Raw genomic sequence first — 71,128 nt, 5'->3', positions numbered from 1 at the left:
GTCAGTCTAAGGGTGTGTCAAATATCTATTGTCTCAATAACACCCTTTCATGTGATTTTGAATGTGGGCCTCTCCTTATCAACAGACCTGATTCTGAATTGGGCTTCTTTTTTATCAATAGACCATGTGTTTCAAAGGATACTGTCTGGAGAACTCTAGAAGAGGATCTGAAAGTCAAATGTAGTGTGGGTGAGAAGTGCTTCTTTCTTCACAGTCCTCTGAGTAATGATTTTCTACTGCCCCACTGTTCGTTCTCAGTGCATCTCTTCATATTCCTAGGCCTGATGCCAAGGCTCTGGACAGCCAATGGGAGCCCAGAGGAGGAGGACATGGGGGGGGGCTGGGGTATACCTACCTATGACCACAAGCTCCAGGGCATCACTGGGGGCTGACCACACGTAAGGGCTGCCACTGTGCCAACCATAGCACCTGTAGTTCCCTGAGAAGCTGAGGTTCACAGGACCCACGGTGAAATTGCCTTGGTGTTCTCCATTTTGGTGCTGTGGCAAGGAAGCTTCTCCTTCCTTCGTCAGTAAAAATCTATCAAATGGGACGTGTGCTGAACCACACTGGAGGGAAATATTCTGTCCTGGCATCATCACACGGCCCTGATCAGTGGAGAGAAAGGGTTTCTCATACAAGCCTAAAAGAGAAGAGAATGAGATATTAGCAAGATTTTATTCCCTTTTCTCTTTATCCTTGCAACTTATGTTGGATCCATGCTAAGAGAAGAAAAGATGCTGACATTTCCTGCTGCAAAGGAATGGGACCTGGAAACATTGCATTTTACTACCACAGGACCCATACTCTGTCCCAGACTATTGCAGACAGAGCCAGGCAAACAAGCAGCCCTCAGAGCTTAGATGAAAGATAGATGAGAGATAGAGATCTGGTCTCTAAAACCAGAAGAGACATATGATTCTGTTACAAGTGACAATGTCCGCACACCACCACCAAGTAATTATGGGACACTAGCTATGTGTCCCACAGTTGAACGTACTTCTGACACTATCTTCCTAGAGACAGTGTCAGATATCACAGGTTAAAGGCTGAGTCCCCACTGCCCGTCTCAAGTCCAGGTTGTTGTCTGTGCTTCTGACTGATCAGCTATAAATCAGAGGTTCCCACCTTGGGTTCAATTTATTTGCTAGAGTGGCTAACAGAACTTAGGAATCATGTTACTTACTAGATCACTGGTTTCTTTTAATTTTTTAAAATTTTAAAATTAGTTTTGGGTGTACTTTAAAAGAATATAACTCAGAAATAGCCAGATGGAAGAGATGCATGGGGAAGGTATGGGGAAAGAGTGTGGAGCTTCCATGTCCTTTCCAGATGTGCCACTATCTCCAGTCTTTATGTGTTCACCAACCCAGAAGCTCTCTGAATCTCATTCTTTTGGGTTTTTATGGAGGCTTCATTAAGAGTCGAGGTTGATTAAATCATCGGATATTGGCAACTGAATTCAACCTCCAGCCCCTCTCCTCTCCCAGGAGGTTGGAGGGTGGGACTGAAAGTTACAACCCTTCAATCACACATTTGGTTCCCCTGGCACTATTAGGTGTGCTTTCGAAAATAAACTCATTAATATAAACTAAAGTGTGGTTGAAAAGGGGTTTGTTATGAATATCAAGACACCTTTATCATCTTATCACTTAGGAAGTTCCAAGGGTTTTAGGAGCTTTGTGCCAGGAACTGGACAAAGACAAATATGTTTCTTAATGTAAATCACAATATCACAAACCGTATATTGGGGAAAAGGGGGAATGGTATCCTGAGTGTTTGAGAAGCTATGTCAGGGGACTGAAGGAGGTGAAATTGTATAAGAATAATGTCAGCAGGCATAGAAGGACCTGGAATTCCAGGGTGCATCCTTCTAGAAACATAAGGTCCAGGCTACCTTGAGAACAGAGCTTAAAACTAAGGACTGGATTCAGGCAGAGGCAGCATAGCTCCCTATTCCTTAGGTATGGGCTACAAATAGTGATTTACTTCAATTTAGAAAGTGTAGGTGGGAGCAAGAATAACTTTACACTGGAGAAACCTGATGAACACTATCTCAGCCAGGCGCTCAAAGTCAACATCAACAGCCATATTCATTTGTATGGTATGTACTCTTGATATGATGTGATGAAAATGGCATCGTGACTCTGTGGTCTTCCTCAGAATAATCCATAGCTCCTGTCTTGTCATAGGTAAAACATCAAACAACTTCCAATAGTGGGGCATCCAAAACCATATCTGACCAATGCTCCTCAAAACTGCTAAGGTTGTCAAAAACAAGAAAAGCCTGAGAAACTTACACAGGAGGAGGAACCCAAGAAGAGAGGACAACTAAATACAACACGGGATGGTGTCTTGGAATAGATGAAGGACATTAAGTGAAAACTAAGGAAATTCAAATAAACTACAGACTTTAGCTCAGGATGATATATCTATTTTAGTTCATTAATGGTAAGGAATCTACCATATGGATGGACGATGTTAACAATGGGGGAAGTTAGGTGCTGGCCATATAGGACCTCTCTGCCATATCTTCTCAGTTTTCCTGTAAATCTCTAACTGTTCTAAAAATCAAGTCTATGAAAAAATAAGAAGGAAAAAATGCCCAAGGCCTGGGGACCTTGGCCATCTCCTCACCTGTCACCACCAGCTCCAGGGCTTCACTATGATTTGACCAGCTGAGTGTTTTCCTATATTGGCATTGATAACGCCCTGCAGTGTTTGTATCTATGTGCTTAATGATGAATTCAGCCACCTTCTGAAATCCCCATCTCTCCGCCACCACTGTGGATGTGGAGTTTTTCAGGATCTCCAGTTGATACAAGTAAGACTCAGGTATTCCACAGCACTGAATCTTCACAGACTCATTCCAGGGAATCACAGAACTGGGCACAGCAGATATTTTAGGAACGGGAAGTTCCCCTGGAAGAAAATAGAGCCTGGGAGTTGGCCTGCCATGGGGAAACTATACTCCTTTCCTTCTCTATGGGGGGAACACAAATAAATAAATGTGTGAAGGACCTATAATTACTTCCTTTTAAAATGTTTTTTTTTGGGGGTTATTTTCTAATGCAGAAAATATATGTACATAAAATTTACCATTTTAACCATTTTTCAGTGTACAACTCAGTGACATTCACCATATTGTTTAACTATTACCATAATCATGACTCAAAACAGAAACCCTATAACCATTAAGCAATAACTCCTCACTCCATCTTTCCTCAGCCTCTGGTAACCTCTGATCCACTTTCTGTTTCTATGAATTTGCCTGTTTTGGGTACCTCATATCAATGAAATAATATAATATTTGCCTTTCTACGCCTCGTGTATTTCACTAAGCATAATGTCCTTAAGGTCCATCTATGTTGTAGCGTGTGTAGGAATGTCCTTCCTTTTAATGGCTGAATAATATTCCATTGTATGAATGGACCACTCTTTATTTATCCATTCATGTCAATGGAAACTTGGGTTGTTTTGACCTTTTGGCTATTGTGAATAATACTGTTATGAACATGGGTGTACGTATTTCTGTTTGAGTCCCTACTTTCAACTCCTTTGGTTATATACATAGGAGTGGAATTCCTGGATCATATGTTTAGCTTTTAAGGAAATGAAGAGCTCTTTGAGGAACCAAATTTCACCTCAGTAATAACATATATTATTGAGGTGAAATATTATTGAGGTGAAATTCACATAACATAAAATTAACCATTTTTAAAGTGTATGTTTTAGTTGTATTTAGTACATTCACAACATTGTGCAGCCTATCTAGTTCCATTTTTATTCCCCCCATACACATTAAGCAGTCACACCCCATTCTACCCACCTCTCAGCCCCTAGCCACTCATAGTTGGCCATTAAGTTTGCTTAGTGTTTTGTTTGCTATGGTAATTTTTATCAACACTCAGTTCTGCTCTTCACTCTAAAGTGAGGGTGCTGAAAATTGGAGAAACCATGCCAATTGCTCAAGACCACAAATTGAAGAGTGGCTAAACCTGGTTTGGAAACTAGGGATATCTCACCCAGATTCTGTGCTGTCTCCTCTGCAGATGGGGAGAGCTCTCCATCCTGAAGCAGTTAGAGAATGCAACGTGACAGACAGCTAACACAAGTGTCTGGTGACTTTGATGATTCCTTCTGTGAGAGAAAGCCAGGAGGCTGGAACTTGGCAATAAAACAGCCCCAAGGGCAGGATTTAGGATAGAAAGGGATTTAGAAAGGATTGGGGGATATAAGAAGGTGCTGGTTAGCTCGTTGGCACCAATCCATACATGCTGAGTGGCTTTGAGCAAGTCATTTTGCATTTGAAGACTTCTGCTATATATATATATATCAAATTATAATTGTATATATAGTCACAGGATGTGGAGTACAGCATAGGGAATAGAGTCAATGGAATTGTAACAGCTATATACAATATCAGAGGGGTAGAAGATTGGGGCGGGGGGTTACCACTTTGTGAGGGGTGTAAATGTCTAACTATTACATTGGTTTGTACACCTGAAACTAATTTTAAAAAAGAAAAAAAAGACTGTAAAGTAAATAAATAAATAAATACCTTACTGCAAAAAAAAAAAAAAAAAAAAAAAAAAAAGACTTCTGCTGTCAGCTTTAACCCTATACAGAAACTAGCAAATAGGGGGAGGAACACTCAAAACCTGCTGGTTCCATTTGTCAAGGTGTATCATCTATTTTAGACCTGACAGCAATGTGCTCAGATGCAGCTCTGTGAAGGGGATAAGAAGGGTTTCCTGTCCCCATGAGGGTTGTTGTCAAGCAAGACAAACCCTGCTGGACTTTCTTACATTCATTATAATTCATTCACTAATACATCTATGCATTCGTTGTTTCAAAATATATGGAGAGATGCTTCCATTAACCTAGGCACAAGGTTTATCTACTCTCCTGCTATAAACCAGTAGTTCTCAACATGGGGTGATTTGGCCTTCCAGGGGACAATTTGACAATGTCTAGAGGCATTTTTTTTGTGGTCACAACTGAGATGGGAGGAAAAATTGGCATCTACTGGCTGGAGGCCAAAGATGCTGCTAAACATCCCACAATGTACAGGACAGCCCCTGAAACAAGATTATCTAGCCCCAAATGTCATTGGTGCTGAAATTGAGAAACTGACCTAAATAGATCTGGTTAATACCTTTAAGGGAAGGATGATGTAGGAAATGTCAGATATTAATTTAAAAAAATGCACAAGTATATGATTATAGATGGTGATGTGTGACCTGCAGTACAAAAGTGTAGAAGTCTGAGATCTGAGAACAGAGGTGAAGGTTCAGCTGATATATGAGGATGAGTAGAAATTGCCTAGGCAACAGGGACAGACAGGTTTGGAGCATTTCAGATTGAAGGGGCAATGGGAAAGGCCTTGAGTTAATAAAGTGCAGTGATTGAAGGAGAAACTAAAAAGCAGAGACTCAGAAGGAGAGTGAAAGATGTATTGGAGGAGCAGACACAAGCGAGGGTGGGCAGGACTTGGGGAACCTGGGGAGGTCAGTAGGTATATCTGAAGATAAACTACTAAGGAGTTTTAAGGGGGAGATAAACCTTTTGTCTACCTATCCCAAAATTTAGAAAACACTTACTCATAAAGGTATATGTATCCCTATGTTTATTGTAGCATTATTCACAATAGCCAAGACATGGAAACAACCCAAGAGTCCTTCGATGGATGAACAGATAAAGAAGATGGAATACTTATATAAAATGGAATATTACTCAGCCATAGGATGCTGCCATTTTCAATAACATGGATGAATCTTGAGAATGTCATGATAAGCGAAATAAATTAGACTGAAAAGGAGAAGAATCATACGATCTCAGTCATATGTGGGATATAAAACAGAAAGCAACAAATGAATAAACAAACCAAAACAATCAAACAAACAACCTCTTTGACACAGACAACAATATGGCGGTTACCAGAGAGGAAGGGGTGTAGGAGGAAGTTAAAGAGAGCAAAAGGGGTCAAATATATGGTGACAGAAAGAGACTAAACTTTGGGTGATGAGCACACAATGTAATATACAGATAATATATTATAATATTGTACGTTTGAAACTTATATAATCTTATTAACTTCTGTCACCCCAATAAATTTAATGAAATAATTAAAAAAAGAAAAGGGAGGGTAATAGATTGGGGAGGAGGGTTATCATTTGGTGAGGGCTGTAAATGTCTAACTATTACATTATTTTGTACACCTGAAACTAATAAAATAAAATCATTAGAAGACAAAAAAAAAGGGGGAAGGAGATAAAATATTTGTATTTTAAAGGCACTAGTAATTCAGGCTACAGTCTTTAGAAGGAGCTGGAAGAGAGAAGACATGGATGAACATGGGGTCACACCCATTAGAAGGCCAAGGCAGTAGTTGGGGTGACAGAATATAAAGTAGTAATTTAGTACTACCCAGTGTTTGGTACTATAGTAGTATTGAAAAATACACAGATTGTGCAGTAGGGTTGGACTAAGGCAGTATCCCTTTAAATGAAGCAAAATACGTAGAATGGGGAGAATTAGGCTGTGACAACAAACATGTGCAATATAGGAAAGGATATTGGGCAATCAAAGATGGCTCCAAACTTCCTCACAACTGCAGTTGTGAACATTCAGTAAATATACATCTTTGATGGACAGACAGATTAACAGAGGCAAAAGCTAAATCCAGCTCTGAGCATGATGAGTTTGAGGGATTTGAAGATACTAAAGTGAGACAGAAATCATGCGAGGGGAACACAGCCAAGACAACTAGAATGGGGAATAAAATTGGAATTCATTTAGGTTTTAGACTCTCTTTCCAGCCCTTCTATCCCAGAGCTGCCATGAGACTAGAGGGGCACTGGGGGAGATTTAGGGGAACACTTACCTTCCTGTGCCTGAATCTTCTGGATGAGACAGAGCACTAGAAGAGAGAGATTCATAAAAAAGCAATCCTTCAGTTTCCAATCTCTATTATAAATCACCCTACATAATGCCATTTTTTCTCCCACAACAAACATAGCACTGAGGCTCATCTTTTAGTTTTACCTTCTAGATTGAAGCCCTGAAGCTCTCATTTGTAGGAGCTCTGGAACCATCATGCATCCCCAGAGAGCATGACATGAGTTGAATGAACCTCACAAGGTCAACTTGACAAGTGAGCCCCACAAGCTAGTTTGGACTTGGATAGACAAGGTTATAGATATCTGGGCAAAGATGATCTCTCCAGTAAGGAGATCAGAATCTCCTTGAAAGCCACTAAGATTAATGTGTCTTCATGTTAAGAGGGACCCTGACTGTTTTGGGATTCCCCCGTCTTCTTCTCTAACCCACTTTCATTTCAGGACTCACAGAGACAGAGGAGGGTGGTATCTCTGGGGGCCATAATTCTGACAGCCTCAGTCCAGTGTGCCTCTTGTTAGTACACATTAGCAGATGACAGACTCTTACAAGACATTAAGTAAGATCCACAGGAAGTATGAGGTCAGAACCTAACATCAGAGAAGTTCTACATTTATTGCCCCACAAGGATTGGTTCACTCCCAATTAACTTAGTAGCTCTTGGATAGAGTCCAAGAGGAGAGCAATCTTCCTGTTTATGTTTCAGATCAGAAATAAGTGCTTTCCTCAACCAATTTCTAACGGGGCTCAAATCTTTCTTTGGACCAGATCTCACATTCAAAAGGAAGGACCTGGGACAGATAAGATGGGTGCCATACAGACAGAGATTTTTCTTCATTGGATCATCAGTTAAAAGCCATGTGGCCTTGCCTGGTATGGACCCATATGTGCTCTCTGGAATTTATGGACTGAATATATCCACTTGGACTTGATCAGGCAGGCAGTATACTCTTACACTGGGGATTATCTCAATGCCATAATATAGAGAAATTTTCTCCAGAGCTATTCATCATCTCTAAAGAAAGAACCTCTACCTCTGTATCTATCTCTATCACCTATATCTATATATCTATATTTATATCAATAAACAATGGGTGGATGGATAGAAAGTATACATTAGATAGATAGATAATTTGGTTTTAGACTCCTGTCTATCACCATTTCTTCAAGTATGGGAAGTCAAATATTTCAAATCAAACTTTCATTGACTATCTCATTTTCATTGCAATATATTGCCCCTTTTTCCAGCTTTACTGAGATATAATTAACATATAACATTGTGTAAGTTTAAGGTGTGTGACATGCTGATTTGATACAATTATGCTGCAAAATGATTTCCATTCTAGCCCTAGCCAACACCTCCATCACATAACATAATTACTGTTTCATTTTTGTGGTGAGGACATTTAAGACCTACTCTCTTATCAACTTTTAAATATAGAATACAGTACTGTTAACTATGCTCAATGTGCCATACATTAGATCACCAGAATTATTCATTTTGTATCCTTTGATCACCATCTCCCCATTTCCCCCATCGTCTACCCCCTGGTGACCTTGTATTCCAATACACCAAGTGTTTTGTATTCCTGAGCCTCTCCTATCTATTGGAAGGTGAATCAACTCCCACATTAGTGATAGCATTTTGTGAAAATTTAACTTGTGTCTTTTTAAAAATTAAATTTATTGGGGTGATTTTTGTTGTGCAGAAACTTTTTAGTTTGATATAGTCCCATTCATTTATTTTAGCTTTTACTTCCTTTGCCTTTGAGGTCAAATTCATAAAAAGCTCTTGAACTGAAGATCCATAAGTTTAGTACCTATGTTTTCTTCTATGCAGTTTATTGTTTCAGGTCTTATGTTTAGGTCTTTGATCCATTTTGAGTAATTTTGGTACATGGTGACAGATAGCAGTCTAGTTTCATTCTTTTGCACGTGGCTTTCCAATTCTCCCAGCACCATTTATTGAAGAGGTTGTCTTTTCTCCATTGTATGGTTTTGGCTGCTTTTTTGAAAATTATCTATCCATATTTATGTGACTCTGGGTGGTAACACGCAATACGATATATAGATGATGTATTACAGAATTGTGCACTTGAAACCTATGTAATTTTGGTGACATCATAGGAATGGTGGCAGCGAGGTAGTCTTCTTGAGTTCTCCTCCGGATTTTACCACAAATTGAACATCTATAACCCATCAAAGGTCTCTCTACTCATCACACAGAACAGCTAAGAGACTCAGATGAGGATTACTTGAAGGTGGGCAAATTGGGCGAGCAGGGGAAGAGAAAAGGGAGCAGAGTGGAGATGTGGCCCACATCCTAGGCTGCGGAGATGCAGGGGGTCCCAGGACAGAACAGAGACCACAAGAACCAGGAAGTGGGCTCTTTCCCTGTGTCCCTCAACTGATCTCTCCTGCTGAGAGAGCCACATATCCATCCTTTGAGGCAATAACCTCAGCTGAGACCTCCAGCTGGGCCCTAGGTCAGACAAAGGACATAAACACCATACCTGGGCCCCTCCCCCAACTCTTCCAATCCTACCCCGGCCTTTCGAGGGACACAAGCTGGCCCCTGAACTGAGGAGTAGTGCCAGATTACAAAGGAGCAGTAGTGCTCTGGATCTGTGAGGACCTGGTTTGCAGCTGCTGTGACACAGGGAAGAGTCTGGGAAGAGTGTGACACTGCTGGGCTGGGAGAGAGAAGACTCCTCCATCCCCAGCCCCCACCCTTTCTGTCCTGCCTATGACAGGGCAACTACAAATGCAGACACTCCCAGGGGTCAGCAGCAGGTGGCAGAGGCAGCTCAGGGCTTTCAGCAGCTCAGAAATCTTGCACTCTACACACACACACACACACACACACACACACACACACACAGGGAAGAAGTGCCCTAAGACTCAGGATACCTGGGCACAGGGCTAGCTGTGTTGCTCTCAGTACACATATGTGCAGGCAAGAGCAGAAACTGCACTGACTTTGTAGAAACTACCATCCAGACCTCATAGCCCCACTCATCTAAATCTGCAGTCCCAAGGTCACTCTGGGCACCAGGTGACCAGCTCTGCCTGCATAATATGCAGAGGACTCTTTGGTACAGCAGAGGACAACATGGAGATTACTTGGTGGGCTTAAATCAAGACTGGTGCTGCTTTTTTCGTTTTTGTATTTTTGATATTTTTGCCTGTGTTTAGTGTGGGTTACGTTTGTTTATACATATGAGTGTATTTGGTTTTTTTCCTTGTTGTTGTTGTGCTTGGGGATTTGCTTTGTTCTGAAATTGCCCTACACCAGGGCCCAGTCCAAGAGGCACAAGATTCAATACAGCCAGAGGTCAACTCCAGACCAAACTAGAGTAGGACTGGGTTTGACCTACAAGTGACACACCCAGAGGGAATTCTCTACAGGCACAAAAGCCCACAGGGGCCAAGCCTCATTTGGGCAGTCAACCCTCACGCAGCAGAGCATCCACTGTGGGCAAAGCCAAGTCTCACAACTAGTCAACCTAGGAGACAATCCCACCTACTGACAAGCCAAAAGCAATTAAAGCTCGACTTTAACAGGACAATATACACAACACAAGGGTCACCTTTGGAGCACATGCACAAGAGAACAGGGAAGTGGTGCAAGTCAAATATAAAGAACACATACTACATAAGATCACCCAGCAAAAACCAATAACCCTAGAGGATCTACCTAATACATTGAAGCAAACACAGAGAGTCAGCCAGAATGGGGAAACAAAGAAACATGTCCCAAATAAAAGAACAGAAGAAACCTCCAGAATTGGAACCAAATGAAATAGAGGTAACCAACCTATCAAAAACATAGTTCAGACACTGATGATAAGAATGTTTAAGGAGCTTAGTGACAACATAAAGAAGGATAGAGAAATCATAAAGAAAAACCAGTTAGAACTAAAGAATACAATAATTGAAATAAAGAACTCACTTGAAGGAATTACCGGTAGGTTAAATGAGGCAGAGGATCGAATCAGTGACTTAGAAGACAAGTAAGCAGAGATCACCCAAGCAGAACAACAAAAAGAAAAAAGAATAAACAACAATGAAAATCATTTAAGAGACCTCTGGGATAACATCAAGTGCAACAACATGCACATAACAGGCATACCAGCAGGTGAAGAGAGACAGCAAGGGATCAAGAACATATTTGAAGTAATAATGACCGAAAACTTCCCTAACCTGGTGAAGGAAACTGACATACATGCCCAGGAAGTGCAGAGAATTCCAACCAAGATGAACCCAAACAGGCCCACACCAAGACACATTATAGTTAAAATGGCAAAAGTTAAAGACAAAGAGAGAATCCTAACAGCAGCAAGAGAAAGACAGCGGGTTACATCCAAGGGAACTCCTATAAGCCTATCAAATGGCTTTTCTACAGAAACTTTGCAAGCCAGAAAGGAGTGGCAAGAGGTATTCAAAGTGATGAAAAACAAAGGCCTACAACCTAGATTGCTTTATCCAGCAATCATTTAAAATTGGAGGAGAGATAAAGAGCTTCCCAGAAAAGAATAATCTAAAGGAATTTATTACCACCAAGCCAGCATTGCAGGAAATATTAAAAGAGCTTCTGTAAGTAGAAGAAAGATGAAAACAATCTTAACTACAGTAACAAAATGGCAATAACTATGTACCTATCAATAATCACTTTAAATCTAAATGGATTAAATGCTCCAATCAAAAGACATAGGGTGGCTGAGTGGATAAAAAAATAAGACCCTTGCATATTTTGTATACAAGAGACTCCCCTCAGATCAAAAGACACATACAAGCTGAAAGTGAAGGGTTGGAGTAAGATATTTGATGCAAATGGAAATGAGAAAAAAGCTGCTGTAGCAATACTTATATCTGACAAAATGACTTTAAATGAAGAGTATATTAAAAGACAAAGATGGGTACCACATAATAATAAAGGGATTGATCCAACAGGAGGACATAACCCTAGTAAACATCTATGCACCCAACACAGGAGCACCTAAATACATAAAACAGATATTGATTGACATAAAGACAGAGATCAACAGTAACATTATCATAGTAGCGGACTTCAACACACCTCTGACAACAACGGACAGGTCTGCCAGACAGAAAACAAATATGGAAACAGTGGCCTTAAATGACTCATTGGACCAGTTGGATTTAATCAATATTTTCAGAGCATTTCACCCCAAAGCTGCAGAATACACATTCTTCTCAAGCACACATGGAACATTTTCCAAGATAAACCACATGTTAGGCCACAAAACAAGCCTCAATAAATTTAAGAAAATTGAAACCATAGTAGTTGCCCTCTCTGACCACAGTGCTATGAAATTCGAAATCAACTACAGTTCTGATGGAAAAAAAGAAAAGAAATCAACTACAGGAAAAAAACTGTAAGACTCACAAATATATGGAGGTTGCATAATATGTTACTAAATAATGAATGGATCAACAATGAGATCAAGGAAGAAATCAAAAGATATCTCCAGACAAACAAAAATGAAAACTGAATGACCCATAATCTATGGGATGCAGCGAAAGCAGTCCTAAGAAGGAAATTCATAGCATTGCAGGCCTACCTAAAGAAACAAGAAAAATCACAAATCAACAGTTTATCCTTACACTTAAGGGATCTGGAAAAAGGACAGCAAAATAAGCCCAAAATGAGTACAAGTAAAGAGATAATAAAGATCAGAGTGGAAATAAATGAAACAGAGACAAAAAAAAATCAATACAAATGATCAATGAATCCAAGAGGTGGTTTTTTGAGAAGATAAACAAAATTGACAAACCTTTAGCCAGACTCATCGAAAAAAAGAGAGAGGACCAAATTAATAAACTCAGAAATGAAAGAGGAGAAGTGACAACAGACACAGAAACACAAAAAAATTAAGAAATTACTATGAACAACTATATGCCAACAAATTAGATAATCTGGAAGAAATGGACAATTTTCTAGAAGCATACAACCTTCCCAGGCTAACTCAAGAAGAAACAGAAAATTTGATTACCACCACGGAAATTGAATCAGTAATCAACAATCTTCCAACAAACAAAAGCCCTGGACCAGATGGCTTTACAGGGGAATTTTACAAAACATTCAAAAAAGAATTATCATCTATTTGCCACAAGCTCTTCCAAACAATCCAGAAGGAGGAAAGGCTCCCAAACACTTTTTACAAGGCCACTAAAATCCTGATCCCAAAACCAGAAAAAGACACTACAAAAAAAGAAAACTACAGGCCGATATCTCCAATGAACACAGATGCAAAAATCCTCAACAAAATATTAGTGAACTGAATTCAGGATTACATTATAAAGATCATACACCATGATCAAGTGGGATTCATTCCTGGTGTGCAAGCGTAGTTCAACATCCGCAAATCAATTAATGTGATACACCACATTAACAAAATGAAAAATAAAAATCACATGATCATATCAATAGATGCAGAAAAAGCATTTGATAAAATCCAGCAGCCATTTATGATAAAAACCCTTAAGAACGTGGAAAAGAGGGATCATCTTCTACACAATAAAGGCCATATATGATAAACCCACAGCTAACATCATACTCAATGGAGAAAAGTTAAAACCATTCCCCTTAAGATCAGGAACAAGGCAAGATTGCCCACTTCTGTTCAACATAGTGCTGGAAGCTCTAGCCACAGCAATCAGACAAGAAAAAGAAATAAAAGGCATCCAAATTGGTAAGGAGGAAGTGAAATTGTCATTATATGCAGAGGACATGATACTATATATAGAGAACCCTGAAGACTCCACCAAGAAATTATTAGAGGTGATAAATGAATTTAGTAAAGTAGCAGGATACAAAATTAATATTCAGAAATCAGTTGCATTTGTATATACCAATAATAAAACATCAGAAGGAGAAATTAAGAAAACAATCCCATTTACAATTCCTTCAAAGACTATAAAATACCTGGGAATAATTTTAACCAAAGAAGTAAAAGACCTATACTCAGAAAATTACAAGACACTGAAGAGAGAAATTAAAGAAGATACAAGTAGATGGAAACATATACCATGTTTATGGATAGGAAGAATTAATATAGTTAAAATGTCCATACTGCCTAAGGCAATATACATATTCAACACAATTCCCATCAAAGTACCAAGGACATTTTTCACAGAAATAGAGCATAATCCTAAAATTTATATGGAACCATAAAAGACCCTGGATAGCCTCAGCAATCTTGAGAAATAAGAACAAAGTGAACGTGTAACGATACCTGATATCAAATTATACTACAAGGCTACATTAATCAAAACAGCATGGTACTGGCATAAAAACAGACACATAGATCAATGGGACAGAATAGAGAGCCCAGAAATAAATCCATGCCTAGATGGCTATTTAATCTACGACAATGGAAGCAAGAATGTACGGTGGGGTAAAGACAGTCTATTCAATAAATGGTGCTGGGAAACCTTGACAGACACATGCCAAAAAATGAAGCTGGACCACCTCCTTACACCATATACAAGAATAAATTCAAAATTGATTAAAGACTTAAATGTAACATCTGAAACCATAACACTTCTAGAAGAAAATATAGGAAGAAACTTTACAGACATTCCCAGCCAGAGTAATATTTTTCCTGATATATCCCCTCAGGCAAGGGAAGTAAGAGAAAGAATAAACATGTGGGATTACTTCAAACTAAAAAGTTTTTTCACAGCAAAGGAAACCATCAATAAACCAAAAAGGGATCCTACTGAATGGGAGAAGACATTTGCCAATGATATATCCCGTATGTGGTTAATATCCCAAATCTATAAAAAACTCACTCAACTTCAAAAACAAACAAACAGCCCAATTAAAAAAATAGGCAGAGGACATGAAGAGACATCTTTCTAAAGAGGACATACAGATGGCAAACAGACATATGAAAAACTGCTCAACCTCACTAATCATTAGAGAAATGCAAATAAAAGCCACAATGAGATACCACCTCACTCAGTCAAAATGGTTATCATCAATAAATCAACAAACAACAAGTGCTGCAGAGGATACGAAGAAAAGGGAACCCTTGTGCACTGTTGATGGGATTGCAGATTGGTCCAGCCACTATGGAAATCAGTATGGAGGTATCTAAAAAAGCTGGAAATGGAACTACCTTATGACCCAGCAATTCCACTTCTAGGTATCTACCCAGAGAAATCCAAAACACTTATTCAAAAAAATTTATGCATCCCTATGTTTATTGCAGCACTATACACAATAGCCAAGACATGGAAACAACCGAGATGCCCATCAGTAGACGACTGGATTAAGAAACTGTGGTATATTTATACAATGGAGTATTACTCAGCCATGAAGAAGAATGAAATCTTACCATTTGTGCGATATGGATGAACGTAGAGAGCATTATGCTAAGTGAAATAAATCAGACAGAGAAAGACAAATACCATCTGATCTCACTGATATGTGGAATCTAAACAATAGAAGAAATGTATGAACTAATCTGAAACAGTCTCGTAGATATAGAGGAAAAATTTGAGGGTTGCTAGATGGGAGTGGGGTTGGGGATGAGGGAGAAGGTGAGGGGATTCAAAAGCACAATCGGTAATCACAAGATTGCCATGCGGATATGAAAGTCAATTTGTGGAATATAATCAATCATGTTGTAAAGATTTTGTAAGGTATCCAATGGACATTTGTCTTATTAGGGAGACCACATCAGTGATGGTGTAGATGCCTGATCACTGCACTGTACACCTGAAGCTGAAGCTGAATAATAATGAATGTCAACTATAATTTTGTATGTATATGTGTATATATATATATATATATATATATATATATATATATGTATATATATATATATATATATGTATATATTCAAAAGAAGTGGAGTACAGCATAAGGAATAGAGACAGTGGAAATGTAAAGTTTGTATGCGATGTCAGAGTAGTTTTGGGAAGGGGGGTTATCACTTTGTGAGGGGTATAGATGATAAATGTCTAACTATTACATTTTTCGTACATCTGAAACTAATAAAAAAATAAAAAATACAAATAGGGTGCATGAATTTTTTCAAATTAGTGTTTTGGATTTTCTGGATAGATACCTAGGAATGGAATGGCTGGGTCATAAGGTAGTTCCATTTCCAGTTTTCTGAGATACCTCCATGCTGATTTCCATAGTGGCTGCACCAATCTGCAATCCCACCAACAGTGCACAAACGTTCCCTTTTCTCCACATCCTTGCCAGCACCTGTTGTTTGTTGGTTTATTCATGATAGCCATTTTGACTGGGGTGAAGTGGTATCTCATTGTGGTTTTTATTTACATTTCTCTAATGATTAGAGAGATAGAGCATTTTTTCATGTCTGTTTGCCATCTGTATGCCCTCTTTAGAAAAATGCCTCTTCATGTCCTCTGCCCATTTTTTAATTGGGTTGTTTGTTCTTTTGGTATTGAGTTGAATGAGGTTTTTATGAATTTTGGATATTAACCCCTTATCAGATATATCATTGACAAATATCTTCTCCCATTCAGTAGGATCCCTTTTTGTTTTATTGATGGTTTCCTTTGCTGTGAAAAAACTTTTTTTTTTTAAATTTATTGGGGTGACAATTGTTAGTGAAATTACATAGATTTCAGGTGTACAATTCTGTGTTACATCATCCATAAATCCCATTGTGTGTTCACCACCCAGAGTCAGTTCTCCTTCCATCACCATATATTTGATCCCCCTTACCCTCATCTTCCACCCCCCACCCCTCTTACTTTCTGGTAAACACTAAACTATTGGCTGTGTCTATGAGTTTTTGTTTCTCATTTGTTTGTCTTGTTCTTTGGTTGTTTTTGGTTTATATACCACATATCGGTGAAATCATATGGTTCTCTGCTTTTTCTGTTTGACTTATTTCGCTTAGCATTATACTCTCAAGATCCATCCATGCTGTCACAAATGTTCCAACATCATTTTTTCTTATCACCGAATAGTATTCCATTGTGTATATATACCACAACTTCTTTATCCATTCATCTATCAAAGGACATTTTGGTTGTTTCCATGTCTTGGCCACCATAAACAAAGCTGCAATGATTATTGGAGCACACATGTCTTTATGTGTAGATGTTTTCAGATTTTTTGGTAGATACCCAGGAGAGGGATTGCTGGGTCATGTGGTAATTCTATTCGTAATTTTTTGAGGAACCTCCACACTGCCTTCCATAACGGCAGCACCAGTCTGCATTCCCACCAACAGTGTATGAGGGTTCCTTTTTCTCCACAGCCTCTCTAACGCTTGTTACTATTTGTCTTGTTGATGATAGCCATTCTGACTGGGGTGAGGTGATATCTCATTGTGGTTTTTATTTGCATTTCTCTGATGATTACTGATGTTGAGCATTTTTTCATATGTCTATTTGCCATTTGTATGTCCTCTTTGGAGAAATATCTCTTCAGGTCCTCTGTCCATTTTTCAATTGGTTTGTTTGTTTTTCTGTTGTTGAGTTTCATGAGTTCCTTGTATATTTTGGATATTAGCCTCTTATCTATTGTTTGCAGAAACATTATCCCATTCAGTTGGTTGCCTCTTTATTTTGTCGATGGTTTCTTTTGCTGTGCAGAAGCTTTTAAGTTTCATATAGTCCCATTCATTTATTTTAGCTTTTCCTTCCATTGCCTTTGGAGTCAAATTCATAAAATGCTCTTTGAACCCAAGGTCCACAAGTTTAGTCCCTATGTTTTCTTCTATGCAGTTTATTGTTTCAGGTCTTATGCTTAAGTCTTTGATCCATTTTGAATTAATTTTGGTACGTGGTGACAGATAGCAGTCCAGTTTCATTCTTTTTTTTTTTTAGTTTTAATAATGTATTTTAGTTAGCCCAATATAACAAAAATATTATCATTTCCACATATAATCAATATAAAACAATTATTATTGAGATATTTTATATATCCTTTTCATACTAAGTCTGGCTAGTAGTTACCATACTGGGCAGTGTAGATCTGAGAAATCATTTGTCCTAAAAGGTAAATAAGTATAATATGAAGCTATAGTAATTAAAACAGGATGGTATTGGTTTAGTTAAATTCAATCAATCAAATGAATTTAAGAGCTCAGTTTCATTCTTTTGCACGTGGCTATCCAATTCTCCCAGCACCATTTATTGAAGAGGCTGTCTTTCCTCCATTGTATGTTTTTAGCTTCTTTGTCAAAAATTATCTGTCCATATTTATATGGTTTTATTTCTGGGTTCTCAATTCTATTCCATTGGTCTATGTGTCTGTTTTTCTGCCAATACCATGCTGTTTTGATTATTGTAGCCCTGTAGTACAAGCTAAAGTCAGGGAGTGTGGTACCTCCAGTATTGTTCTTTTTTTTTAAGATCACTTTGGCTATTCAGGGTCTTTTGTGGGTCCAAACAAATCTGATGATTTTTTGTTCTATTTCTTTAAAAAATGCCATTGGGATTTTGATGGGGATTGCATGAAATCTGTATATTGCTTTGGGTAATATGGCCATTTTAACTATGCTGATTCTTCCAATCCGTGACCACAGAATGTCTTTCCATTTCTTTGTGTCTTCTTCAATTTCTTTCAAAAATGTCTCATAGTTTTCAGCACATAAGTCCTTCACATCGTTGGTTAAGTTTATTCCTAGGTATTTTATTCTTTTTGCTGCAATTGCAAAAGGAATTGTTTTTTGTATGTCTTTTTCTGAGATTTCATTGTTAGTATATAGGAATGCAATGGAATTTTGTACGTTGATTATATAGCCAGCAACTTTACTGTATTTGTTGATTGTTTCTAATAGTTTTTTGGTGGAGTCTTTAGGGTTTTCTATATGCAGCATCATGTACTCTGCAAAGAGTGACAATTTAACTTCTTCATTCCCAATTTGGATGCCTTTTATTTTTTTCTCTTGCCTGATTGCACTGGCAAGGACTTCCAACACTATGTTGAAAAGCAGAGGTGATAGGGGACAGCCCTGTCGTGTTCCTGAAGGTAGAGCAAAGGGCTTCAGGTTTTCACTGTTAATTATGAGATTAGCTGAGGGCTTGTCATATATGGCCTTTATTATGTTAAGGTATTTTCCTTCTATACCTATTTTATTAAGTGTTTTAATCATAAATGGATGTTGTATCTTGTCAAATGCTTTTTCTGCATCAATTGATATAATCATATGATTTTTGTCCTTTATTTTGTTTATGTGATGTATCACATTGATGGATTTGCAGATGTTGAACCATCCTTGTGCCCCGGGGATGAACTCCACTTGGTCGTGATGAATGATCTTTTTAGGATTTTTGCATCTGTATTCATCAGAGATATTGGTCTGTAGTTTTCTTTTTTTGTGTTGTCCTTACCAGGTTTTGGTATCAGGGTAATGTTGGCCTCATAAAATGAGTTAGGGAGTACTGTCTCTTCTTCAATTTTTTGGAAGAGTTTGAGCAGGATTGGTATTAGATCCTCTTTGAAGGTTTGGTAGAATTCACTAGTGAAGCCATCTGGTCCCGGACTTTTGCTTTTGGGAAGGTTTTGGATGACTGACTCAATTTCATTACTGGTGATCGATCTGTTTAGATTTTCCATTTCTTCATGGTTCAGCCTAGGAAGGCTATATGTTTCTAAGAACTTGTTCATTTCTTCTAGGTCATTGAATTTGGTGGCATATAGTCCTTCATAGTATTCTTGGATGATCCTTTGTATTTCTGTGGCGTCCGTGATCACTTCCCCGTTTTCATTTCTGATTTTGTTAATTAGTGTCTTCTCTCTTTTTATCTTAATGAGTCTAGCCAAGGGTTTGTCAATTTTGTTAATCTTTTCAAAGAACCAGCTCTTTGTCACATTAATTTTTTCTATTGTCTTTTTGTTCTCTATTTCATTTAGTTCTGCTCTGATTTTTGTTATTTCCTTTCTTCTGCTGACCTTGGGTTTCACTTGTTCTTCTTTTTCTAGTTCTTTAAGTGTAACCTGACGTTATTTATTTGGGATTTTTCTTGTTTCTTGAGATAGGCCTGTAATGATATAAATTTCCCTCTGAAAACTGCTTTCACTGCATCCCAAAAATTTTGGTAGGATGTATTTTCATTGTCATTTGTTTCTATGTATCTTTTGATCTCTCCTCTAATTTCTTCTCTGACCCAGTCATTCTTTAAAAGTATGTTGTTTAATCTCCATGTATTTGTGTTTTTTCCTGATGTCTTTTTGCAGTTGATATCCAATTTCAAAGCCTTGTGATCAGAGCATATGCTTGGTATGATTTCAATCTTCTTAAATTTGCTGAGGCTGATTTTATGTCCCAATATATCTATCCTTGAGAATGTTCCATGTACACTAGAAAAAAATGTACAGTCTGATGTTTTAGGATGAAGTCGTGTATATATGTCAATTATGTCCATTTCATGTAATGTGTCATTTAAGGCTGTTATTTCGTTATTTATTTTCTTTTTGGATGATTTATCCATAGCCATCAATGATGTATTTAGGTCCCCTAGTATAATTGTGTTTTGGTTAATTTCTCCCTTTAGTTCTGTTAGTAGTTGTTTGGTATATTTCGGTGCTCCCTGATTGGGGGCATAAATATTGATGACTGTTATGTCTTCTTGTTGTATAGTCCTCTTTACCATTATGAAATGTCCATCTTTGTCTCTTGTTACCTTTTTCACACTAAAGTCTGTTCCATTGGCTTTTCAGGCTTGGAGCCAGGCACATATCTCATTTGGAATTGTGGCAAAACCCTTTAGCTGATGCTCACGTTCCCAAGTTTTCAAGCATACATTGTACTCAGGTCTAAGGTGGGTGTGAGGACCCACTGAGAAGGAGGGGGGGTCATAGGAGCTGGGAGCCTTTGGTGAGGGGGTTGAGTTCCTGAGTCCTCATCTCCAGCTCAGACTCTGGTGGGAGATACTTGCCCACCTTGTTTCCCCAGGGACTGTGCCCAGGGAGCAGTTTGAGGAGGACTCAGTGACCCCATAATGTCTCTGTTTACCTACAAATCCTGTCATGTTAAGCTGCATTTAGAACTAAATATATGGATTGCTCATTAACTATTCTTAAAACCTGTTTAACTCCTTCCAGTTTGCAGCCTCTGGAGCACCTGCCCAGGTGTCAGGGTTCTGACTCTTACACTGAGAATGCCTCCAGACGTCTGGGTGCAGGTATAAAGGAGGTAAGAGCAGAGGGTCTGTGGTCCTGTGTAGGTCATCACACCCATCCCAGGACCAGTCTGTCCTTTAAAGGACTACAGCCACAGAGTGTTCCTTGTACTAGAACCAGGCTGAGTTGAGTTCTAGTGGACACCACTTTTCCAGGCCAAATAGGGGGTGCATTCAAGGTCCCTAGCACCATTGCACCCCAGGATGCCTAGTTGTGGGGCCGAGGAGGAGGTGACAGGTCCCCGGGCTTGTTTTCCTAAGGCATCGACTAGATGTCTCCTCACTGACATGGTCACATGGACAGAGAGCCATGATCTCCCAGGACCATCTGCTACATTGTGCCCAGACTCATCCCCTGCCTTCCACATACACCCATGTATGCATGTGCACGTGTACACACACACATACACAGAAACACAGACACACAGACACACACTCATGCCAACACCCAGTCCTACATACCCATCCAGTATAAAGCAAGCTCACTTTTTCCGTGGTTTTACCTTCGAAGTAAAAATAGAGATGTTTGTAGAGAGTTCTTTCTGTGGGGCTTCCTCTGTGAACACACAGAGTAAACTGTTGTCCTTATAAAGTACACCGTAATTTCTGAAAATGTCACTCATCAGAGACAAGGGATTTGAGTGCACACTGTCATTTACAGTAAGTTTCCATAACTGCCTTTAGTAATGAAATTAGTCATGTCCCAGCATTGTGTGCACTTCCCTCAAGTTTAATACCACACATAGCCATACAAGGCATGTAACCCAAAGTGGGATGAGTTCCAGGTCATGGTGTGCTTGGTACTAAGCTCCGGGCTCTGGTTAGACCCCAAATAGGAGATTTGTTATTCCTGGACGGGATGCACTCACTGGGTTCATTCAAATATTCTGTTAAGGCAGATGATGGGGAAAAGAAAAGATGTTAAGATTGCCAACATCTTCTAAAAAACAGTTACAGGACCCAACTGCTTTTCTAGAAGATAGGCTAATAAACCAATAAAAAAAGTGAAATGAGATCATAGTAAAATAGTCATCATGACTAAGAAATGCTCAGTGGAGGGATAAGCAAGAATCTATTTCTGGGTAGCTGATAATAAACCGCTCTTCTTAGCATGGTCAAATCCACATGGACCATTTTAAAAGGTTTTCTTTCTAGAAAATTTAGGGGCATCTGGTATACCTGCTCTGGGTGGAATCACTCAAAACTTTCTTTTCGATCCAAGTCAGTCCTATAGCTGACGGGTGAATCTGAGTTCAAGTTACACAAAAACTATTCTGCCTAAATATGAGATTCCAGACTGTGATCCATATTTTGGGCTTCCTCTTTCTAGCAATTGTGTCCAGTCAACCTGTTTGTTTTGTATTTCAGCAGTGGTGGATCACGAGCCCTCATGCACATCCCAGGGAAATGGGAGTGTTCACACTGCTCACTGATCCCCTCACCTCAGGGTTTATTCGCTGCAGGGCTATTGATTTTCTGTCTTCCCAGAAGCCTGTGGGGAGTCAAGATGATTAGTGCAGGAGTCAGCAAAGCTAAGAGCACAGTAATTCCACAGGAAGAAGGGGAACTGGAGAATATGAATACTCCTGTGTCCTGATGAAATGAGAGTTAGCAGGGGTCCCATCTCTGGGGAAAGAACATGGACAGAGAGATTCAATCAATGGCTATGCCTAGACTAGAGTTGCATCCCAGGTGTGTCAAGAACTTCTGCTCACTGGACAAGCCCTAGACTTGACAGGAGCTTTGTAACTTCAAAGACCTCAACATTGAACCTGAGAGCAGAAAATGTTTTGTGTGTCTTTGTAGCTGGCAATGCTGGATGCACTATGCCTACGTTTACCTCTGTTTTAGCCTGGACCCCAAAGACCCCACACTGGTCCCACCAGAAGGATTCACAGGCAGAGGTGCTTCTGGATCACAGAGTTTCAGAGAGTAGTCATACTCCTCTTTCAAGAAGCTCATGGTCCAGACATGATATACCAGTAGAGAGCCAGATATTATAGCTCAGAATATTGTGCATGTAGGAGTAGTGGCACTGACACTGTGGGGACAGAAGTGCCATGCAACTGAGACCATGAGATAAAGATGCTGATATGAAAGTGGTGTCTACATTGAAATGCTCAAGAAATCTAGGAATTTGCCCAGTGGAGGAATAGCTGGGTGACAGTTTAATTTTTAAATTATTTTTATTAGTTTCAGGTGTACAAAACAATGTAATAGTTTGACATTTATATCCCTCACAAAGTGATAACCACCCACCCAATCTACTGCCCCTCTAACATCGTATATAGCTGTTATAATTCCGGTGACTATATTCCCTATGCTGTGTTCCACATCCTGTGACTCTCTCTCTATATTTAATTATAGTTGACATTCAATATTATCCAACTTCAGGTGTATAGTGCAGTGATCAGGCACCTACACAATCTATGAAGTGGTCTCCCTAATAAGTCCAATGCCCATCTGGCACCCTACATAATCTTTACAACATTATTGATTATATTCCACAAACTGTCTTTCATATCCCCATGGCAATATTGTGGCTACTAATTTGTATCCCCACCCCGCTCCCATCTAGCAACCATCAGTTTTTTCCCCCTATATCTCTGAGTTTATTTCTGTTTTGTTTGTTCACTTATCTTGTTCTTTAGATTCCACATATAAGTGAGATCATATGGTATTTGTCTTTGTCTGACTTATTTCTCTTAGCGTAATATTCTTTAGGTCCATCCATGTCGTTATAAATGGTAAGATTTCTTTTTTTAAATTTGTATTTACTTATTTATTTTTATTTATTTATTATTTTTCTTTTTTTTCCAAGTTTCCTGGGCTGACAATTGTTAGTAAAGTTACATAGATTTCAGGTGTACAATTCTGTATTACATCATCTATAAATCCAATTGTGTGTTTGCCACCCAGAGTCAGTTCTCCTTCCATCACCATATATTTGATCCCCCTTACCCTCATCTCCCACCCCCGCCCCCCTTACCCTCTGGTAACCACTAAACTATTGTCTGTGTCTATGAGTTTTTGTTTCTCATTTGTTTGTCTTGTTCTTTTGTTGTTTTTGGTTTATACAGAACATATCAGTGAAATCATATGGTTCTCTGCTTTTTCTGTCTGACTTATTTCACTTAGCATTATAGTCTCAACATCCATCTATGTTGTCACAAATGGTCCTATTTCATCTTTTCTTATGGCTGAATAGTATTCCATTGTGTGTATATACCACAACTTCTTTATCCATTCATCTATCGAAGGACATTTTGGTTGTTTCCATGTCTTGGCCACCGTAAATAAAGTTGCAATGAACATTGGAGCACACGTGTCTTTATGGATAAATGTTTTCAGATTTTCTGGGTAGATACCCAGGAGAGGAATTGCTGGGTCATATGGTAATTCTATTTGTAATTTTTTGAGGAACCTCCACACTGCCTTCCATAGTGGCTGCACCAGTCTGCATTCCCACCAACAGTGTATGAGGGTTCCTTTTTGTACCACAGTTTCTTTATCCAATGTCTATTGATGGGCATTTTTGTTGTTTTCATGTCATGGCTATTGTGAGCAGCCCTGCAATAAACATGGGGGTGCACATATTTTTTGAATTACTATTTTTATTTATTTTTTATTTTAAAGTATGCTTCTTTATTAATTTATCAAAATAAGAATTTGTAGCAACAGGTCTAACAATAACCATAATGGTGAGTGCAACTGTTTTTCACAATGTCTGCACACTGTTATCTAACATCCAAATATCTGTAAATTGTTTGGCTGACAGAATTACAGTTGTTGCTAAGATTCCTGTGGATTCTTTTTTTTTCCATTTTATTATGGCAAAATATACATAACATAAAATTTACCATCTTAACCATTTGTAAGTGTACAGTTCAGTGGTGTTAAATACATTCATAATGTTGTTCAACTATCACCACCACCCATAACTCTTATACCTTGTAAAACTAAAACTCAGTACTCATTAAACAGTAACTCCCCATTCTCCCCACCTCCATTCCCCTGGCACCCACCATTCTACTTTTTATCTCTATGAATTTGACTACTCTAAGTGCCTAATATAGGTGGACTCATACAGTAGACTTGACCCTTAAACAACATGGGGATTAAGTGAGCTAAGCCTCACACAGTCAAAAATCTGCATATAACTTTTGACTCCCCCCAAACTTAACTACTAATAGCCTACTGTTGACTTGTAGCCTTATTGATAACATAAACAGTTGATTCATACATATTTTGTATGTTACATGTATTATATACTATATTCTTACACTAAATAGTCTGGAGAAAAAAAATCTTATCAAAATCACAAGGAAGAAAACTACATTGATAGTACTGTACATATTTATTGAAAAACATCTGTGTATAAGTGGACCCATTCACTTCAAAGCCATGTTGATCAAGGACCAACTATATATGTCTTTTTTCATTAGTTTCATGTGTACAAAAACACTATAATAGTTAGATATTTATCATTTATACCCCTCACAAAAAGATAACCCCCTGCCCCCAATCTACTACCCCTCTGACATCGCACAGAGCCATTACATTTCCACTGTCTCTATTCCTAATGCTGTACTCCACTTCTTGTGAATACACACACACACACACACACACACACACATATACATATATATATATATATATATATATATATATATATATATATATATAAAATTATAGCTGACATTCATTATTCTTCAGCTTCAGCTTCAGGTGTACAGTGCAGTGATCAGGCATCTACATCATCCCTGAGGTGGTCCCCTAACAAGACAAGTGTCCATTGTATACCCTATAAAATCTTTACAACATTAATGATTATATTCCCAAAATTGACTTTCGTATCCCCGTGGCCATCTTGTGGATACTGATTGTGCTTTCTAATCCCCTCACCTTCCCCCTTATCCCCACCCCCCCCTTGCATCTATTATTTCCATATTTATTTTCCATCTGGAGAACCTGTCCCTTCTGGTCAGAGGTGTGTTGAAGTCCCCTACTATGATAGTGTTACTATTTGTCTCAGTCTTTATGTCAGTCAATATCTGTTTTATATATCTAGGTGCTCCTATATTGGGTGCGTAGATGTTTACTAGGGTTATGTCCTCTTGTCGGATCGATCCCTTTATTATTATGTAGTGCCCATCTTTGTCTTTTAATATGTTCTTCATTTTTAAGTCTATTTTGTCAGATATAAGTATTGCAAGTCCAGCTTTTTTCTCATTTCCATTTGCATCAAATATCTTACTCCAACCCTTCACTTTCAGCCTGTGTGTGTCTTTTGATCTGAGGTGAGTCTCTTGTATACAGCATATACAAGGGTCTTGCTTTCTTATCCACTCAGCCACCCTATGTCTCTTGATTGGAGCATTTAATCCGTTTATATTTAAAGTGATTATTGATAGGTACATAGTTATTGCCATTTTTAAATTTGTAGTTAGATTGTTTTCATCTTTCTTCTATTTACAGAAGTCCTTTTAGTATTTCTTGCAATGCTGGCTTGGTGGTAATAGATTCCTTTAGCTTATTCTTTTCTGGGAAGTTCTTTATCTCTCCATCAACTTTAAATGATAGCCTTGCTGGATAAAGCAATCTAGGTTGTAGGCCTTTGTTTCCCATCACTTTGAGTATCTCTTGCCACTCCCTCCTGGCCTTCAATGTTTCTGTAGAAAAGTCATTTGATAGTCTTATGGGAGTTCCCTTGTATGTAACCCTCTGTCTTTCTCTTGCTACTTTTAGGATTCTCTCTTTGTCTTTAACCTTTGCCATTTTAACTATAATGTGTCTTGGTGTGGACCTGTTTGGGTTTATCCTGGTTGGAACTCTCTGCCCTTCCTGGGCTTATATGTTGGTTTCCTTCATCAGGTTAGGGAAGTTTTCAGACATTATTACTTCAAATATGTTCTCAATCCCTTGCTTCCTCTCTTCACCTTCTGGTATTCCTATGATGCGCATGTTGTTGCGCTTGATGTTATCACAGAGTTCTCTTAAGCCATCCTCATTGTTTTTTATTTGTTTTTCTTTCTGTTGTTCTATTTAGGTGATCTCTGCTAACTTGTCTTCTAAGTCGCTGATTTGATCCTCTGCTTCATCTAACCTGCTTTTAATTCCTTTAAGTGAGTTCTTTATTTCAGTAATTGTGTTCTTTAGTTCTAACTGGTTGTTCATTATGATTTCTGTATCCTTCTTTATGTCGTCTCTAAGCTCCTTAAACATTCTTATCATCAGTGTTCTTATATACAAGTGTCTTGCTTTCTTATCCACTCAGCCACCCTATGAACTCTGTCTCTGATAGGTTGGTTACCTCTGTTTCATTTGATTCCATTTCTGGAGGTTTCTTCTGTTCTTTTATTTGGGACATGTTTCTTTGTTTCCCTATTGTGGCTGACTCTTTGTGTTTGCTTTGATGTATTAGGTAGATCCCCTAGAGTTCATAGTTCTTGCTGGGTTATCTTATATAGTATGTGTCCTTTATATTTGACTTGCACTACTTCGTTCTTCTCCTCTGCGTGTGCTCCAAAGGTGACTCTTGTGTTGTGTATATTGTCCTGTTAAAGAAGATCTTTAATTGCTTTTCACTTGTGAGTAGGTGGGGTTAACTCCTAGGCTGACTAGTTATGAGACTTGGCTCTGCCCACCGCAGGGTGTTCTGCTGCATGAGGGTTGACCACTTAAATGTGGTTTGGTCTCTATGGGCTCTTGTGCATGTAGAGAATTCCCTCTGAGTGTGCCACTTGTAGGTCAAACCTGGTAGTACTCTGGTTTGGTCTGGAGTTGGCCTCTGGATGTGAATCTTGTGCCTTTTAAGCTGGGCCCTGGTAGGGCAATTTCAGAACAAAGCAAATCACCAAGTACAACAACAACAACACCAACAAAGAAAAAATCAAATACCTTCACATGTAAAAACAACCGACAACCCCCACTCGACACAGGCAAATATATCAAAGATATAAAGACAAAAGAAAACAAAAAAAAAGCAGCGCTAGTCTTGGCTTAAGCCCACCAAGTAATCTCCAAGTTGTCCTCTGCTGTACCAAAGAGTCCTCTCTGTATTGTACAGACACAGCCGGTGCCCAGAGTGACGTTGGGATTGCAGATTTAGAAGCGTGGGGCTGAGGGGTCTCGATGGTAGTTTCTACAAAGTCAGTGCAGTTTCTGCCCTTGCCTGCACATATGTACACTGAGAGTAGCACCACCATCCCTGTGCCCAGTTCTCCTGAGTCCTAGGGCACTTATTCCGTGTGTGTGTGTGTGTGTGTGTGTGTGTGTGTGTGTGTGGCGGGCGGGAGATTTCTGAGCTGCTGAAAGCCCATAGCTGCTTTTGCCACCTACTGCTGATCCCTGGGAGTGCCTCCGCAGTTGTAATTGCCCTGCCCTAGGCAGGCCAGAAAGGGTGGGGGCTGGGGATGGAGAGGTCTTCTCTCTCCCAGCCCAGCTGTGTCACACTCTTCCCACAGGCCAGAAAAGGTGGTGGCTGGGGGTGGAGGAGTTCTTCTCTCCTAGCCCAGCAAAAATCACACTCTTCCCAGCCTCTTCCCTGGGTCAGAGCTGCACACTGGTCTTCCCACAGCCTGAGCACTAAGCCTCCTCTGTAATCTGACACTACTCCTCAGTTCAGGGGCCAGTTTAAGTCTCTGGAAGGGTGGGATAGGATTGGAAGAGTAGGGGGAGGGGCCGTGTTATGGAGATTGTGTCCTTTGTCCGACTTAGGACCCAGCTGGAGGTCTCACTGAGGTTATTGCCTCAAATGCTGGATATTCTGCCCCCTCAGCGGGAGAGATCAGCTGTGGGAGAAGGGAAAGAGCCCACCTTCTGGCTTTTGTGTTCTCTGTTCCGTCCTGGCATCACCTGAGTCTCTGCAGCTGTGGATGCTGGCCGCATTTCCACTGCCGCAGATGCGGGCCACGTCTTCACAGCCAAAGGTGCGGGCTGCATCCCCACAGCCTCAGATGTGGGCTGCGTCTCCACTCTGCTCCCTTCCCTCTTCCCCTGCTCGCCCAATTTGCCCACCTTCAAGTAATCCTTTCACGAGTCCCTTAGCTGTTCGGCATAATCTAACACAAGTTTTTACGGGAGATGTTTTAGAGCATGAGCTGATTAAGCTGACAACCTGGTGTTCATGGCAATTGGGCAGAAATCCTGCCTTATTCTTTGTTCCCCCACATAATGACAGTGGTTCCTGGAAGAGTCAGTACGTGCTCAGAGTAGGCTGCAGTCGGTGGAGAAGATTTTATGGACCTTCTTCCACAGAAATTGCCTGACAGAGAACTTTAGATCTAATTGAAAACTTGGGAATCCAGGACAGGGTTCTGATTTGATAGATAAGAGAATGCATTTCCAGGTATAGATAGAATTTTGTCATTGTCTCAACCAAGGCAGGCTGAGCAAACTGACTCCCAGTGAAGCCCCAATCACCCTGACCCAAAAATAAGAGGCCCCCTTTACTCTATTATTAATATATTGTCCTGATTCCACGGGTGCCATGATGACTCTCAGGGGCCCTAGAATCAGCGCCACAGACAGTGGCAGGCATTGCGTCTGCTCTTTCCTCCCTACCTCATCTGGCCATGTTCCCCTTCATGCCTTTCCTCTCACACTGCCCACCCGACAGACAGCAAGGATTTCTGTGCTACTTGAACATGAGGCCCCATCCTTTCATCTCCACCTCGCCCTGTCAGGTACTTTTGGGAAACAGCTCTATCTGTACATGTTTGAAATGTCAAAGGATAAGCTGAGAAGTTCAGGCCAGGAATGCGGAGATGTGTCTTCTCGAAGATAAGCAAATTCTGTTATTCAACAGACATGCAGTTTGTTCACGTGGGTGAGAGTGTGCAGACCCCCATCCGCTGCATGAAACAGGTACAGGAGGGGGATGTGAGGCTGCACCTGCCTCTCCATGCTGTCTTTAGTCTCATCTCTTTTCCCCAAAGGTCAGCCCTTCACACTATTCCGTCTCCCTGCACATACCCCGCGTGGCCTGGACCCTCAGGTGAGGTAAGGCATGGTAAAGGGCATGGGACTCCCCATCTTTTCCATATCTCCATGCAGAGGGATCCCCCTATGGCTGACCTTCCTATTGCTCCTTCCTTCCCATCCCAGCCCAGAGCTCTCCTGGGACATGGTTGTGAGCTGAGAGTCTGATGCCTCAGTGGACATGGGGTGAGAGCTCCTCACCTGACACCATGAGCTCCAGGGTGTCACTAGGGAGTGACAACAGATAGGGAGTGGTGCTATGTGAGCTTCAGTACCTGTGAGTCCTCTCGTGATCTGAAGTCACATGATTGATGGTGAAGTTAGCCAGAAAGGGTGCAGCTGTCTTGCAGATGAAGGTGCTGGTGACCCCTCCTTGTGTAGATGGAAGGTATCAAAGCAGATCTCAGAGCGACCCACTCTTGACCAAGAGGGATAGTTTCTTCTATATTCCTGGGGGAAAGGAAAATTTTGGGGTGAGCCACCAAGCAGAGAGCCATCCCCTCCCACATGCCCTCGACCCTGAGCTGAGGGACCATGTCCTTTTTCAGAGTCTGTCTGTGACCCCTCTTAGCTTCTCTCTGGACCTCTCGGTGGGTCTCTATTATCTCTGTGTCCCTCACTTCCTTTTTCTCACTCCCTCTCCCTAGAGCACACTGCATCTCAGCCTCTGCTCCTGGACCCTCTCCCTGCACCCCATCACCACCAGGGTGACCCTGGGCCCAGCGCCCCGAGCCGACTCTCAGGACCTGGGGCAGGGCAGAACTCCCACCTTTGATCAGGATGTCCAGGGGGGCGCTGGGGGCCGACCATGCATACGACAGGTTGTGTCCACTGTAGCATCTGTACCGGCCCCCATGGGCACGGGTCACACGGCCCAGGGGGAAGTCGGGGCTGTGCTGCCCATCAAGGCGCTGGGTGGGTGTGAGCCCCACGTCCTTGGTCAGAGCGAATCTGTCAAAGCCGGCCTCTGAGTGACACTGGAGCGTCAAGTTGTCTCCAGGCAGCACGAATGGGCCTGGCTGGGCTGAGTGGGTGGGCTTCCTGTATACGCCTGGGGAGAAGGGGACAGTGGTACCAAGGGGCCACACCCTACATTGCCCACTGGGCTGCAGTGAGAGTTCTCACTGGTCCCTCCCTAAGCCTGTGGTTCTGGCCCCAGGATATGTTGCTGACAATCCCCATCATCCCAAAGGCTCCACTGGGCACACGACTAAGTCAGTCATTTTGGACACAGGAAAGAATTGAGGCTAGGTATGGGCCACCTCACCTGTGACCTCCTGAGGCAGAGTCACTGGGGTGTCACCACTCGTTGGGGTAGGAGCTGGATGAAATGTAGCATCTATAGGTTCCACCCCTGGGAGGTGTTCACGTTGCTTACAGGGAAGTGAGCCTACTACCCCCCAAGATTCTTGATTCCACGTGTCAGGGCGGGTCAGCTCCTCCGACCTTCAGCAGATGGAAAGTGCCTGATGTAAACTGTGAGCTACATGAAAGGTACATGTTCCCTCCTGAGACCACCACAGGGCCTGGGTGGGTTGAAAGGAAGGGTGCTCTGTACACATCTGAGGGAGGGAGTCTGTGTTAAAGGGGGGACCATCAGCCCACATACCCCCGTGGTATGGACTCTGAGGGATGAGGTCCCCTTGAGGCCATACTCTGTTTCTTCTGCTTGGAAGGAGGAGCACACAGGGGGAGGAGGCCTGGCTCCTTCTTCTTACCTGTTGTCACCAGGGTCTGGGGGCCACTCACTGTAATATATACATTTGTACTGTCCTGCAGTCTGTGAGCTCATGGATTCAATGGAGACATCAGTCTTGTTGCTGGAGTCCTGTGGGGTCCTCATATCTGATGGTCCAGTGACACTTTCTTTATATACATGGTAGACATAAGCTGCAGAGATCCCTGACACCACATGGTCACACGACTCTCCTTGGTGACCATGAGGCCTGGGTCAGACAAGATGGAGGGTTTGGGGAGGACTCCTGGAAATTAATCAGACATGAAGTGTCAGGGGTGCCCTTCTCCCTCTGTTTTCCAGCTGTTACTCCAAGGCCCTTCCCAGACTGGTCACCATCAGCCCAGACCCTCTGCATTTCCCTCAGCTGCCCAGGGGGCTTATTGCTCTGAGGTAGGTCTTGGGGGTGGGACTCACCCACCTGTACCTATTCCCACAGGACCTGACACAGCCCTGCAAGACAGTTCCTGTGAGAACTGACCCCCCACACCCCACCAACTGGCCCAGAGAAGCTACAGGCCTGGCCTGGCCACCTAAGTGCTGGGGTCAGATCTTGGGCTGAGAGTATCTCTCCTCCCTCCTTGAGCCTCCTGAATCCTGAGATCTCTCAGGGACCAGGACTTGAGAGAGAAGGGGATCCCATCCCTCTCTTTTCCCCAAAGCTCACCAAGGCAGATAAGGGCAGTCAGAGTTGGGATCATGGCACTGCCTTCCTTGTTCCACAGGAGTGCAGATGATATATAAAGTGCACAGAGCCCAGTAGGACAGACAGATGCATGGGGTGTGACAAGGTCCAGATTCCATGGGACACACCACAGCTTTCCCATCAGCCCTCTCTGGTCTCCCGGAAGGATGGGCCAAGGAGACACCAGCCTCTGGGATCATTCAGACCAGACCTGAGTCTCACCAGACCCCACACACTCTGCCTCCACTTCATGCCAAACCCAAAACCAGAGGGTGACACTGGTTCCAGAACATGAGGGAGAGGACGCAGGGCAGGAGATGAGCCAGCCCAATTTCTGTTCCAATTCTGACTCTGCCTTTTCTAGAACCTGTGTGACCTTGGAAAATCTACTTTCCTTTTCTGAGTTTCTGCAAGTGTCATTCATTCATTCCTTCTGTGATCTAGTCAATCAACTCATGTTTATTGAGCAGTTACCATGACCAGCTATGGTACCAGTCTGTAGAGGGTCATAGTGAAGGAGAGCAATTCCTTTCCTGGACTTGTGGAGCTCAGATTAATGAAAACAGACATCACAATTATTTAGATCAGTTTGGGCATGTTTTAGAAAGGGATCAAAGCAGGGGAATTTAGATTTCACAACAGATGAACATCCTACATCTGAGTCATGGGAGTGAGGAGGCCTTCTTGGGGATGGCGAGGAGGTCCATGGCATGACTGGTGGACAGCCCAGCATGGTGCGAATCGTAGAGGTATCATGGAGCAGAAAGGGCGTGGTGTGTCCTAGGAGTTTAGAGCACTCTGGGGCATACTGGGTCCTGCTCACAGAACTTTGTGCACCAGGCATGTATTTGGATTTTATGTTCCAGGGAACTGGTCACTTGTAAAAAAGGGAGTGTGGAAACAGACTTCAGGTTTTAGTGACCACCACTATGCATGCAATGGAATATAGGAGGAATACTCTTATACTAATCCGTAACGGCAATCCAATAGTCATCCAATGCATACATGATGTGCTCATCCGTGTTCTAAGTGGTTGATGGGGACTGCTATGTGACACCCTCATACAAACCTGTGACACAAATACGTGTACAGCCGAGTGGCACAAGGCAGGAAGACAGTTTGTCATTATCATCGTTTAGGAGGTTGGAAAGGGCTCTGCTATGTTCAAACTGGCTCAGTGGGCAGTGTAGAGAAAGCACAAACACGTTGACTAGCTCAGGTTGTTTGGGTGAGTATCAGGGAGGGGGCAGTGGTCAACTGTGATAAGTTTGGTTGAGGAGTGGGGAGCCGGGTTTGCTGGCCCTGGAGAGTGTGTCTCGGGCAAGCTCATCATTTGCCTTGAATGTCAGATAGAGGAGCTTAGATCTTATATTTCGAAGCTGGACCCCTTTGCGCATGGAGAGTCAGGCCAGATAGGGCTGTTAGAAGAGGCCCCTAGAGGTACTGAGAGGAATGAACTGGAGCAGGGACTGGGAGCCTGGAGTAGGGCAGGAAAGACACTGATGTGACGACACAGACTACATATTTTGAGTCTTCAACTGGGCGTGGCCTGTGGTGATGGCCAGGGGACATGGATAAGGAGGGTTCAGAGGACAGAACTGTTAAATTTAATGATTGGATGTAAAGGAAAAGAGGATGAGGGGTTGAGCACTTCTCTAATCTCTGCTTTGTTTGACAGGAGGGGCCAATGGGGCCATTCCATAAAGGATGACCCCACCGGCAGACAGAGGCAGGGGGAGATGCTTATTAGACTGTTAACTGACTTGGAGAGGAAAGCAAAACCTTCCTCCTGGCCTGGTCTCTTTCCCCCAAACACTTCCCTTCAGTGACTTCCTTTTTCTGTAAGTAGCACCTTCTTTCTCTTCATCACCCTCCTTCTAAATCTCTGAGTCATTTCTGCCTCTTCAGTCATTTCTGCTTTTCCTCTCAGGTAGAACTCTTCCTCCGGCACTGAGCTCTCTCCACACAGTGCATGAGAGACAATTCAGATTTTAATGAAAATTAAAGTTGTAACGTTTATGGGCTGCCCATGATAAGCGGGTATTTCCCTTTTCTGAGCCTCCTTTCCCTCCCTCTAGTGAGACGACAGTGGTGTCTGCACTCAGCGCTGCTGTGAAGAAGCAGTGATCCATGAGGAACATGGGGGTTCAGTGTGGCATGGATTCAGGGGCCAAGAAAGACACATGCAGGTGGAGACACTGAGAAGATCCTGGTGTAGAGATGACACGAAGGGGCTGATTGCAGGCACACCCCACGGCTCATTTCTACTCCAAATAATAGAAATGCTGGATGATTGTTTGTAAAACATGTGGTCACAGGCAGAACAAATGAGAGAATTGAAAGTGACAGAAAGGAAGGGGTAACTCATAGAAATAAGCAGAGGCCAATAGTGAGTGGGCCTCGGAGGTGTGGGACCAGAGAATGGGCCACAGAGTCAGGTTTACTAAATCTGTAGATACAGGGGGTGAAGTTCCTGGGGGCGACACTGGATTCCTGGTGGGAAGTCTCCACTTTGCCACACCCCAAGTTGGGGACTCCTGTTGGCGTTGAATTGGAGGTGACAATCTTTGGCTGACAGTGTCAATATGTTCCTGGCCTGATAAAATGTGTTAGGGTGTATTTCTTCTTTTTCTATTCTTAGGAAAAGTTTGTGTAAGTTTGGTGTGTGTGTGATAAGTGTTTTGAAGCAATCTCCAAAAAACATCCTGATCAGGAGTTCAGTTGTGGGACAATTTTTGATCACAGAGTCAATGTATTGAATCTATATATAAAGTGATACAGACTTTCTTTTTACTGTGTCCGTTTACAAATTGTACATTTGAAGGTGTCCATTTTAAATACATTTTCTAACACATTGGCATCAAATTGTTCATAACATGCTGTCGCTATCTTCTCCAAGTCTGTAGGATTTGTAGTGCTGTCTGCAACTTCATTTTTAATATTAGAAATGTGCACATTCTCCCTTTTTCCCTTGGGCCATGTGGCCAAGATTTATGAGTGTAATTAATGTTTTCAAGAGTAAATTTTTTGGCTTTATTGATTTTCCTCTGCTTTTTTTGGTTCTTCCTTATAGCTACACTCGTCATCATTATTTCCCTCCTTACACCTTCATTTAGAATAATTTGCTATTCTTTTACTAATTCTATATTTAACTAAAGTTTTTATTGAAATATAGTTGGCATACAGTATTATATTAGTTTCAAGTGTACAACACAGTGACTAGACGTTTATGCTCCTCATGATGTGAGCACCACACGAGGCCTGGTACCCATCTGTCTCTGTGCAAAGTTCTCACACTGTTATGGACTATATTCCCTTCACTTTTCACCATCCCTCTACCTCCTCCCCGCTGGCAACCATCAGTTTGTTCTGTTTGTATGAGTCTGTTTTTGTATTGTTTTGATTGTCCATTTGGTTTGATTTTTTTTGTATTTTTTAAAGATTTTTATTAAAATATAGCTAACATATTAGTTTCAGGTATGTGGGTTTTTTCTTCCTGAGTTTTTATTTATTTATTCATTTATTTATTATTATTTTTTTATTAGTTTTAGGTGCACAAAACAATGTAATAGTTAGACATTTATCATTTGTGTCCCTCACACAGTGATTAACCCCCCTCCCCCGTCTACTACCCCTCTGACATCGCACACAGCCATTACATTTCCACTGTCTCTATTCCTAATGCTGTACTCCACTTCTTGTAAATATATATAATATTTACAAAGTAATATATAAATACATATAATATATACATATATAAAATAATAAATATATATATATATATATATATATACATAAAATTGTAGTTGACATTCATTACTGTTCAGCTTCAGCTTCAGGTGTACAGTGCAGTGATCAGGCATCTACATCATCCCTGAGGTGGTCTCCCTAATGACACCAGTGTCCATCGGACACCCTACAAAATCTTTACAACATTATTGATTATATTTCCCAAATTCTTTCCCCGTGGCCATCTTGTGGTTACTGACTGTGCTTTCTAATCCCCCCACCTTCCCCTTTATCCCCACCCCCCTCCCATCTAGCAACCCTCAGTTTTTCCTCTCTGTCTCTGAGACTGTTTCTGATTAGTTCATTCATTTATTCTTTTCTTTAGATTCCACATAGAAGTGAGGTCGTATGGTATTTGTCTTTCTCTGACTTATTTCACTTAACATAATGTTCTCTAGGTTCATCCATATTGTTGCAAATGGTAAGATTTCATTCTTCTTTAGGCTGCGTAATACTCCACCGAATTTTTTTATTTTAGAAATAGTTACAGAAAAGTTTCAAAAATAGCATGAGTCCCTGTATACCTTTCATTCGTTTCCCCTGATGTTAACATTTTAGGTAACCATGCTGTATTTATCAAAACTAGGAAATTGCTGTTGGTTCAATATTAATGACTGAACTATGGACGTTATATGAATTTTCTGTTTCCCCTAAAGTCTATTTTTGTTTCAGGGTGCCACATTGCTTTTATTTGTTGTGTCTCCTTAGTCTCCTCCAATCTGTGACAGTTGTTCAGTCTTTCCTTGTCCTTCATGATCTTGACACTTCTGCAGAATACTGCTCATTACGTTGTAGACCAGCCCTCAGTTTGGGTTTGTCTGGTGTTTTTTGTGTATTTGTTTGTTTTGTTTTTCACGTGTACAAAGCAATGTAATAGTTAGACATTTATACCCCTCACAAAGTTGTAACCGCCATCTACTGCCCCTCTGACATCACATGTAGCTGTTACAATACCATTGACTATATTCTCTGTGTATATATATATATATATATATATATATATATATATATATATACACAGAGGGTGCCAAAAATTGTATACACACCTTAAGAAAGGAAAACACTGACCCTTAGCAACCACTGATCTGATTTCTGTCATTATACATTTGTCTTTTGCAAAGGAATCATATTTTAGGATTTTCATATTATAAATAAAATAATAAAATATGTAATTATTCATATCTGGCTCCTTTCACTTAGTAGAAAAGCCTTGGGAAACACCCTCATTGTTGCATGGTGGTGTTGGTAAATGGCTATATACATTAAAATTGGTGAATTTTATTTTGTATAAATTATACCTCAATAAGTGTTATTTTTTTAAATAGAATATACGACAGAAAAAAGAAAGGAAAACTCTGTATTGAAATTGTAATACTCAATATACTGGGGGTGCCAAAAAATGTATACAAGTGGACACTTTGGTCAACGTTGCTCAAGCAGTAGTTTGCCGTAATCAGAAGTGTGTGGACGCTGATGGTAACCACTTTGAGCACCTCTTGTAATTGCAGAAGTCAAATGTGACTGGTATTCATCTCTTGTTATAGGTATATATTGAGTATTACAGTTTCAGTACAGTTTTTCTTTCTTAAAATGTTTTTACATTTTTTGACACCCCTGGCATATATATTTATAGTTGACATTCAATACTATTCTACTTCAGCCTCAGGTGTACAGCGCAGTGGTCAGGCAGCTACACAGTCCGTGAAGTGATCCCCCTGATAAGTCCAGCACCCATCTGGCACCCTACATAATCTTTACAACATTATTGATTATATGCCCCGTATTGTATTTCGTATCCTTGTGTCTATATTGGATTACTAATTTGCATTTTCTAATCCCTTCACCTGCTCCCCCATCCCCACCCCCTCCCATCTAGCAACCATCAATTTTTTTCTCTATATCTCTGAGTCTATTTCTGTTTTGTTTGCTCATTTATTCTGTTCTTTAGATTCTGCATTATAAGTGAGATCACATGGTATTTGTGTTTTGCTAAGTGAAATAAATCAAACTGAGAAGATAGGTGTGTGATTTTTTTTTAATTCCACATATAAGTTAAATCATATGTGATTTGTCTTTCTCTGTCTACTTATTTTTCTCAGCATTATACTCCCTAGTTCTATCCATGTTGTCGCAAATGGCAGGATTTCATTCTTTTTATGGATGAGTAATATTCCATTGTATATATGTAACACATCCTCTTTATCCAATCATCTATCGAGCTATGGATTCAAAGAAATCTCTTTATCTAAATTCTTGATATAATAGTTTAGGCCATTGATTCTTTTATGTTTTTTCCTTTCTAATACATTAATTCATAGTTTTTAATTTTTTTATTTTATAGGTTTGATGTGTAATGTTCACATTATCATTCAGTTTAAAACATTCACTCACTTTTTTTTGGTTCTCAGTTCACACATTGACATCGAGAAGTCTGACTCTTTGTTTCCAAAGTGTAGGCAGATAGTTTTCTTTGACTGCAGAATCAGGTGACTCCCAGAGTCTCCCAGAAGCTCCTGGTGGTTCACAACAGGCCTCCAGACTTCCAGGGTCACAAGCTCAGTGTCCACGGGGGGCAGCCCCTGTGCCTTCCAGGGTCCCTGCAGGCCCCCTCCCTGGAGTGGGGTCTGGGCCCTTCCTGGACTAGTGGATGGCCAGAGCAGTGTACACGCTGGGCTCATCTGGGGGCTCCTCTGACGGGGAGGAAGGAGGTGCACTTGTCTCCCGTCTGAGGGTCAAGTGGCTGAGCTGGGCGTAGGTCACATCCTGGGGGTCATCAGATGATGCAGCCTGGAGCGGGGGGAGAGTGACAGGGAAGGTACGTGGTTGGGGTTAAGGGGAAGCCTGGGGCGTGGAGAGGTTGGGACCCACCTGACTGTCCATCGGCCTGTCCTCTTCTGCGTGTCTGTCCTTCGTGTCCAGCAACCCCCCTGACAGGGGAGAAGGAGGGGTGGCCACTCCCCGCCTGAATCTTGATCTTGAGAGGTTCACCTGGTCATACGTCACTCCCTGGGGGTCTTTATTGTGCCTGTTCTGCTGGAGAGACAGTGAGACAGAAACAGCGTCTCCTTGATTCCATTGCTGACATCCTCCAGTTTCCACCCTGTTGCCAGTGATTCTTTACAACTTTACATCAGATTAGGTCACTCTCCTGATGGAATCCTCAGGGACTTCTTAAGCCTTGGGGCCCCTGGATGCTTCTATGGTTCTGACTGGTGTCCTAACACACTACCTCTTGCTCATTTGGCTCCAGCCACATGACCCACCTTCCTGAGAAAGCATGTCCCGCCTCAGTTCCTTTGCTGTTTCCCCTGTTCCCCACCTACCACGCACTCTGTCCCCTCCTCTTGCTTTATTTTCCTTAACAGCACTTTGCTCTCTAGGATCCTATCCTCTTGTTTGCATATTTTCTCCCTCACCCACCAGGTGAGCTCGAGGAGTATGGAGACCGATATGGAGCCGGGAAACAGTGAGCTCCCTGTCACACCTGCTGGGTGAATGAATGAAGGGGAGCCGAGGGACCTGTGGGTGATTCACTGATTCAGCCTCCTCTTGGGTCCTGGGGCTGCACTCCAACAACCAGAAGGTCAGACAGAGGAGGAGCCAGCAAAGGGGACCATAGGAGGGAAGATGAGGTGACAAGGAAACCAGAAGGGGTGAAGTCACAGCAGGACGTCAGGTGCCCAGGGCAGAGGTCAGTGTGGGTCTCTGCTGAGAACGGGGTGAGTGAGGGCAGGGACGTGTCTGTTGCATTAAACTGGCCAACAGGAAGGTCCTTGGTGTCCTGGACAGGAGCAGGGGTCTCACCTGGGGGTCCAGCTCCATGGCCTCCTCAGGCTGTGGGTCCTTCATGGCAGCATCTGCTGGGGCAGAACAGGGGGTGTGTCTCCTGGCAGGGTTCCCCGAGATCTCAGGGCTGCAGGTTCCACCCTGCTTTCAGAAAGGCCACCAACCCAGGGGTGAGGTGAGGTGTCAGGTCACACACAGTGTGGGTTTCAGTCCTTACCCTGACCCCAACACCCTCCCAGGCTCTCCCCTCCCTCATCGCTTCCTGAAATCCCTATGCCGCCCCAGAGAGCCCCCCTCTTCCTCTTACATGAGGTCTCTTCCTGGGCATCAGCTGCTGGTCTGGAGCTGGAGCTGGAGTGGGGGGTAGACAAGAGTGTCAGGGCAGAAATGGGGCCATGGGCAGTGGGAGTCTGGGGTCTTCGGGGCAGCAATCACCTGTTCTGCAGGCCTCTGTCCTTGGGCTCTGGGTCTGCGGCCCCTGCAGGAGGTTGGAAATGAGCCTCTCTCTGGGCTGGTTAAGAGGGACAGTCCCAGCCCTGGGAGGTTAGGACCACCCGCCCTCCCTGAGCGACTGCAGAGGAAAGACGGAAAGCTTAACACACTCATGCGTATGTTCCAATATTTCATGAGACTGAAAACGACAAAAGACTATCTTAAATTTGTACATACGTGCTGTTCTGTTTTGTGTCTACAGTCTTTGGTTTGAGATTCTGGAGAAGGTTTCTCATCTGACCTTCCCGTCTATTTGGTTTCACTCTGGCAGGTGCTCTAAGCCCACCCATCCCGTGACCCAGGGCACCCTCTTCCCTACTCACCTGACACCCTGAGTTTCCTCTGATGCCAGTGGTGGAGGAGGAGGGAGAGCAGCAAGATGAGGGCCACCGAGACCCCCATAAGGATGTTCAGGTACCTTTTGAGACCTTGGGCTGGAGTGACATCATGAATAAGCCAATAATGCCATTTAACTGAGTGTCTGCTGTGTGCCAGGCATGTGCTGGCATCTGTCATTCATGTCTTCTAATACTCACAACAGCCATGCACCAGGGGTTGCTGACCATACCCTTCCCATTTCACAGAGGAGGAAACTGAGGCACAAAAAGTTTAATCACATGCTCCAGATCACCCAGCCTGGAAGTGACAGGGCTGGGGCTGGAACCCAGGATTGTGGGTTCCCTGTGCTCCCATCATGCTTATCCCCAGGTGGACATCAGCTTCGTGTTGTGGGGTCTTCATGGGCCGGGGGACCTGTCCCATGTCTTACCTGGGGCTGAGTGTCCTTCCTTATTACCCTCCATCACTAGCACAGTGGGGACAGGAGAGGGACGTGGGTGTGGGGTGGTCTCCTGTCTCCCCAATGATCCATCTCCACCCTGCAGGGCCCTGACACCCAAGGAAAGTTCGGCTGGGGACTCTGCCCTCCTGAGTTCTGTGAGAACAAGGCCCTTTATTCCACCTAATCTCCCAGCAGGCCTGTGAGCAGGACGGACAGGGAGCCTCACAGACATGAATCAGACACTCAGAGAAGAGAAGGGACCCTGGGCCCCACAGCAGGAGAGCAGAAGTGGAACTGACCGGGCCTGACTCCAGCCCTTCTCTCTCCTCTGAGCTGAGCACCTGAGCTGAGGGAAAGGGCCTGAAACCCCGGGCCACTGTCCTGCCTGTCCCTCCCCATACAGTGTCACTGTCACTGCTGCAGAGGGGGCAAGTCCCATTAAATCACATCCTGGGGTGCTTCCCTGTGAGGCCCCCTTCCCCAGAGGTCAGAGCCAAAGCCATAAATGAAAGGAAATCTAAGCTCTGGGCCACGATTCTCTCCTTTTACATGTTGAGAAACCGAGGCCCAGACAGTGGAAGGGCGTGTCCAACTCAGCATCTGCAGAGGTGCCTGAACCCAGGGCACACCTCAGCCCCTGTGCCCCATAGACCCACCCACCACCTCCCCCAGGCCCTCACCCCTCTGAGGGCTGGACTCCGTGGTGGTGGGGGTCCGATGCTCAGAACCTCCTGGGAATCCAGACAGGGAGGTGAGGGGAAGGGGCTTCCTTCTCCCCAAATCATCCAGCTGCTCTGTCCACAAGCCAGACCCCAACATCTTCCTCTGTTATGACCAGTCACTTGTCATCTGCCTTCCTTAGAGCCCCTGAAGCCCTGTGGTCCGCCAGCATCTCTGCCTGACTCCCAGCCCCCTTGGGACACAAGCCCGTCCTTGAGTATCTGATGGGCGTTAGATCCTCTGAGAGACTCAGAACTGCCCTGGGGTGGTGTGTGTTCCCTCTGAGCAGAGGTCCAATGACTCACCAGCTGTGGAGATGGACCCTGTGGGTGGGGGGCTGGTGTCACCAGAGGGTCCTGGGGCTGAGGATATGAAGAGGGGTGCAGATGAACCCGGTGTCTTCACCTCACACAGACTCTTCTCCTGTATCTGCCCTGTGGCCTCCTCTGGACCTTCCTGTTGCTCACATACCAGCTTTCAAACCCAGGTGAGGGGAAGGAAGGGAGGGGTAGGCAGAGGTGGGGGGGCCTCTGAGGGACAGAAGGACAGTTGTCTGGGTGACCATCCCTAAACCTTCTGATTCCCATCCCAGCGCAGAGCTCTCCTGGGGACCAGGCACTAAGTGACTCTGCTCAGAAGGGATGGAGTGAGGGGCTTCTCACCTGAGACCAGGAGCTCCAGGAGGTCACTGGGGAGTGACCACACCTGGGGGGTGTTCCTGTAAGAGCCATAGCATCTGAACGACCACCCGTGGCTGGGGGTCAGGGGGCCCACTGGGAACAGGGCCTGGGAATCCCCTCTGCGGTGTGGCTGTGAGTCGAGGGTCCAGGGAGGCCCGTGTTCTCCTTCCTTAGTCAGAATGAACTGGTCAAATCCCTGCCATGAGCCACACAGGAGGGTCACGTTCCCTCCTGAGGTCACAACAGGGCTTGGCAGGGCTGAGAGGCTGGGTTTGCTGTAGAATCCTAGGAGAGAAGGAGGCAAAGTGTTAAATGGGGCTCACATTCCCAAGGGCTTGGCTGTGAGGGGTGACCCTGAGAGCAGACACCCTTACTGAGGGCAGAGGCTGAGGCTGGGACGCTGCGTGTAATCTCACCTGTCATCACCAGCTCCAGGGGGTCACTGAGCTCTGAAGAGCCAGCGGGGCTGAGATAGCTACAGTGATATATCCCTGCATAGATGTCTTTCCTGAAAAACTTGGCCTTGTCCCCAGGCTCCACTGGCACCTGACAGTCCCAGGGTGAAGGTTTTCCTTCTCTATACAGGTGAAATTGATGGCCCTTCTGGGCCCCCTGACACCAGAGGGTCACAGGCGTCTCCCAGGGGATCACAGAGCCTGGCTCAGCCCAGATGGTAGGTTTAGGGAGGATCCCTGGAAGGAAACCAGAGGCTGAATTACAAAGAGCTTTCCCACCCCTCACACCCAGCTCAGCCCAATGGCCTCTGGTTTTATCACCTCATCCTACAATGGCTGTGCTCCCTCCTGAGCCCCAGAAGCTGAAGGATGAGGTGGGACATGGAGCCTGGGGAGGACTTACCTGACTGCGCCCCGGTCCTCTGGCCCAGACTCAGCCCTGGAAGAGAATTCCCTGTGAGAGATTTGCACCGGGACATCAAAGCTAATTCTCTCTCTCTCTTTTTTTTTTTTTTTGAGCAGATCAAGTGTTTTCTTTCTTTCTTTTTTTTTAAAATTTATTGGGGTGACAATTGTTAGTAAAATTACATAGATTTGAGGTGTACAATTCTGTATTACATCATCTATAAATCCCATTGTGTGTTCACCACCCGGAGTCAGTTCTCCTTCCATTACCATATATTTGATCCCCCTTACCCTCATCTCCCACCCCCCAACCCCCCTTACCCTCTGGTAACCACTGATATGTGGTATATAAACCAAAAACAACAAAAGAACAAGACAAACAAATAAGAAACAAGAACTCGTAGACACAGACAATAGTTTAGTGGTTAATTCTCTTTTTAACAGGTCCCTGTCCACTCAAGCTGTCTGAGCCTGAGGTTCAATTTGAACAAGGGGGTGAGACTGTCCCTATCCCCTCATGCTGTGCCCTCCCCCTCTCCACAACTGACCGAGGTTGAGAAGAGCACAGAGGATGGACATCATGACGCCCGTTCTGAGTTCTCCCAGTGTGCAGATGGAGGAGTCTCCAGGGCCTGGGGGACAGGCACACAGGATGTGGTGAGTCAGGAGCTGCCACCGCCCTTCCGGGCTCCCACAGCTGTGGACCCACAGCGAGGGGACAGCCCCTCCCTGGGCCTGGATGAGGGCTCAGGAGGACTTCAGGCCCTAGGAGACACTCACTCCAGATCTGACGTCTCACCTGAATCCCAGAACTCCCTGCCTGGTCTAAAGTCCAGGTCAGAGAGGAGAGACATGGGTTCTCATCCTGAGTCAGCCCCGGAGAGGCTGGCTCTAAATAGGACTCACCACTTATTTCTTCACCCTACACTAATGGAATTTACTTTCTGTCTTTGACTAGTCCATAAACAAATATTTACTGACCATCTTCTGCAATGCCAGGTATTTGTACCAGAACCAAAAATACATCTGTGACCCAGGAGACCCATTTAATTCATTTTGAGAACTCTGGTTAGTCTGATTAGACTATGGGCACACAAATGCAAATGTTTCAATTAATTTACTTACAAAAGAAAAAAGAGTAATATGAGAACTGGGGCCATGTCTAGGCTGTGGTTGACGAAATGGCTGTTAGAGAAGACTGAAAAATAAGATGTGGAAGTGAGACCATTCTAGAGAGGAAAGAACATTCTAGAGAACCTGTGAGACTTAGAGATTGTTGGAAAGAAGGGAAGAGACTGGGAGGTGGTAGCTGGTCATGGGGGTGCTGTCCACCATTCAATATGTTGGATTTTGTCTTTAAGACAAAAGGAATATGTAAGAAATGGAGTGTTAGTGTTGGATTGTCTCTGGAAGATCATATGTACCACTGTATTACAAATGGACTCGAGAAATACATATTTGTAAATAATAATAATGTATCAAGAGTAATTGAACTCCAATATTGTATGTCCAACTGTGTTACATAAATAGCATACATGGATTTATTGTGCAGTCATTACACACCTCAGCAGTCTCAAACACATTTGAGAAGCAATCTTGGAGTTACATTTTTCTCCTGTGTTTTTAGCAGTGGGTTTGAAAGGATTTGGTAGTTCTAAATGGCTCTGAAAAAGCAGATATGATAAAACACAGAAGTTTGAACGGCCTGCTATGTACATGCATGCGTGTGCCTCTGCTTGTGTGTGAATGTGTGTTCTTATGTGAGTGAGTGTGCGTTCCCATTCTAATGGCACCAGTGTGGCTGGAGGGGAGCAGAAGTGAGAGCTGAGGTTGGAGGGTCACATCTGGATGATCATGAACAGCCTTGAGTTCAGAAGGACAAATCTGGATTTATCCTGAAGACAGTGAGGACCATGAAAGAATTTTGAGCAGAAAATGGATAGATCTTGAAATGGAAGTTAGTAAGACTGATTTGAAATGTGAATTGGAGAAGGGAATGAGTGAGGGCTTGGAGCTCAGAACCCAGAAAGGTGGTGGATGAGATTTGGGTCTTGGTGGGTGTGAAGAGAGACCTTCCCTCCATGCCTTGGCTGACTGAAGACACCAAGGTGCCCTCAGAGACAGTGACCCCAAGGTTGGGGGGAGGCAAGAACCTGAGGGTTTGTGCAATATGCTTCAGCTCCCACAGGAAAGCTCAGTTCTTCTTCCTGGCCCTGGGACATGAGTTTTCCTTCTCAGAGTTCCCATCTGACTTTCTGTTTCTGTGAACAAAAGAATCTCTCTCTCTCTCCATTTCTTTGAGGTAAGTCATTTTTGCATCTTCAGAGCACCTTTAATGCTGCGTGTGACTCCACTTCAAACTGTGGAGAGTGAAGAATCCAGACTCTTCAGAATTCAGACAAGATTGACATTCATGAGAATTCCTTTCGATGGCAATAACACACACACACACACACACACACACACACACTTTAAATATCAGTTGTGGCACTACCACTTCCTGAATAGTTGAAGGATACTTGAGCAAGCTGCTTCCTTTCTTGGTCCCACTTCCCTCCTTTGTAGCACAGTGATAACAACCCCACTCCCACAGATGTCATTAGAATACACCTCACCTGAGATATGGAGGGAACAAAACCAGACATTCACAGAACCAGATGGAGATGTTGGAGGTTTGAGGAATTGAAAACAAGAGGTACCTCATCCAATAGAGCAGAAGAAAGAATGGAGACTCAGTCACATATGTAGAGTCACCTAAATCCTGACAAAGGTTCTTGTAATTCAGTATGGAGATGATGGTGTTTTCAACACTTATTGTTGGAACAATTGGGTAAGTCTATGGAACATAGGAAGTTTAGTGCCTGCTTCACACCATATACAATCATTGATGTCCAGTTGACTACAGATCAAAATATGAAAAGTGAGTCAGTTACTTCTTTTACAAAACACTTTGGAGACTATGTTACGAGTTTCCTTGGAGGCAAATGTTGCTTCAAATGGGCACACAGACACGAACTGAGTGTACATATGGAAACGTTGGAATACACTAAAGCTAAGAACTTCTGTTCCTCATAGACACCAGCAAGAGAGTGAAAAGGAACCCGCACAATGGACAGTGGGAGAAGATGTTTGCAACGCCTAAATGGGACAGTGGACTTGTACTCAGATCATTTAAGAAAACTGCACAAATCTGTAACATGACAGTAGACAACACTAGAAAAACAAGCAAAAAAAAAGTTAACAAACTACTTACAAACAGTGATATCCAAATGTACAGTAATCTTTGTAAAGTTCCTCAGCATGATATATCTTCAGGAAAATGGACAGTAAACCACATGTGGTATCAATACATACATAGAATAGCTAAAATATGCAGTCAGAATCACTGAGCTTTGACATGAATGTGAGCCGACCAGGACCCTCACACACTGGTGAGAGGAGTGAAAATATTATGCCCACTCTGCGAAACTGCTTAGCAGCATCTTATAAAATAGAGCATCCCAAAACAGCCTTAATATTCAATTTTTCCAGCAACATTTGACAAAGAGCATCCTTTCTCCATTGCTTGGTCTGGACACTGTTGTCAAAAATCAGTTGATTATATTTGTGTGGGTCTATTTCTTACTCTCCATTTTATTCCATTGCTCTATGTGTCTATCCTTCAGCCAAAGCCATACTCCCTTTATTTCAGGAGATTTATAGTAAGATTTGAAATTGGATAGTGTTAGGAGTTGTGAGTTTGTTTTATATCTCTGAATGCTTTTTTAAAAAAATTTATTGGGGTGACAATTGTTAGTAAAGTTACATAGGTTTCAGATGTACAATTCTGTATTACATCATCTATAAATCACATTGTGTGTTCACCACCCGGAGTCAGTTCTCCTTCCAACACCATATATTTGATCCCCCTTACCCTCATCTCCCACCCCCCACACCCCTTACCCTCTGGTAACCACTAAACTATTGTCTGTGTCTATGAGTTTTTGTTTCTCATTTGTCTTGTTCTTCTGTTGTTTTTGGTTTATATACCACATATCAGTGAAATCATATGGTTCTCTGCTTTTTCTGTCTGACTTATTTCGCTTAGCATCATACTCTCAAGATCCATCCATGTTGTCACAAATGGTACTATTTCATCTTTTCTTATGGCAGAATAGTATTTCATTGTGTATATATACCACAACTTCTTTATTCAATCATCTATAGAAGGACACTTTGGTTGTTTCCATTTCTTGGCTGCCATAAATAAAGCTACAATGAACACTGGAGCACATATATCTTTACGGATAAATGTTTTCAGATTTTCTTGGTAGATACCCAGGAGACAGATTGCTGGGTAATATGGTCATTCTATTCTTAAAGCTTCTGCACAGCAAAAGAAACCATCTACAAAATAAAGGGGCGACCAACCAAATGGGAGAAGATTTTTGCATACTACACCTCATATAAAGGGCTAATATCCAAAATACACAAGGAACTCATAAAACTCAACAACAAAAAAACAACCAATCCATTTGAAAAATGGTCAGAGGACCTGAATAGACATTTCTCTAAAGAGGACATACAAATGGCCAATTGACATGTGAATAATTGCTCAACATCACTAATCATCAGAGAAATGCAAATAAAAACCACAATGAGATATCACTTCACCCCAGTTAGAATGGCTATCATCAACAAGACAAATAGTAACAAGTGTTGGAGAGGCTGTGGAGAAAAAGGAACCCTCATACACTGTTGGTGGGAATGCAGATTTGTGCAGCCGCTATGAAAGGCAGTGTGGAAGTTCCTCAAAAAATTAAGATTAGAATTACCATATGACCCAGCAATCCCTCTCCTGGGTATCTACCCAAACAATCTGTCATTAATTTTTGACAGCTTCAATACAATGTGCCTTGGAGAAAGCCTGTTGGGATTGCGGTAATTAGGTGTTCTATTTACTTCTTGGAGTCGAGGATCCAGTTCTTTCCACAAGTTTGGGAAGTTCTTGTCAACTATTTGTTTTAATATACTCTCTGTTCCCTTCTCCCTTTCTTCTCCTTCTGGTATGCACATTATTCTTATGTTGTTCTTTCTGATGGAGTCAGAAAGTTCTTGTAGAGTTCTTTCTTTTAACTGTCAAGTCTTTCTCTTCTTCCATCTGCGTCCTTTCCAGATTGCTGTCTTTGATGTCACTGATTCTTTCCTTCATCTGGTCAGCTCTATTGACTAAACTGGCTATTTCATTCTTCATTTCTTTTTTATTACTTTTGTTTATTGGGGTGACAATAAACTAAGAAGAGAAAGAATAATTCATTAATTGCCATGAATAACCAAGATAACAAGGCAGCTCAGAAAGTCCCCAGAAAATGAACTTAATGAAATCTATGCAAAATTGCATAGATTTCAGGTGCACGATTCTGTAATACATCATCTATATATCACATTGTGTGTTCACCACCCAGAGTCAGTTCTCTTTCCATCACCATGTATTTGATCCCCTTTACCCTTATTTCTTTTATTGAGTTCTTAATCTCCAGAAATTCTATTTGGTTCTTTAAAAAATTTTGACTCTCTGATAAAATGTTCATTTTGTTCTTCGATTGTGTTTCTGAGTTCATTAAACTGCCTGTCTCCGTTTTCTTGCATCTCGTTGATTTTTTTAAAGAACTGCAATCTTGAATTCTCTGTCATTTAAGTCACATATTTCCATGTCTTTAAGTTCATTATTCTTTCTCTTAGACATGTACTGGAGTGGGCTCTGCAACAGGTTGATAGGAAGAGGTCTTTCTTTAGCTTTCCAGTAGGTGCTGGTGGAATGTTTTATTTTCTTTCTAAATGCAACCTTTATTGTCTCTCATGCTGTAACATTATATTTTCTTTGCACTGTTCCAGCTTTTCACATGACGGGGTTGGTTCCCTGGAAGGTGGGCTTCTCCTCTGTGAGCAGATCTCCTGGGTCTGAGGGTATTGCCTCTGTGGGGGGATGTGGAGAGCTTCTAAAGTCCCAAAGCTCTTTCTGCAACAAGATTCAGGTCGAGTGTGTTTCAGCGGCTCTGTTTACCCCTGCAGGGATCCTCCCAGATAGGTGGGGATGGGGTCAAAGTGGCTTGTGAGAGGTGGCTCTGAGCAATTGCAGCGACTACCATTTCAGTTATTTTGCCCCTACAATTCCTTCCCTTTCACTTGAACTAGTTGCACTGTTAGTCTGTGGCTGTGTAGCTGCAGTTCTCAGAGCTGTAAATATTCTATTTTTTTGACCTGCCACTGCTACTGTTCCACTTCTAGCACTGGGAAGGCGGGAGTGAGGTGAGCTCTGGGAGGGTAGAGAGGGGTCAGCCAGGCCCCATGTGTATGTCTTCCATCCTCTGCTTGGCAGTGAGGGCTTAAACCATCCATTAAACCATTCTCATCCTTCTTCCCTCAGTCTTTGCTTCGAGGTTTCTGCCATGAGGGTTGGGTTCGGCAGTGTTATATGCTGATCCCTCAGGCAGGAATGTGGGCCATAAGGGGAGCACTAGCAGTCCGAGTTCTTACGTCTCCCGTGACTGCGGTAGCTCTGGGATGCAGGGAGCTCCGAGCTCCGGTCTGAATCCTGTAGCCTGCTGCCCAAGTCTCCACACTTCCCCCTTCCCTCCTCCCCTGCTCGCCCATCTTGTCCATCTTTATTTGACTGCAGTTGCGTGTCTCTCAGGCTTGCCTGTATGACACACAGGTAGTCCTTTGTGGAATTATAGCTGTTCAATTTTTTGTAAGTTCCAGGGGAGATTTCAAGAGGCACTCCTCATGCTGCCATTTCTCTGAATTAATAATCCCAAAACACTAATTTGAAAAAACATATGGGCCCATATGTTTACTGCAGAACTATTCACGATAGCCAAGATATAGAAACAACTAAAATGCTCATCAATAGATGAAGAAATTGTGGTACATTTATACAATGGAGTAGTGCACTTCTGTAAAAAAATGAGATCTTACCATTTGCAACAACATGAATGGACCTAGAAAACAGCATAAGTGAAATAAGTCAGACTGAGAAAGACAAATACTTATATGTGGAATCTAAACAACAGAATAAATGAGCACACAAAACATAAATAGACTCATAGATACAGAGAAAATATGAATGGTTGTTAGATGGAAGGATGATTGAGGGATTGGGAGAGGGTGAAAGGATTAGAAAGTACAAAATGGTAGTCACAAAATAGTCACAGGGGTGTGACATACAATATGAGGGATGCAATCGATAATGTAAAGACTATGTAGGATGTCAGATGGGTACTGGATATGGGGGGCATCACTTCATAGATTATATAAATGTCTAACCACTACGCTGTACACCTGAAACTAATATATATATATATATATACATTTATGGGATGTAAAGTATAGCATAGGGAATATACCATAGTCAATAGTATCGCAATAGCTATGCACGGTGTCAGAGGGGTAGTAGACTTGGGGGGTTATCACTTTGTGAGGGGTGTAAATGTCTAATCATTATGTTGCTTTTTGCATCTGAAACTAATAAAATAAATAAATAAAAAGAATATAAAATATCTAGTGTAATTGTCGTGTTAAATGCTATGTAATTAACAAGCTTTTACTATAAGCCAATGAAAATGTGATTTAAAACAAATGTTTTTTAAAAAAGAACTACGAATTGGTAGTTACAAAATACTCATGGGGATGTAAAGTAAAGCTTAGGGAATATAGTAATAACTGTGTATTACCATATTATTCGTATACCCAGGTGGGTATAAGACAAGTCAGGGGGATCACTTCTTAGAGTATGTAAATGTCTTACCACAATGCTGTACATCTGAAACTAATATAAAGTAGTATTGAATGCCAATAGTAATTGAAAAATTTTTAAACAGAGTGAAAAGGTGAAGGGGAATAAGAGGTTTAAATGTCCAGGTATAAAACAAATAAATTATGGGGATGGCATGTACAGCATAGGATATATAGTCAATAATATTGTGATAGCGTGGGGTGGCATAAGGTGGTTGCTTGACTTATCCTGGTCCATAAATGTTGAAATACTATGGTGTACACCGGAAACAAATATAATACAGTGGTACCTCTGTTTTTGAGCATAATCCGTTCTGGAAGACCGTTCGAGTTCTGAAACGTTTGAAAACAGCCGACAGCTAGGCCTCAGGACCCTGCACTCAGCAGAAGCCACATGACATGTTCGACTACCGAGGAGTATTCAAAAACCAAAGCATTTACTTCCTGGTTTACAGCCTTCGTAAACCAAAATGTTCATCAACAGAGACGTTCGAAAACCGAGGTACTACAGTATTGTATATTAGCTATGTTTTAAGAAAAACCTTTTTCAAAATAGTGAAGGTGAAAATTTTATCAGTGAGTTAATTGCTAAGCACTAAGGCACTTAGGACATCTCTGACCTGGTGAGAGTCCGGCCTGCCATAAAACTTATCAAGGATCTGGTGCAACTTCTAAGGTATAGGGATCTCTAGGGTGTCATGTCTTTTTTACTTGCAGTTCTTTTTATTGATGTAAAATCCACATAACATAATATCAATGCCTTTAGTGTATACAATGAACATGGAATTTAGTAAATTCACAATGTTGCACCACTTCTATCTAGTTCCAAGAGATTTTCATGACCCCAGAAGAATCCACAAAGTATTCAGTCTCCATTTTGTCTTCCCGCTGAGCCCCTGACAAACATGTTATTGAGTCTGCTTCCTGTCTCAGTGAGTTCCTTCTGAATAATTTATATAAATGGAGTCACACAAAAATGTGATCTTTTCTGTCGGACTTCTGTCAGGTAGCTGCATGTTTTCGATGTTCACCCACATTGTACTAGGTATCAGTGCTTTGTCCTTCATGGCTGGATAAAAGCCCAGTGTTATGCACACATCACATTCTATTTATATGAAAGTGGTTCAGGATGAAGGTGTGTGTAGATGTGGATCCAAACCTGCCGTGTGGGATGGACCCTCATGTCACAGGGTGAGATGTGAAGGGCAGTTAAGGAGAGTCAGTGATGGTAGAGAAGGAAACCACCATGTTTAATGGAGGAAGAGTCCTCTACAATAACATGCACACATTCCCTGCCCCAAACCACATCTCCCACTTGCCCCAAAGGGCACTCTCCCCAGACAATTCCCTGACTTATAGTCCAGATGTTCTTTCACACCTCCTGGGTCATCAGATGAGTTCCAAGTCTCCACCACTCTTAACGGTGATTTGTTCCCTCCTGGGGTCATCTCCTGGCCGCATCATGGCTCCTTAATGGGCCATGTGGAGTCTGAAACAGCACCCCCCCAAGGGCCACCAGGATCACACCAGCCATGCCCATCCGGATGAGATTCCCCACTGTGTGGTCCTGGGGGTGGGAGGCTAGGAATTGTGGATACAGAGGTCCCAGAGGTCAGGGCAGACCAAAACCACGCAGGATCCTGGAATCTACACAGGACACCCACCTCCTCTTGACAGGACATGACCCTCAGAGCCCAGCCCCATAACTGAGAAGTTCTCCTACTCATCACTCTTGGGGTCTGATGTGTTTTGTGATTGGCTGATGGTGTCAGCTGCTCCTGAGAATCATAAAAAGAGGGTGTGAATGAGAGGACCTGGGCCCAGCCTGTCCCTCTGTGTTCAGTTCTAATATCCCACTTCTCACAGCGTAAGAGCTGTGTCACCCTTAGGAAACGCTCTCACTGCCGTAGCTAGGTGTCCTCCAGGCTCCTCACTGCATTCTCCCCACTCCTGTACCACGCCAGTTCAGATCTCTTTTCTGAGTCCCAGTGGGACATATTTTGGTGGTTCCCCAAGACCAGAACAACTTACTGTCTAATTCAGTTGAGCTCCTCTCTGTTTTCTGTTCACTCTGGGATTTAGGACCACGATGCTTAATCCCTTGGAAATGAGAATATCTACTTCTTAACATCTGAGGACTTGAGATCCTGGGATGAGGGGTTGGAGTCAGGGGCTCCTGATGTCAGAAGCACAAAAGGCGAAAGTCGGGGGCTGGGCCCCCTTGCCATTCGAGCTCAGCCAGCTTACCTGGTGTTTCATCATCTATGTAAACTCTCACTAATAATTCTTCATGTAGTTAGGAATACCTAAGAAATGATATATGTATGAGTTTGTTATATTCATATATATTTTACATATATGTACATTCATATACACATTTATACATATAAACACACACAAATATAGGCATACTTTTCCAAATGCTGGTGTTGAGTCAGTAACTCATTAAGAGAGGATTTCTGATTTTTTGAAGAAGGAAGGAGTATGAATGTAGTTAAACAGACCAGTAGAAAACACGTAAACCCATACCAGATGAAATATACTAGTTAGCTAGATGGATGAATATTTTAAACTAAGAATTATATAATGTTTATACATACAAATATATGTGTACACAGATGTATATAATTATATGACATATAAGTAAAATCCGAGATCAATGTAACCTACCTAGGTATGTGTGTGTGCACATATAGACAAGGAGAAGAATTTAATAGGTAAGAAGGAGGCAGGTGTGTTCTGAGCAGTGTCATCAGTGAAGTCATCCTTGGAGATGACAGTTCAGCTGATTTCTGAAAAAGAAGGAGGAGCCTGGAGCAGCTCCGTGAAGATGTGTCACTCTTTCTGAGCCACCTGCTCTCACTGCTTCTCACTCTCTGTGTCTCCGGCCCCAGAATCTGTGGACCCCCTTGTCTCATCATCCCACCAGGGGCTCCCCTGAGGACGTGCCTCAGGCCCTAAGTATTCGTAGGCAGGGATGGGACTTCCTTACCTGAGACCAGGAGCTCCAGGAGGTCACTGGGGAGTGAGCACAACTGGGGGTTGTCCCTGTAACAGCCATAGCATCTGAACAACCACCTGTGGCTGGGGGTCACGGGGCCCACAGGGAACAGGGCCTGGGAATCCCCTCTGCGGTGTGGCTGTGAGTCGAGGGTCCAGGGAGGCCCGTGTTCTTCTTCCCTAGTCAGAATGAACCCGTCAAATGTCTCCCGTGAGCCACACAGGAGGGTCACGTTCCCTCCTGAGGTCACAACAGGGCTCGGCAGGGCTGACAGGCTGGGTTTGCTGTAAGATCCTAGGAGAGAAGGAGGCAGAGCGTTAAATGGGGCTCACACCTCCCTCACACCCCCTAGGGCTGGGCTGTGAGGGGAGACACCCTGAGAGCAGACCCCATTCCTGAGGGCAGAGGTTGAGGCTGGAACTCAGAGTGTCCTCTCACCTGTCACCACCAGCTCCAGGGGGTCACTGAGCTCTGACCAGCTGGTGGAGCTGAGATAGTAACAGCAATATCTCCCTGCAGTGTGCTCTGTCATGTGTGTGATGGAGAACTTGGCTTTGTCCCCGGGCTCCAGTGGGTTCTGTCTGTCCCAGGGCGTTGTGCTTCCCTCTTTATCCACACGGAACTCCTGGGCCTTCAGGGTCCCCTGACACCAGGTGGTCACAGGGCTCCCCCAGGAGATGACAGAGCCTGGCTCAGCCCAGATGGTGGGTTTGGGGAGGGTCCCTGGATGGAATCAGAGGCTGGGTTACAAAACAGCCCCCACACTCAGTTCCCAGCTCTCAGCCACAAACCTGCCCAGATGTTCTGATCTGGCAGATCAGAACTGCTGTTCTCTATCCCCAGCTGTCCAGGGTTGTCCCCTTATCCCCAGGGAGGCCTGCAACCTGGGACACCTGGGGACAGACTCACCTGCCGTCACTTGTGTCCTCAGCCCCACACTCAGTCCTGGAAGAGAGTCCCTGTGAGAGATTTGCCTCTGAATCCTGAGCAGAGCCCTTTTCCCCATGAGCTTCCTGAGCCCTGGGGTCTCCTGACTGACCAGGGCCTGGGTGTGGGGCAGGGTCCCTCCCAGACCGGGGCTTTGCTCCCCTTGTCAATCTCCCAAGGCAGAGCAGGGCCGTGAGGGTGGGGGTCATGGCGTCTTCCTCTGGTCCCCGCTGTGCAGATGGAAGAGACTATGGTGCCAGGCAGGATGGACACACACACAGGGTGTGGCTGCTAGGAGGCTGATCCTGCCTGTCATGATGTTATCATGTGAGGAGCCCCACAGGAAGAGGAACAACCCCACCTCAGGTGCCTTGTTCCCAGGATGGAGCAGCAAATAGACCTTCCTGAGATGACCCTTGGAGGTGAGAGAGACCAAAGGCATGTCCTTCCCTCTCAGAGCCTCCTCCACGAGGGTTCCTTCACTCTCAGCCCATCCACTGACACCTCCCTGCGGGGTCCTCACCGTGGACAGTGGTCGCCCAGGCCTCGGAGAAGCTTCAGGAAGATGCAGGTTCCTGCTGCAGCGCTCAGATCAGCAGAGATATCTGACTCCACAGTCAACGTGGATGATAGCTGTTGTCAACGTGACAATGAGCATACAGGGGAAATACAGGGACATAGGGAAGGAAATACAACCCTTGTCTTGGCCCAGAGTGTGGCTTTCTTTCTCTATCACGGTCCCATTCATGAAGTTCTTTTTTCTTGCAATGGAATCCACCCCCACCTTCCTGTGAACAAGCCTCTGAGTCATTCCTGATCCTCAGTTCCCCTTGTATTTTGGGAAGATACAAAAGCTGTCCCTCTTCTGGTGGTCCTTTCTTCAGCTTTAGGAGACAAGGAGTGGGTTAGTGTTCTAATTTTAGGGACAAAGGTGGTTGTTATTTAAATAGTCCTCCATCATCCACTATCCTTGAGGCTTGAGCACTGATGTCCAATCTCTGAGCCTCAGTTTTCCCATCTGCAGCATGTTGTCATGAATCGCACTGCTTAGAGTGGTAGTGGGATCAGTTTTGCCCAGGAGATGGAGGAATCAATCCTTGTTTATTTCCAGACCTGATTAAGACATGTGGGATGACACACGAGAGAATCAAGAGATCTGACTCCATAGTTAAGGTGGATGATAGCTGGGCTCACCCAAGAGTCCCCATCTGCTCCTAATGCTGAGAAATGCTATTTATAATATTTCTGAAATATGTAGCCAAGGTCAGTGCAGAAAAAGAGAAATGAAAGCTTCTAAAGTCTAGGGGCATCCACAACAAACAAAAGAGGCCAAAGCTGAGTGCCTTCCAATGCATGGGTCATTTGAGTGGAAGTTCTACCTCTATGTGGACAGAGAGGGACCCCAGGGTCCTCCTAGGGGGGGAGGGGAGCAGGGTTCAAGGTGAAAGTTGGAAGCGGTGTCCCCCCCTCCTCATGTTTTGGGGATGAGCACGGGGACATCTCTGCACACTGGCCCAGCCCATGGACACAGCACTGAGCTGTGTCCTCTGTGTGTGTGTGAAACAGATTCAATCCTGTCTATTCCCACTCAGGCGTCTGTCTGGTGAGTGTGAGGCTTACAGTGGAGCCGTCCCTGCGGGGCACATCACAGTGACATGTTAGCTTTGGGAGAGTGGATGCCATGGGGCAGAGCAGCTGCAAATGTCCACCCCTTTCAGGCCTGGACATCAGGACAGCCCTGGGAGAAACCCTGTATGAACAATCAGGTGTGTGGCAGGTGAGCTCCTAACAGGAACGGGCATCAAAGTGAAAGCCTCCTAGTGACAAATAGAGGTGTGAAATACTGTCTACATGGTCATTAATGGTGATTATTATGTTTGAGGAAATAGAATACTAGGAAAACATGAAATTCGTTTTAATTTATCCATGTGTAAATATCTGAAAAATAAAGGAGAAAGTGAAATTCTTAAAACAACAACAGGGGTTATATTATAAAAGAATATAGAATTTTAGAAATGAATTAGGCAATTATCTTTTCTTTACTTAAAGTTTATTGGGGTGACAATTGTTAGTAAAGTTACATAGATTTCAGGTGTACAATTCTGTATTACATCATCTATAAATCCCATTGTGTGTTCACCACCCAGAGTCAGTTCTCCTTCCATCGCCATATATTTGATCCCCCTTACCCTCTTCTATCACCCCCTTACCCCAGGAATGAAATTTTTTGGCTTTGTTGATTTTTCTCTATTTTTTTCGTTTGTCCTCCTTAGTAGCTACTCTTATTACTTCCATCCTTCTATATCCATTTAAAGTAATTTCCTTTTTTCCCTAAATTTTTTATTTTTATTTTTATTTTTTTAATTTATTGGGGTGACAATTGTTAGTAAAATTACATAGATTTCAGGTGTGCAATTCTGTATCACATCATCTATAAATTACATTGTGTGTTCACCACCCAGAGTCAGTTCTCCTCCCATCACCATACATTTGATCCCCCTCACCCTCATCCCCCACCCCCAACCCCCTTACCCTCTGGTAACCACCAAATTACGTTCCCCAGATTAATTTTCAAACCCGTGGCCATCCTGTGGTCACCGACTGCCCTCCAATCCCCTCACCCTCCCCCCACCCCCCACCCCTCCCGCCCATCTAGCAACCCTCAGTTTTTCCTCTTTGTCTCCAAAACTGTTTCTGATTAGTTCATTCACTTATTCTTTTCTTTAGATTCCGCAAATAAGTGAGATCATATGGTACTTATCTTTCTCTGTCTGACTTATTTCACTTAACATAATGTTCTCTAGGTCCATCCATGTTGTTGCAAATGGTAAGATTTCTTTCTTCTTTATGGCTGCGTAATACTCCATTGTATAAATTTTTGATATAATAGTTTATGCAATTGATTTTTTTTTAAATAAAGAGAATCAGTTTTTTATGGCTTTATTTATTTTTTTTAATTTTATTTATTCATTTTTTAAAAAATTTATTGGGGTGACAATTGTTAGTAAAATTACATAGTGATTTTTTAAGTATTTCTTTTCTAATATATTCACTCATGGTTCTTAATTTTTCATTTAATAGGTTTAATGTGTAATATTTAAATTATTATTCCATTTAAAACATCTCACTTCTGTTTGGGTTCTCAGTTCACACACTGATTATTGAGAAGTCTGTCTCTTTGTTTCCAAAGTGTAGGCAGATAGTTTTCTTTGACTGCAGAATCAGGTGACTCCCAGAGGCTCCCAGAAACTCCTGATAGTTCACAACAGGCCTCCAGACTTCCAGGGTCACAAGCTCAGTGTCCACGGGGGGGCAGCCCCTGTGCCTTCCAGGGTCCCTGCAGGCCCCCTCCCTGGAGTGGGGTCTGGGCCCTTCCTGGACTAGTGGATGGCCAGAGCAGCGTACATGCTGGGCTCATCTGCGGGCTCCTCTGACGGGGAAGAAGGGGGTGCACTTGTCTCCCGTTTGAGGGTCAAGTGGCTGAGCTGGGCGTAGGTCACATCCTGGGGGTCATCAGATGATGCAGCCTGGAGCGGGGGGAGAGTGACAGGGAAGGTACGTGGTTGGGGTTAAGGGGAAGCCTGGGGCCTGGAGAGGATGGGACCCACCTGACTGTCCATCGGCCTGTCCTCTTCTGCGTGTCTGTCCTTCGTGTCCAGCAACCCCCCTGACAGGGGAGAAGGAGGGGTGGCCACTCCCCGCCTGAATCTTGATCTTGAGAGGTTCACCTGGTCATACGTCACTCCCTGGGGGTCTTTATTGTGCCTGTTCTGCTGGAGAGACAGTGAGACAGAAACAGCGTCTCCTTGATTCCATTGCTGACATCCTCCAGTTTCCACCCTGTTGCCAGTGATTCTTTACAACTTTACATCAGATTAGGTCACTCTCCTGATGGAATCCTCAGGGACTTCTTAAGCCTTGGGGCCCCTGGATGCTTCTATGGTTCTGACTGGTATCCTAACACACTACCTCTTGCTCATTTGGCTCCAGCCACATGACCCACCTTCCTGAGAAAGCATGTCCGCCTCAGTCCCTTTGCACCTGCTGTTTCCCCTGTTCCCCACCTACCACGCACTCGTCCCCTCCTCTTGCTTTATTTTCCTTAACAGCACTTTGCGCTCTAGGACTGTATCCTCTTGTTTGCATATTTTCTCCCTCACCCACCAGGTGAGCTCGAGGAGTATGGAGACCGATATGGAGCCGGGAAACAGTGAGCTCCCTGTCACACCTGCTGGGTGAATGAATGAAGGGGAGCCGAGGGACCTGTGGGTGATTCACTGATTCAGCCTCCTCTTGGGTCCTGGGGCTGCACTCCAACAACCAGAAGGTCAGACAGAGGAGGAGCCAGCAAAGGGGACCATAGGAGGGAAGATGAGGTGACAAGGAAACCAGAAGGGGTGAAGTCACAGCAGGACGTCAGGTGCCCAGGGCAGAGGTCAGTGTGGGTCTCTGCTGAGAACGGGGTGAGTGAGGGCAGGGACGTGTCTGTTGCATTAAACTGGCCAACAGGAAGGTCCTTGGTGTCCTGGACAGGAGCAGGGGTCTCACCTGGGGGTCCAGCTTCATGGCCTCCTCAGGCTGTGGGTCCTTCATGGCAGCATCTGCTGGGGCAGAACAGGGGGTGTGTCTCCTGGCAGGGTTCCCCGAGATCTCAGGGCTGCAGGTTCCACCCTGCTCCCCGAAAGGCCACCAACCCAGGGGTGAGGTGAGGTGTCAGGTCACACACAGTGTGGGTTTCAGTCCTTACCCTGACCCCAACACCCTCCCAGGCTGTCCCCTCCCCCATCGCCTGCTGAAATCCCTGTGCCCCGCCCCCCCAGGTGCCTCCTCTTCCTCTCACAGAGGGTCTCTTCCTGGACGTCAACTGCTGGGCTAGAGCTGGGGGAGGAGACAGGAGTGTCAGGGGCAGCGATGGGGCCATGAGCAGTGGAAGTTTGAAGTCGGAGGGGCAGCCATCACCTGTTCTGCAGGCCTCTGTCCTTGGGCTCTGGGTCTGCGGCCCCTGCATGAGGTTGGAAATGAGCCTCTCTGGGCTGGTCAAGAGGGACAGTCCCAGCCCTGGGAGGTTAGGACCACCCGCCCTCCCTGAGCCCTGCAGAGGAAAGACGGAAAGCTTAAACACACTTGTGCATATGTTCCAATATTTCATAAGAAAGATTGAAAATGATGAAAGAGTATCTCAAATTCGTGCATGTGTGCTGACATTAAGTGTATTCTTTCTAGATTTTCTGATTTGAGATTCTGGGAAAGTCCTTTTCTCAGCTGACCTTCCCCATCTATTTCGTTTCCCTGTGGCAGGTGCGCTAAGCCCACACTCCGTCGGTCCACAGGGGAGCCCACCTCCTTGCGTGACCCAGGTCACCCCATTCATGACTCACCCGACGTCTGGCATTTGCCCTGACAGCGGTAACGGAGGAGGAGGAAGAGGAGGAGAGAGACCAGCAGGACGAAGGCCACCAAAACCCCGATCAGGACGTTCAGGTACATTTTGTGACCTTGGGCATGAGTGACATCACGGATGAGCCACTGATGTCACTTAATCGAGTGCCTACTGTGTGCCAGGCACATGCTAGGGTTTGCATTCATCTCCTGTAACCCTCACAACAGTCCTGCACCAGGGGATTGCTGACCACACCCCACCCACTTCATAGAGGAGGAACCTGAGGCACAGAGAGGTTAATCACGTGCTCTAGGTGACCCAGCCTGGAAGTGGCAGGGCTGGGACTGGAACCCGGGAATGTGGGTTTCCTGTGCTCTCCTCATGCTGTGGGGTGGGGAAGGGGCAGTGTCGTTGGGTGGATTCCTATCTCTCCCAAGATCTAGCTCCACCCTGCAGGGCCCTGACACCCGAGGAAAGGTCGGCCGGGGGCTCTGTGTCCTGACTCTGTGAGAACCAGGCCCTTTATTCCACCTAATCTCCCAGCAGGCCTGTGAGCAGGACGGACAGGGAGCCTCACAGACATGAACCCGACACTCAGAGAAGAGAAGGGACCCTGGGCCCCACAGCAGGAGCCGCAAAGCCAGGAACTGACCGGGCCTGACTCCAGCCCTGCTCTCTCCTCTGAGCTGAGGGAAATGGTCTTAAACCCTGGGCCACTGTCCTGCCTGTCCCTCCCCATACAGTGTCACTGTGACTGCTGCAGAGGGGCCAGGCCCCATTAAATCACATCCTGGGGGGCTTCCCTGTGAGGCCCTCTTCCCAGGAGGTCAGAGGCAAAAGCCATAACTGAAAGGAAATCTAAGCTCTGGGCCACGATTCTCTCCTTTTACATGTTGAGAAACCGAGGCCCAGACAGTGGAAGGGCGTGTCCAACTCAGCATCTGCAGAGGTGCCTGAACCCAGGGCACACCTCAGCCCCTGTGCCCCATAGACCCACCCACCACCTCCCCACAGACCCTCACCCCTCTGAGGGCTGGACTCCGTGGTGGTGGGGGTCCGATGCTCAGAACCTCCTGGGAATCCAGACAGGGAGGTGAGGGGAAGGGGCTTCCTTCTCCCCAAATCATCCAGCTGCTCTGTCCACAAGCCAGACCCCAACATCTTCCTCTGTTATGACCAGTCACTTGTCATCTGCCTTCCTTAGAGCCCCTGAAGCCCTGTGGTCCGCCAGCATCTCTGCCTGACTCCCAGCCCCCTTGGGACACAAGCCCGTCCTTGAGTATCTGATGGGCGTTAGATCCTCTGAGAGACTCAGAACTGCCCTGGGGTGGTGTGTGTTCCCTCTGAGCAGAGGTCCAATGACTCACCAGCTGTGGAGATGGACCCTGTGGGTGGGGGGCTGGTGTCACCAGAGGGTCCTGGGGCTGAGGATATGAAGAGGGGTGCAGATGAACCCGGTGTCTTCACCTCACACAGACTCTTCTCCTGTATCTGCCCTGTGGCCTCCTCTGGACCTTCCTGTTGCTCACATACCAGCTTTCAAACCCAGGTGAGGGGAAGGAAGGGAGGGGTAGGCAGAGGTGGGGGGGCCTCTGAGGGACAGAAGGACAGTTGTCTGGGTGACCATCCCTAAACCTTCTGATTCCCATCCCAGCGCAGAGCTCTCCTGGGGACCAGGCACTAAGTGACTCTGCTCAGAAGGGATGGAGTGAGGGGCTTCTCACCTGAGACCAGGAGCTCCAGGAGGTCACTGGGGTGTGACCACACCTGGGGGGTGTTCCTGTAAGAGCCATAGCATCTGAACAACCACCTGTGGCTGGGGGTCAGGGGGCCCACAGGGAACAGGGCCTGGGAATCCCCTCTGCGGTGTGGCTGTGAGTCGAGGGTCCAGGGAGGCCCGTGTTCTCCTTCCCTAGTCAGAATGAACTGGTCAAATCCCTGCCATGAGCCACACAGGAGGGTCACGTTCCCTCCTGAGGTCACAACAGGGCTCGGCAGGGCTGACAGGCTGGGTTTGCTGTAGGATCCTAGGAGAGAAGGAGGCAGAGCGTTAAATGGGGCTCACACCTCCCTCACACCCCCTAGGGCTGGGCTGTGAGAGGGGACACCCTGAGAGCAGACACCCTTCCTGAGGGCAGAGGCTGAGGCTGGAACTCAGAGTGTCCTCTCACCTGTCACCACCAGCTCCAGGGGGTCACTGAGCTCTGACCAGCTGGTGGAGCTGAGATAGTAACAGCAATATCTCCCTGCAGTGAACCCTGTCATGTGTGTGATGGAGAACTTGGCTTTGTCCCCGGGCTCCAGTGGGTTCTGTCTGTCCCAGGGCGTTGTGCTTCCCTCTTTATCCACACGGAACTCCTGGGCCTTCAGGGTCCCCTGACACCAGATGGTCACAGGGCTCCCCCAGGAGATGACAGAGCCTGGCTCAGCCCAGATGGTGGGTTTGGGGAGGGTCCCTGGATGGAATCAGAGGCTGGGTTACAAAACAGGCCCCACACTCAGTTCCCAGCTCTCAGCCACAAACCTGCCCAGATGTTCTGATCTGGCAGATCAGAACTGCTGTTCTCTATCCCCAGCTGTCCAGGGTTGTCCCCTTATCCCCAGGGAGGCCTGCAACCTGGGACACCTGGGGACAGACTCACCTGCCGTCACTTGTGTCCTCAGCCCCACACTCAGTCCTGGAAGAGAGTCCCTGTGAGAGATTTGCCCCTGAGTCCTGAGCAGAGCCCTTTTCCCCGTGAGCCTCCTGAGCCCTGGGGTCTCCTGACTGACCAGGGCCTGGGTGTGGGGCAGGGTCCCTCCCAGACCGGGGCTTTGCTCCCCTTGTCAATCTCACCGAGGCAGAGCAGGGCCGTGAGGGTGGGGGTCATGGCGTCTCTTCCCTCTGATCCCCGCTGTGCAGATGGAGGAAACCACAGAGCCCTCAGGACAGGCAGATGCACAAGGAGTGGTGTCAGAGGCTGGTCCTCCTGGCACAGGGTTGTCACATGAGCAGCCCCAAAGAAAGCGGAACTGCCCCTCCCCAGGAGCCCGGCACTTGTTTCCTCAGAGTTGAGGCAGGGTCAGGCAGCAGGTTTCTGCATGCGTTTCTGACTATTTGACCTAAAACCTGCTGTCTGCCTGGCCTGGACTCCTTTTGACCCAAGCATCAACACACGTTTATTAAGTATATGATTTGCAATGTGCTTGGAACAGAAGTACATCAGTGAACAAGACAGATTAAAACTCTGAGCTTGCAGAGCTCAGATTAGAAAGAAAAAAGCTGCACCACCACGAACAACCAAAACAATAGATATTCAGTGTATCAGTTACCTGTTCCTGCCATAACACATCACCACAAGGTAATGGGTTAAAGCAACACGGATTTGTTATCTTATAGTTCTGGAGGTCAGAGGTCCAAAGTGGACACCCCTGAGTAAAATTGAGTTGTCATCAAGCTGTGCTCCTTCTGGAGAGTCTGGGCGTGAATCCATTCCCTTGTCTTTTAAGTGTCTACAAACTGCCGGTGTCCCATGCCTTCTCATCCTCTTCCATTTTCACAGCCACCAATCACATCACTCCACCCACTGCTGTCATTGTCACATCTCTTTGGCTCTGTCTTCCTCTTTCATGCATAAGGAAATTTTTTTTTTGGTTCAGGTTTATTTGGGTGACAATTGTTAGTAAAGTTACATAGATTTCAGGTGTACAATTCTGTATTACATCATCTATAAATTACATTGTGTGCTCACCACCCAGAGTCAGTTCTCCTTCCATCACCGTTTATTTGATCCCTTTACCCTCATTTCCCACCCCCCTCTCCCCTTACCCTCTAGTAACCACTAAACTATTGTCTGTGTCTATGAGTTTTTGTTTCTCATTTGTTTGTCTTGTTCTTTTGTTGTTTTTGTTTTATATACCACATATTAGTGAAATCATATTGCTATTGACTTTTTCTGTCTGACTTATTTTGATCAGCACAATAATCTCAAGATCCATTCATTTTGTCACTATTTCACTTTTTCTTATGGCAGATTAGTATTCCATTGTGTATATATACCACAACTTTTTATCCAATCAGCTATCGAAGGACATTTTGGTTGTTTCCATGTCTTGGCCACCATAAATAAAGCTGCAATGAACATTGGAGCACACGTGTCTTTATGGATAAATGTTTTCAGATTTTTTGGGTAGATACCCAGAGAGGGATTACTGGACCATAGGGTAATTCTATTCTTAATTTTTTGAGGAAGCTCCACACTGCCTTCCATAGCGGGTGCACCAGTCTGCATTCCCACCAACAGTGTATGAGGGTTCCTTTTTCTCCACAGCCTCTCCAACACTTGTTACTATTTGTCTTGTTGATGATAGCCATTCTGACTGGGGTGAGGTGATATCTCATTGTGGTTTTTATTTGCATTTCTCTGATGATTAGTGATGTTGAGCATTTTTTCATATGTCTATTTGCCATTTGTATGTCCTCTTTGGAGAAATGTCTCTTCAGGTCCTCTGCCCATTTTTTCATTGGATTGTTTGTTTTTTTGTTGTTAAGTTGTATGTGTTCCTTACATTTTGGATATTAGCCTCTTATTGGAGGCATTGTTTGCAAAAATCTTCTTTGGTTGGTTGCCTGTTTATTTTGTCAATGGTTTCTTTTTTTTTTTTTTAAATTTATTTTTAATTTATTGGGGTGACAATTGTTAGTATAATTACATAGATTTCAGGTGTGCAATTCTGTATCACATCATCCATAAGTCACACTGTGTGTTCGCCACCCACAATTGTTAGTAAAGTTACATAGATTTCAAATGGTTTCTTATCCTGTGCAGAAGCTTTTAATTTTTTTTCTTGTTTTTTTTTATTATTAGTTTTTTTAAAATTTATTGGGGTGACCAAAATGTCCTTCGATAGATGAATGGATAAAGAAGTTGTGGTGTATATACACAATGGAATACTATTCGGCGGTAAGAAAAGATGATATAGGAACATTTGTGACAACATGGATGGATCTCGAGAGTATAATGCTAAGTGAAATAAGTCAGACAGAAAAAGCAGAGAACCATATTATTTCACTGATATGTGGTATATAAACCAGAAGCTTTTTATTTGATATGGTCCCATTGATTTATTTTAGCTTTTACTTGTCTTGCCTTTGAGGTCAAATTCATAAAATCCTCTTTGAACCCGATGTCCATTAAGTTTAGTACCTATGCTTTCTTCTATGCATTTTACTGTTTCAGGTCTTATGTTTAGATTTTTGATCCATTTTGAGTTAATTTTGGTACACGGTGACAGATAGCAGTCCAGTTTCAGTCTTTTGCATGTGGCTTTCCAATTCTCCCAGCACCATTTATTGAAGAGGTGTCTTTTCTCCATTGTATGTTTTTGGCTTCTTTGTCGAAAATTATCTGTCCATATTTATGTGGGATTTTTTCTGGGTTTTCAATTCTATTCCATTAGTCTGTGTGTTTATTTTTCTGTCAATATTTACTGTTTTGATTATTGTTGCCCTGTAGTACAAGCTGAAGTCAGGGAGTGTGATACCTCCAGCATTGTTCTTTTTTCTTAGGATTGCTTTGGCTATACGGGGTCTTTTGTGGTTCCAAACAAATCTGATGATTTTTTGTTCTATTTCTTTAAAAAATGCCATTGGGGTTTTGATGGGGATTGCATTAAGTCTGTATATTGTTTTGGGTAATATGGCCATTTTAACTATGTTTTCTTCCAATCCATGAGCACAGAATATCTTTCCATTTCTTTGTGTCTTCTTCAATTTCTTTTAAAAATGTCTTGTTAGTATATAGGAATGCAATGGACTTTTGTACGTTGATTTTGTAGCCAGCAACTTTACTGTATTCATTGATTGTTTCTAACAGCTTTTTGGTGGAGTCTTTAGGGTTTTCTATATATAGCATCATGTCATCTGCTAAGAGTGATAATTTAACTTCTTCATTCCCAATGTGGATGCCTTTTATTTCTTTCTCTCTTGCCTGATTGCTCTGGCTAGGACTTCCAATGCTATGTTGAAAAGCAGAGGTGGTAGGGGGAGCCCTGTCCTGTTTCTGAACGTAGAGCAAAGGGCTTCAGTTTTTCACTGTTAATTATGATATTAGCTGAGGGTTTGGTATACATAGCCTCTATTATGTTAAGGTATTTTCCTTTTATACCCATTTTATTAGGTGTTTTAATCATAAATGGATGTTGTACCTTGTCAAATGCCTTTTCTATATCTATTGATATAATCACATGATTTTTGTCCTTTATTTTGTTTATGTGATGTATCACATTGATGGATTTGCATATATTGAATATCCTTGTGCCCCTGGGATGAACCCTATTTGTTCGTGATGAATAATCTTTTTAATGCGTTGTTGCATTCGATTTGCTAGAATTTTTGTTTAGGATTTTGCATCTGTATTCATCAGAGATATTGGTCTGTAATTTTCTTTTCTTGTGTTATCCTTACCAGGTTTTGGTACCAGGTAATGTTGGGTTCATAAAATGAGTTAGGGAGTATTGTCTCTTCTTCAGTTTTTTGGAAAAGTTTGAGTAGGACAGGTATTAGATACTCTTTGAATGTTTGGTAGAATTCACTAGTGAAACCATTTGGTCCCGGACTTTTGCTTTTGGGAAAGTTTTGGATGACTGGTTCAATATCCTTACTGTTGAGCAATCTATTTAGATTTTCCAGTTCTTCATGATTCAGCCTAGGAAGGCTATATGTTTCTAAGAACTTGTCCATTTCTTCTAGGTTGTTGAATTTGGTGGCATATAATCCTTCATAATATTTTTGGATGATCCTTGTATCTCTGTGGCATCCATGGTAACTTCGCCTCTTTCATTTCTGATTTTGTTTATTTGTGTCTTTTTTTATTTTAGTGAGTCTAGCCACAGGTTTGTCAATTTCATTAATCTTTTCAAAGGACCAGCTCTTTGTTGCATTAATTTTTCTGTTGTCTTTTTGTTCTCTATTTCATTCAGTTCTGCTCTTATTTTTTATTATTTCCTTCCTTTTGCTGACTTTGGGTTGCACTTGTTCTTCTTTTTCTAGTTCTTTAAGGTGTAGTGTGAGGTTATTGATCTGGGATTTTGAGATAGGCCTGTAATGATATAAATGATACAAATTTTCCTCTTTGGGATGCTTTCGCTGCATCCCCCAAATTTTGGTAGACTGTATTTTTGTTGTCCTTTGCTGCTATGTGCCTTTTGATCTCTCCTCTTATTTCTTCTTTGACCCAGTCGTTCTCTAAAAGTATGTTGTTTAATATCCACATATTTGTGGTTTTCCTGCTTTCTTTTTCAGTTGATATCCAATTTCAAAGCCTTGTGATCAGAGAATATGCTTGGGATGATTTCAGTCTTCTTAAATTTGCTGTGGCTAGTTTTATGTCCCTATATGGTCTGTCATTGAGAATGTTGCATGTACACTAGAAAAGACTGTATAATCTGATATCCTAAAATGAAGTGCTCTATAAATGTCGATTATGTCTATTTCATCTAATATGTCATGTAGGGCTGATATTTCTTTATGTGCTTTCTGTTTGGATGATCTATCAATAGCTGTAAATGATGTACTATAATTGTGTTTTGGTCAATTTTTCTCTTTAGTTCTGCTGGTAGTTGCTTTGTACATTTTGGCACTCCCTGTATGGGGGCATAAATATTGAAGATTGTTATGTCTTCTTGTTGTATAGTCCCCTTTATCATAATGAAACGTTCATCTTTGTCTCTTATTACCTTTTTTCCCTGAAGTCTGTTTCATGTGATATCAGTATAGCTACACCTACTTTTCTCTGAATACCATTTGCTTGGAGTGTCAGTTTCCTCCCTTTTATTTTGAGCTTATATTTATCCTTGTAGCTGAGATGTGTTTCTTGGAGGCAGCGTATGGTTGGGTTTAGTTTTTTGATCCAATCTGCTACTCTGAGCCTTTTCATTGGTGAGTTTGGTCCATTTACATTTAGGGAGATTATTGATATATGAGAATTTGCTATCATTCTATCTCTGTTTTTCTAGTAGGATAGTGTCTACATTGTTTCTTTTTGTTGCTGTCTATTATTTCAGTGTGGTGGTATTGTTTAATTTTCCCATCTATTTCTTCTTTTTCTATGTTATATATTTCAGTTCTAGATTTTTTTTGAGTGGTTACCATTAAGTTTATGTAAAAGAAAGTTTCATATTTAGAGCATTCCATTTTCTTCAGCATGCTTACTTTCTCCATTCCCTTGTTCCAGTTCAGACCTTTACTCTCCCCCTCTCTATGTTTTTGTTGTCACATATTATCCTTATTTATGCTGTGAGTTGAGTTCTCCACTGCAGTAGCAAGTTATCTTTTTCCTCTCTTTTTAAGTATTTTTTTCCTTCCTTACCCTGTATGCTGTGTTTAAGTGTATAGTGTCATATTTGGTGTAGGGGTTCCCATTTCCTGCTTCTGTCTGTTTGTAATACTACTCATGGTTTTGTATTCTTTTGATTTTTTGATTCAGGTTGAAGAGCCTCCTTCAGTAGTTGTTTTAGTGCCAGTCCTGTGTTAGAAAATTCCCTCAGCATCTGTATGTCTGTAAGGTCTTTATTTCTCCTTCTTATCTAAAGGATATCTTTGCTGGATATATTATTCTTGGCTCATAATTTCTCTCTTTCAATAGTTTGAATATTTGATTCCACTCCCTACTGGCATGTAGAGTTTCTGTTGAAAAATCTGATGATAATCTAATGGGCTTTCCTTTGTAGGTTACCATCTTCTTTTGTCTGGCTGCCTTGAGGATTCTTTCTTTGTCGTTAATTTTTGACAGCTTCAATACAATGTGCCTTGGAGAAGGCCTGTTGGGATTGAGGTAATTAGGTGTTCTATTTGCTTCTTGCATTCGAGAATCCAGTTCTTTCCACAAATTTGGGGAGTTTTCATTGACTATTTGTTTAAATGTACTCTTGTTCCCTTCCCCCTTTCTTCTCCTTCTGGTATGCCCATTATTCTCATATTGCTCTTTCTGATGGAGTCAGAAAGTTCTTAAATTTCTTTGAACTCTCAAGTCTCTCTCTTCTTCCATCTGTTTCATTTCCAGATTTCTATCTTTGATGTCATGGATTCTTTCCTCCACTTGGTCAGCTCTATTACCTAAGCTGGCTATTTCATTCTTCATTTATTTTATTGAGTTCTCGATCTCTAGAAATTCTATATATTTTTTTAATAATTTCAATCGCTTTGGTAAAATGTTCATTTTGTTCTTTGATTGTGTTTCTGAGTTCATTAAACTGCCTGTCTCTGTTTTCTTGCATCTCATTGAGTTTTTTAAGAACTGCAATCTTGAATTCTCTGTCATTTAAGTCACATATTTCCATGTCTTTCAATTCATTTTCTGGAGACTTTTCATTTTTTTTCTGAGCTGCCTTGTTACCTTGGTTATTCATGGCAATTAATGAATTATTCTTTCTTTCCTAGACATCTACAGGAGTCGGTTCTGCAACAGGTTGGTCAGAAGAGGTGTTTCTTTTGCTTTCCAGTAGATGTTGGTAGAATGTTTTGATTTCTATCTGACTGCAGCATTTTATTCTCTCTCACATTATAGTGTTATATTTCTCTGCACTATTCTGGCTTCTCACATGATGGGGGTATTCCCTGGAAGGTGGGTTTTTCCTCTGTGAACAGATCACCTGGGTCACAGAGCACCATCTCCGTGGTAGGATGTGGAGAGCTTCTAAAGTTCCAGAGCTCTTCCTGCACCAGTTTCAGAGCCTGTGTGTTTCAGCAGCTCTGTTTACTCCTGCAGGGATCCACCCAGATAGGTGGGGACAGGGGAAGGGTGGGCTGTGGGAGGTGTCTCAGAGCAATGGCAGCAACCACCAGCACAGCCAGTCCTACATCCAAGGCTCCTTCCCCTTCACCAGAACTAGTTTGGCTGCCAGTCTGTGGCTGTGGGCAACAGTTCTCAGAACTGCAAATATTCTGTTTTTTTGATCTGACACTGTACCATTCAGCTTCTAGCACTGGGCAGGTGGGAGGAGGGCAAGCTCTGGGAGGGTAGGGAGAGGTTGGCTAGTCTCCGTGCCTCTGTTTTCCATTCTTTGCTTTGCAGTGAGAGCTTAAACCACCATTTTCACCCTCTTTCCCCTCAGTCTTTGCTCCGAGGTCTCTGCTATGAGGGTTGGTTTCAGCCACGTTATATGTTGATCCCTCAGGTGGGACTGTGGGCCATTAGCAGAGTGCTAGCAGTACAAATTCTTCCCTCTCCTGTGACTGCAGTAGCTCTGGGATGCAGGGAGTTCAGATCTGCACACCACTGTACATCACTTCCATAAATTCCAGACTACTGCCCAAATGGTACCAATTTGTACACCTACTAGCTGTGAGTGAGATGCTCCATGCTCCATCCTATCTCCAACAATTAATATTGAAATGAAAACAAACAAAAACAACAAACATGTGTCTATTGTCTTAGAATTCACAATCTCATTCAATCAGTACTCCAGTCCTGAAGGAGCCATTATTACTGCTGGTTACACAAGAAGGCAACTG

The 71,128-nt window shown here is 43.3% G+C and overlaps 4 protein-coding genes and 1 pseudogene across 6 annotated transcripts in view; all 5 read right to left on the bottom strand.

The window, feature by feature from the left end:
- FCAR (Fc alpha receptor) overlaps positions 1–7,415 on the bottom strand; it is a 10,509-nt gene extending 3,094 nt beyond the window's left edge. Inside the window, exons 1-4 of the mRNA XM_033128303.1 lie at positions 7,351–7,415; positions 6,887–6,922; positions 2,638–2,922; positions 356–643 (exon numbers count right to left, since the gene is read on the bottom strand). Of these exons, the coding sequence (XP_032984194.1) occupies positions 356–643; positions 2,638–2,922; positions 6,887–6,922; positions 7,351–7,384 (643 nt within the window). The 5' untranslated portion in view covers positions 7,385–7,415. The remainder of the gene's footprint in view (positions 1–355; positions 644–2,637; positions 2,923–6,886; positions 6,923–7,350) is intronic.
- Positions 7,416–30,347: 22,932 nt separating this feature from the next.
- LOC117035429 (leukocyte immunoglobulin-like receptor subfamily A member 6) lies at positions 30,348–31,870 on the bottom strand (annotated as a pseudogene).
- A 6,666-nt stretch (positions 31,871–38,536) lies between these two features.
- On the bottom strand, positions 38,537–63,600 carry LOC117034882 (leukocyte immunoglobulin-like receptor subfamily B member 3). Its single transcript, XM_033128307.1, is given in 12 exon segments — positions 38,537–39,269; positions 40,041–40,093; positions 40,330–40,367; positions 40,458–40,500; positions 40,838–40,948; positions 42,321–42,377; positions 54,321–54,623; positions 54,768–55,052; positions 62,361–62,663; positions 62,808–63,092; positions 63,279–63,314; positions 63,473–63,600. Coding segments are annotated over 12 exon segments (1,941 nt in total). The 5' UTR covers positions 63,507–63,600; the 3' UTR covers positions 38,537–38,876.
- LOC117034712 (leukocyte immunoglobulin-like receptor subfamily A member 6) lies at positions 42,250–54,246 on the bottom strand. The gene is made up of 7 exons (XM_033127959.1): positions 54,202–54,246; positions 52,993–53,106; positions 50,072–50,234; positions 44,104–44,187; positions 43,554–43,604; positions 43,112–43,387; positions 42,250–42,980 (listed from the first exon to the last, which is right to left on the bottom strand). Exons 1-7 carry the CDS (start codon positions 54,244–54,246, stop codon positions 42,634–42,636), a joined length of 1,080 nt encoding a protein of 359 aa, XP_032983850.1. The 3' UTR covers positions 42,250–42,633.
- On the bottom strand, positions 58,560–60,628 carry LOC117034881 (leukocyte immunoglobulin-like receptor subfamily B member 4). 3 transcript variants are annotated; one of them, XM_033128305.1, is made up of 5 exons: positions 60,216–60,628; positions 60,097–60,134; positions 59,805–59,857; positions 58,865–59,029; positions 58,560–58,783 (listed from the first exon to the last, which is right to left on the bottom strand). In XM_033128305.1, the coding sequence occupies exons 3-5, from the start codon at positions 59,847–59,849 to the stop codon at positions 58,637–58,639; spliced, it is 357 nt and encodes a 118-aa protein (XP_032984196.1). In that variant the 5' UTR covers positions 59,850–59,857; positions 60,097–60,134; positions 60,216–60,628; the 3' UTR covers positions 58,560–58,636. The 3 variants fall into 3 exon arrangements, with proteins under 3 accessions (XP_032984196.1, XP_032984195.1, XP_032984197.1); XM_033128306.1 differs by having other exon boundaries at positions 58,561–58,783; positions 58,865–59,026; XM_033128304.1 differs by lacking the exon at positions 60,097–60,134 and having other exon boundaries at positions 58,865–59,026.
- Positions 63,601–71,128: the final 7,528 nt, after the last annotated feature.

Source organism: Rhinolophus ferrumequinum, chromosome 15 (genome assembly GCF_004115265.2).
Source record: "Rhinolophus ferrumequinum isolate MPI-CBG mRhiFer1 chromosome 15, mRhiFer1_v1.p, whole genome shotgun sequence".
Taxonomy (NCBI): domain Eukaryota; kingdom Metazoa; phylum Chordata; class Mammalia; order Chiroptera; family Rhinolophidae; genus Rhinolophus; species Rhinolophus ferrumequinum.
This window is presented reverse-complemented; position numbering and strand designations above follow the sequence as displayed.

What these genes read in the sequence shown, in the direction of transcription:
- LOC117034712 (XM_033127959.1), bottom strand. Translation starts at nt 54,246, where the DNA reads ATGAGACAAGGGGGTCCACAGATTCTGGGGCCGGAGACACAGAGA. An exon ending in TGGGGCCGGAGACACAGAGA is followed by an intron (nt 53,107 to 54,201) that starts GTGAGAAGCAGT and finishes TATGATTCTCAG; the next exon opens with GAGCAGCTGACACCATCAGC. An exon ending in CTACCGCAGTCACGGGAGAC is followed by an intron (nt 44,188 to 50,071) that starts GTAAGAACTCGG and finishes CCTGTCCCCCAG; the next exon opens with GCCCTGGAGACTCCTCCATC.
- LOC117034881 (XM_033128304.1), bottom strand. Translation starts at nt 60,405, where the DNA reads ATGAAATATTGGAACATATGCACAAGTGTGTTTAAGCTTTCCGTCTTT. An exon ending in GACAGAGGCCTGCAGAACAG is followed by an intron (nt 59,858 to 60,215) that starts GTGATGGCTGCC and finishes CTGCCCCAGCAG; the next exon opens with ATGCTGCCATGAAGGACCCA. An exon ending in ACAGGCCGATGGACAGTCAG is followed by an intron (nt 58,784 to 58,864) that starts GTGGGTCCCATC and finishes CCCCCGCTCCAG; the next exon opens with GCTGCATCATCTGATGACCC.